A 72,089-nucleotide genomic window follows, 5' to 3' on the forward strand; every position below is an offset into this window, starting at 1 on the left:
ATTAATTAATTAGTCAATACATGTAAAATGCATTGACTAGGACCCTGAACATAGTAATTGTTGGATTTGTTAGATGTTATTATTTTAAAGTGATCTCTTCACTGAAAAAAGGAAATGGCAGCGAATTCTATTGGCTTTGTTGTGAACTCTACCTCTAATTCCTTTCCCTCTGCTTCCTTTCTTTTTCTTTTCAGAACATGTTGGAAATTATAAGCAAACTTGTAAGTGATGTATGTATATTTAGTTTCGTAGACAACCTCAGTGTTACTTTCTGGCATTCTTCCAAAGTATCTTACAAGTTATCAATCTTGCCAGGACAGAGTGTGTTTTCTGACCACTTCCCCTTTGCAGTTAAGGACTGTGACCACTCGCTTACGCACAGACTGAGACCAGCAGCCTTAACCCCAAAGGAGGTCAGAAACTCCCAGCTCTCCCCGCCAAGGGGGCTAGCTGAGAACCCGATACTGTGTGTTTCAAGGCTGTGGCTAAGGCTGTGACCATAGGAACTGGGAACACCCACCAACACCCTGTTTCCCCCAGCCCCACTTCCTTCGCTTCAATGCCATTAAGCATGGTTGCAGCGCCTTTGTGAATGTTTTGAGTAGAGTTAGGTTTCTGGTGTTTATTGTTGAATTGCTAAAGATTTGGAGAGAAGACAAACAGACAAACAGACATACAATGAAGCAGATGACAAACACCCCTGGACAGACTAGCACTATGAGCAGACACGCTCAGGACGACCCAGGGTCCTGTGGAGAGGTCCGGGAAGGTCTGGGCTCTCATCAGAGCCCCAGGATTTGGTCAGTTGCTCTGCAAATAAAACCTGCCTTAGACATCCAGCAAAGAGGCTTTATTTGCATAGGAAATTTGCCAGTCTGGCCTCCGAGATAGTAGGTCACAGTGAGGGTGGTGGTGAGTTTTCCTGTTTACTGTCTACCTTTGTGGACACATTGAATGTGGGGGCTGAAAGGGGTCAGCAAGGGCTGTCTCCTCTCCTGTTTTCAGATTTGGTGTCTCAGTGAAATCCAGTGCTTTGCCTCTTTGATTGTGCTCTGTCTCAGTGCTTCTCAATAGCATGTGATGTGCAGAGAAGTAAAAGAAATGAACAAAGATTTCTCTTCTGAAGGTGTGGGAGGGCATGGGAGTGGGGCTGGTTGGGCTGATGATGGAAAGGTCAGATTGCATTGTGTCGTCCACAGGCTTTCCAGCTGGGCAGGAAGGCTTCCCCCTCTGACTGCATCATGGCACTTCTTGTACATACTCACTTACCCACAGAAACTAAACTCCGCATGGATAGAGGCTGTGCCTATGCGGTTGGCTATTGCACACCCAGCATCACCACAGTGCCTGGCACTATCAGACTCTTCGTGCCTATTTGTTGAAATGTCTACAAATAGACTAAATACATATCAGTTGGGATGGCCTTGATTTAAAATATATTAAGCCCCATTGCCTTTGTATCTACATTTGTGTTTGCCAGAACAATCATGCTGGCTTGGGGTTTTATCAATATGGTTGTTGCATCTGTTTTCCCTTTTCTATGGTGGAAGCAGGGATAGTGGTCCTTCAAGAGCTGGGAAGAATATACATTTGAGAATAGCATGTCCAGGCAGCCTGTGATTTCCTGGGAAAATGGACTCCAAATGCTCTTCCATCCTATTTGTGGAGTCTTGTCATATGCAGGCTTCTCCATCCAGGATTGATTGTAATTCCTTGAGATCCTGGAATCCCATCTCTCCTTGGGGAGAAGTTAAAAGTTTAAAGAAACTGAAGTTACTGGATCTGGTGAGGAGGAAGTTGAATGGCCCTCTTTAAGATGATAAAAGGTTACATTTTTTTGAAGATTGTGTTGGCTGCAAGACTATAAATTATAGCTTAACATAGGAATCAAGAGCCTTACAGTTTTACCTTTTCATCTAGTAATTCTTCTAGGAATATAGCCTAAGGATAACATATGGAAATCAGCGAAAGATCCATACCCAGTAAAATTCATCACATTGTTACTTATGCGAGCCAAAAGTGGGAAACAAGTTTAATGTCCAACAATGGGCAATGGCTGAGAAAATTATGGGGTGCAGCTATTAAAGTGGGAAGTAGGACATTTTGTTGTGGCTCTTTTGATACCATGGATGTTTTCTGTCCCTAAAGAACAAACCACTGAATTTCTAAGTCAAAAAAAAAAAAAAGTGATATGTTTAATTCTTGCCAGTCTCTGGAACCCTAATTCTTTCTATTTTTGACTCTAACCCTCAGGAGCTTTGGGGATTGGGTGGGTTTTAGAGATAGGATGAGGCCATCTACGATTCTCATAATTTGGGACTTAGAATAAAAAGTTTAGTGATTTATTCTTAGTGCCACCAAATAACTGTGGGTGTTAAAAGAAACATGACAACCAAAAACAGAATCAAACTTCTACTTAGGAAGATTCTATTTATTGATGATAAAACGTATTTATTGATGATATTGAGATAACTTATTGAGAAATACTTATGAGATAACTTATTGAGAAATACTTATAACATCAAATAAAAGCAAAATACACATGTGCATACATTTATATACATATATACAGATATCATATACTCAATTATTAACATTGATTTTCACCAGTAAATGATTATGAATAACTATTATTTTCTTCTTAATATTTTTATATTTTTTATAGATACACATTGATTTCATATTAAAGTAATATTTTATATTAAATTAAACTTACATTAAATATAACATTATATTAAATTAAAATTATAAAAACATTTAAGATTATAGCGTGATGGAGTTTGGTTAACCATAAAGAAAAACTTATTGATGGAAAATCAAAAAGTATTTAATACTGTACTTGAAATGAGCTCCTCAGGTAAAATATGTGGCTGCTTCCTCCTTGAGAGTTATGGGGAAAGAAAGCCAATTTCTCTCCCTGAAAGCTTAATGAATGTGAGGGCTGGGCAACCCTGGACCACAGGACACCTCTTGTGTTCTAAACCCCTGTTGAATGATGGTGACACAGGAAGGACGGTTTAGTGCTGCAGCCAGAAATGGGTCACTGTCTTGCTGGGCCATGTTTTTCTTTTCTTTTCTTTTCTTTTTCTTTTTTTGACAAATGCTTTGCAAGTGAGGAGGCTCAAACACCTGTCCCAGGGTATTTATAATAATGCCCTCGCTTACTAAGTTTCCTGTTTTTCACCTTCCTTAATAAGTTCCCTCCTTGTTATCACCTTCCTCCATTCAGGTCCCCTTTCAGTATAACCCCCATTACAGATGGTGGAAACCTGAGTGGTGGGGTTGATTTACTTCTCCCACTGTTTCCTATATGTTGTATTGTACTGGTGTATGAATCATGCTGATGAAGTAAATGATAGTTTTAGTTAACAAAACCAGAAGCAGCCTAAGCTTTCTTGCCTTGTGCTTGGCTCTGACCCTTGCTCTTGACCCGTGAGGTCCAATTTTCTCAGGGATATAGATCCAGACCAGGGTAGGCATCAGAACAGGGCAGAAGAGTCCCCTGTGGTCTTCGGTAGCCTTTGGGGTTCTCCAAATATGGCTAACTGTCTAATAGAATGGCTATAATATGGCCATCCTGAATGGTTAAAGGAATCAACTACTTGTGATGGGCAATAAAGACATCTCATCTTTCAAGTAAAATGAAAGGCAATATACCTTTCATTTCATCAATACATTTGATTATTTGGGGGCAGTACACAGAAGAAAATATTTTATGGAGCAGGTACTTTGTTCCCAGAGAGCCTGACAAAATACTACTGGGGCAAGAAGAATCTGATAAGAGTTACTGTTCATGGCAGCCTGGGTTTTCCTAGGGCCAACCTTGAAAGAATTGACTTGGACTGGGGGAACCCTTCAGAGCTTCCCTGGCCTCCCTGGGGAAAGACTGGATCCTGGAGCTGTTTCCTGGGAAGACTAATTCATTCTGGGAAATGGGAGAGGAGAAAGAAAAGGGAGAGGGCTATCAAGTAAATTGACACAACTTATTTGTTACATTTAGGACAAAAGAGTCCAGGAAGGAAAAATAGCTCCAACCTAGGTCAGAGAAGTTCCCTGTGTTCCTCCTGGCTGTTTATTCAAGACAGTAAAAGAGGATCCCAAGAAAAGAAGTCGTATCCCTACTAAGAAGTCTGTGGCTTTACAGAGATGGGATGAGAAAAAGTCTGTATTTGTTTGCTAGGGCTGCTATAACAAAGTACCAGGGACTGGGTGGCTTAAACAGCAGAAACTTATGTTCTCACAGTCTTGGAGACCACAAGTCAAAAGTCAAGGTGTTTGCAGAGTTGACTTATTCCTAAAGCCATGGGGAAAATGATCTGTTCCAGGGGCTCCTCTTGACTTGTGAATGGCTGTCATTTCCCTGTGTCTTCATATTGTCTTCCCTCTGTATGTGGCTGTATTCAGATTTTCTCTTTGTATCAGGACAGTCATCAGATTAGATCCCAACCTAACTACCTAATTTTAACTTAAATACCTCTATAATGACCCTGTCTCCAAATATGGTCACATTCTGGGGTACTGAGGGCTAGGACTTCAACATAGGAGGGTTTTTTGTGGGGGCTAGGGGGAAGAGGTGCAAAATTCAGCCCATTGACAAAGCCCATTTATTTCAGCCTATGGTAAACTCTGACATAGGAGTATCTCCTAATCTTTAGTGCCTATAGGTCTGAGGTCCTCAATCCTTTTCACCAGTAGGACAGCAGTGGTAAAACTCAGCCAGCAAACATTGCACGCAAGACTTCACTTTTATAGCAAGTACTGAATGAACCATGTACTCAATGCCAGTCTAGTTGGACCTGCTGTCCTTCTAAATGGAGCAATTGCAGAAAAAGCAAAGTTCTATGGTGAATCCAAACAGTCTGAAACCATGAAGCTGGGCAGTCTGGCTGTGTGGTGGAGCCCATTCATTATGGTGTGTCCTGATCATGTTTATTTGTCTAAACTCTTCTTGGTGTTGCCAAACTGCCCTCCTTGGACACTAAACAACAGAAGAGTGAGAAGCCATGCAGTTGTAGTCATCTGTGGCTGCAGGTCTATGGTGAGGAGGCCCAGCCAGACTAATAGGAAGATCTGGGACACAGGGAGCCATGCTGTGTCTCACCGGGATGGGGCCCTACAAGCCCCAGGTTCCATGGGGCACAGTTTTGGTGTGACTGGTGGGGTCCCTAGAGCCAACTGCCATCTCCTTTATCATCAGCCAAAAGTTGTTCAGGTTAAACTGATGGATTAGGGGGAGGGAGATGGGTGATGAGGAGAGGGAAACACTCTCAAGTCCTTTCCTAAATGCTTTTTTCCTGCCCCAGACTGTGGTAAAATAGAGCAGAGACCAGCTGGCCAGCCTTGTTTGTTTAAGTTGTTGACTAATCTCTGAGTTCATGTGCTGAGCTGGTTCATGAAGTTCTTGAACTTTTATTATCCTTGGACTTCTGACACAATGAGAATGAAATAAGAAACTGCTACTATATTTAAAAGCAGCCTATAAGATTGAGTGAATTAAATGTTTGACTTTGAATCCAAAGATTCAAGGACTTAAAAAAATTGTATAATATTCACTGAGAGCTACTCTGTGCCAGGCACTTATTTGAAATATAATGTTTTAAATGCAAAATGCTAATAAGCAAATGTAAATAAGAGGTTCTAAAAAGTGGATATAGACTTGCGCTCTCCATTGTGGCAGCCACATTTCAGGTGTCCATAGCCACACATGGCTAATGGCTGCCATATTGGACAGTACAGATAGAGAACATTCTCGTCACTGCAGAATGTTCTAGTGGATACAGGTAATGAACAATAAATATGGACTCATATAGAATATTTTTTGTTTCAAAACATTTTGCAAACTGCAGTTTATCACACCTGGAAGGGCCAGTTAAGACTGCTAGTTTATATGTCAGGACTGGAAATAACCTTAAAGATTACTGAGATTAACGACTCACCCATTGATTAATCCACTCTACAACTTCCCCACCAAGCCTCTGTCCAAGTTGGGCTTGAAAATTCCAACAATAGACATTTACCTTCAAAGGCACTAGATTTTATCTGAAGTTTCTGTAGTCCAAGATGGTTAGTATAATTCAGTACATGGCTCTTAGAAATGCTAATTTTTCTTCGAAAATATTAAGAAATTTTATATTCTTATAAATGCCTTTAGAGATGAGTCATACAATTTCCATAAAAATTGTGTATAGAAAGGGTAAATGTCAAATGTAAGTGTAAATGTCCAAAATAAAATGAGGTTATGCAGTCTGCCCACTTGTCCTGTGGTGTCCTTAAGTATGTTAATAATAATAATAATAATAAAGAGTTTATCAGCTTAAGGAGATTTTGGGCTGAGACAATGGGGTTTTCTAGATATACAATCATGTCATCTGCAAACAGGGACAATTTGACTTCCTCTTTTCCTAATCGAATACCCTTTATTTCCTTCTCCTGCCTAATTGCCCTGGCCAGAATTTCCAACACTATGTTGAATAGGAGTGGTGAGAGAGGGCATCCCTGTCTTGTGCCAGTTTTCAAAGGGAATGCTTCCAGTTTTTGCCCATTCAGTATGATATTGGCTGTGGGTTTGTCATAGATAGCTCTTATTATTTTGAGATACGTCCCATCAATACCTAATTTATTGAGAGCTTTTAGCATGAAGGTTGTTGAATTTTGTCAAAGGCCTTTTCTGCATCTATTGAGATAATCATGTGGTTTTTGTCTTTGGTTCTGTTTATATGCTGGATTACATTTATTGATTTGCTTATGTTGAACCAGCCTTGCATCCCAGGGATGAAGCCCACTCGATTATGGTGGATAAGCTTTTTGATGTGCTGCTGGATTTGGTTTGCCAGTATTTTATTGAGGATTTTTGCATTAATGTTCATCAAGGATATTGGTCTAAAATTCTCTTTTTTGGTTGTGTCTCTGCCCGGCTTTGGTATCAGGATGATGCTGGCCTCACAAAATGAGTTAGGGAGGATTCCCTCTTTCTCTATTGATTGGAATAGTTTCAGAAGGAATGGTGCCAGTTCCTCCTTGTACCTCTGGTAGAATTTGGCTGTGAATCCATCTGGTCCTGGACTCTTTTTGGTTGGTAAGCTATTGATTATTGCCACAATTTCAGATCCTGTTATTGGTCTATTCAGAGATTCAACTTCTTCCTGGTTTAGTCTTGGGAGAGTGTATGTGTCAAGGAATTTATCCATTTCTTCTAGATTTTCTAGTTTATTTGCATAGAGGTGTTTGTAGTATTCTCTGACGGTAGTTTGTATTTCTGTGGGATCGGTGGTGATATCCCCTTTATCATTTTTTATTGTGTCTATTTGATTCTTCTCTCTTTTTTTCTTTATTAGTCTTGCTAGCGGTCTATCAATTTTGTTGATCCTTTCAAAAAACCAGCTCCTGGATTCATTAATTTTTTGAAGGATTTTTTTTTTGTCTCTATTTCCTTCAGTTCTGCTCTGATTTTAGTTATTTCTTGCCTTCTGTTAGCTTTTGAATGTGTTTGCTCTTGCTTTTCTAGTTATTTTAATTGTGATGTTAGGGTGTCAATTTTGGATCTTTCCTGCTTTCTCCTGTGGGCATTTAGTGCTATAAATTTCCCTCTACACACTGCTTTGAATGTGTCCCAGAGATTCTGGTATGTTGTGTCTTTGTTCTCGTTGGTTTCAAAGAACATCTTTATTTCTGCCTTCATTTCGTTATGTACCCAGTAGTCATTCAGGAGCAGGTTGTTCAGTTTCCATGTAGTTGAGCGGTTCAGCAAAGTCTCAGGATACAAAATCAATGTACAAAAATCACAAGCATTCTTATACACCAATAACAGACAAACAGAGAGCCAAATCTTGAGTGAACTCCCATTCACAATTGCTTCAAAGAGAATAAAATACTTAGGAATCCAACTTACAAGGGATGTGAAGGACCTCTTCAAGGAGAACTACAAACCACTGCTCAAGGAAATAAAAGAGGATACAAACAAATGGAAGAACATTCCATGCTCATGGGTAGGAAGAATCAATATCGTGAAAATGGCCATACTGCCCAAGGTAATTTATAGATTCAATGCCATCCTCATCAAGCTACCAATGACTTTCTTCACAGAATTGGAAAAAAACTACTTTAAAGTTCATACGGAACCAAAAGAGAGCCTGCCAAGTCAATCCTAAGCCAAAAGAACAAAGCTGGAGGCATCACGCTACCTGACTTCAAACTGTACTACAAGGCTACAGTAACCAAAACAGCATGGTACTGGTACCAAAACAGAGATATAGATCAATGGAACAGAACAGAGCCCTCAGAAATAACGCCACATATCTACAACTATCTGATCTTTGACAAACCTGAGAAAAACAAGCAATGGGGAAAGGATTCCCTATTTAATAAATGGTGCTGGGAAAACTGGCTAGCCATATGTAGAAAGCTGAAACTGGATCCCTTCCTTACACCTTATACAAAAATTAATTCAAGATGGATTAAAGACTTAAATGTTAGATTTAAAACCATAAAAACCCTAGAAGAAAACCTAGGCATTACCATTCAGGACATAGGCATGGGCAAGGACTTCATGTCTAAAACACCAAAAGCAATGGCAACAAAAGCCAAAATTGACAAATGGGATCTAATTAAACTAAAGAGCTTCTGCACAGCAAAAGAAACTACCGTCAGAGGGAACAGGCAACCCACAAAATGGGAGAAAATTTTCGCAACCTACTCATCTGACAAAGAGCTAATATCCAGAATCTACAATGAACTCAAACAAATTTACAAGAAAAAAGCAAACAACCCCATCAAAAAGTGGGCGAAGGATATGAACAGACACTTCTCAAAAGAAGACATTTATGCAGCCAAAAGACACATGAAAAAATGCTCATCATCACTGGCCATCAGAGAAATGCAAATCAAAACCACAATGAGATACCATCTCACACCAGTTAGAATGGCGATCATTAAAAAGACAGGAAACAACAGATGCTGGAGAGGATGTGGAGAAATAGGAACACTTTTACACTGTTGGTGGGACTGTAAACTAGTTCAACCATTGTGGAAGTCAGTGTGGCGATTCCTCAGGGATCTAGAGCTAGAAATACCATTTGACCCAGCCATCCCATTACTGGGTATATACCCAAAGGACTAAAAATCATGCTGCTATAAAGACACATGCACATGTATGTTTATTGCGGCACTATTCACAATAGCAAAGACTTGGAACCAATCCAAATGTCCAACAATGATAGACTGGATTAAGAAAATGTGGCACGTATACACCATGGAATACTATGCAGCCATAAAAAATGATGAGTTCGTGTCCTTTGTAGGGACATGGCTGAAATTGGAAATCATCATTCTCAGCAAATTATCGCAAGGACAAAAAACCAAACACCGCATGTTCTCACTCATAGATGGGAATTGAACAATGAGAACACATGGACACAGGAAGGGGAACATCACACTCTGGGGACTGTTGTGCAGTGGGGGGAAGGGGGAGGGATAGCATTAGGAGATATACCTAATGCTAAATGACGAGTTAATGGGTGCAGCACACCAACATGGCACATGTATACATATGTAACTAACCTGCACATTGTGCACATGTACCCTAAAACTTAAAGTATAATAATAATTAAAAAAAGAAAGAAAAAAGAAGATTAAAAAAAGAGTTTAGGCATATTAACATGCTAACAGATGACTTACTATGAAGAATGATCTTACGTATTTCTCAATAATTTTTTTCTCAAAAAAATTTTACAATTGAAAAATAAGTAAATGTTCTAGATAAAAAATTAATCTTACCTTTTATAACATACATCTTGAGAGAATTATAACCAATCACAGTAGAAATACTTAAATATTTTCTTTTTTTTTTTGAGGCAGTGTCTTGCTCTGTCACCCAGGCAAGGCACATATCGGCTCACTGCAACCTCTGCCTCCTGGGTTCAAGTGATTCTCCTGCCTCAGCCTCCCAAGTAGCTGAGATTACAGGCACACACCACCACACCTGGCTACTTTTTGTATTTTTAGTAGAGACGGGGTTTCACCATGTTAGCAAGGCTGGTCTCAAACTCCTGACCTAAAGCGATCCACCTACCTCGGCCTCTCAAAGTGCTGGGATTACAGGCGTGAGCTACCACGCCTGACCATATTTTCATGGAATGCCTCTACTTGAGTAAACAGGGTATGCTGATGTACTCCGACTTTTCCTCAAGGTCTTGCCATGGTCGACACCATGGGCCTGAATGGGACCATCGCACTGCTAAGGGGCACCTGCTGGGTGAGGCTGCAGCTGTCCTATTGCGTGTTCCTTGTTTCCTGTGGGATTCTTCTGGCTCCTCCCCAGCTTTCACCTATCATTTCTAATGGCCAGTGGCTGTCCTTTACTATAGGGGATGTCCAGCCAGTGCTTCGATTTTTTTCTCTTTTCATATACACTGGATTTATTTTCAAAGATAAGAGCCAGAATGATTACTCAAGATTAATTATGCTGCCACCAAGGAAAGTGCATGGACTTTGTGACAGCGCTTTTCCTTGGTGCCTTTCCTCCTACTTACAGGGCTGACTGATGTTGATGGAAATCTGACTGGCTGAATAATGATGCTGTCTAGTAGTCATTTTAACAACAACAACAAAAGTATAATAATAAAAAGAAGAATGGTGAGAACAACAACATGCATATATTAAGCACTCTTCTAAGGATTTGGTATAGATTGATTCATATTATACTTAAAACAACCCCATAAGCACTGAATCAGACCATTGCACCACTTAGGTGTACCAGCAGTGGGACCCTGTAACCACTCCCATCGAGTGTTTTGTCTTTCAAATGATGAAACTAAGGCACAGAAATATCACCCAGCCAGTAAGTGGCAGATCCTGGAATGAATCACAGGACATGTGGGCTCAGAGTCCCTCTTTTTAGCCACTTTGTTTCAGGATAGATTTCTAAAGCTTTCATTCCGTAATGGAGCATGAATATATTCATGTGTAAGACAATCACTTATTTCTATCCTTTTATTTTGCAGGGGGTAACTTTGGTAAAACCTGTGTACAGTTTCATGAGAGGGAGCTTGTTATAACAGAGAGATACATAAGATCCCCAGTCAGGCAGAGCTGATATTGAGAGGTGACACCATGCTGGCAGCCCTCGCAGCCCTCGCTCTCGGGGCCTCCTCGGCCTTGGCGCCCACTCTGGCCGCGCTTGAGGAGCCCTTCAGCCTGCGCTGCACTGTAGGAGCTCCTTTCTGGGCTGGCCAAGGCCAGAGCCGGCTCCCTCAGCTTGCGGGGAGGTGTGGAGGGAGAGGCACGGGCGGGAACCAGGGCTGCGCTCGGTGCTTGCCGGCCAGCGCGAGTTCCCGGTGGGAGTGGGCTCCGTGGGCCTGCACTCGGAGCAGCCGGCGGGCCCTGCAGCCCCCGGCAGTGATGGGCTTAGCACCTGGGCCAGCAGCTGCTGTGCTCAATTTCTCGCCGGGCCTTAGCTGCCTTCCCTTGGGGCAGGGCTCGGGACCTGCAGCCTGCCATGCCTGAGCCTCCCCCCACCTCCGTGGGCTCCTGTGCAGCCGGAGCCTCCCTGATAAGCGCCACCCCCTGCTCCATGGCACCCAGTCCCATCGACCACCCAAGGGCTGAGGAGTGTGGGCACACGGCTCAGGACTGGCAGGCGGGATCCACTGGGTGAAGCCAGCTGGGCTCCTCAGCCTGGTGGGGACTTGGAGAACCTTTATGTCTAGCTAAGGGATTGTAAATACACCAATCGGCACTCTGTATCTAGCTCAAGGTTTGTAAACACACCAATCAGCACCCTGTGTCTAGCTCAGGGTTTGTGAATGCAACAATCGACACTCTGTATCTAGCTACTCTGGTGAGGACTTGGAGAACCTTTGTGTCCACACTCTGTATCTAGCTAATCTAGTGGGGAGGTGGAGAACTTTTGTGTCTAGCTCAGGGATTGTAAACGCACCAATCAGCACCCTGTCAAAACGGACCAATCAGCTCTCTGTAAAATGGACCAATCGGCTCTCTGTAAAATGAACCAATCAGCAGGATGTGGGTGGGGCCAGATAAGAAAATAAAAGCAGGCTGCCCTGGCCAGCAGCGGCAACCTGATGGGGTCTCCTTGGGCACTGTGGAAGCTTTGTTCTTTAGCTCTTTGCAGTAAATCTTGCTACTGCTCCCTCTTTGGGTCCATACTGCTTTTATGAGCTGTAACACTTAGCGTGAAGGTCTGCAGCTTCATTCCTGAAGCCAGCGAGACCACGAACCTACCAGGAGGAACGAACAACTCCAGACGCGCTGGCTTAAGAGCTGTAACACTTCTTGTGAGGGTCCGCAGCTTCATTCTTGAAGTCAGTGAGACCAAGAACCCACCAATTCCAGACACAATATGACATTGGTTCAGGCATTCAATTCTTAAGAAAGCGCCATCTGGATATCTCAGTTTTTACTCTTTTTCTTCTGTCTTTCCTGGAAGGCTGGCAGTACGCTATTTGCATGTGGTACATGTGTATTGTTGTAGTGATGATATCTTCCCCAGTGGGTATGTCTGATATGTGTTTGTTCAGAAAGCTCTTACCGTATACATGTTTGCATCTGTATTACTGCTTCGATGTTTTCAGATTCAGGAGGATCCACTGTATTCAACAACACTAATAAAGAGCCTACTATGTGCAGGAATTTTGCTAGGTGATGAGAGTACAAATGATGAATAATAGATTCTGTCTCTTCAAGACTTTTATAATCTACTAGAGAAGACACTCATATAGTTAAAGTCACTGTAATGAGGAAAGTGATAGGATAAGGTGAATGACAGGCTGGATGTGGTGGCTCACATCTATAATTCCAGCAATTTGGGAGGCAAAGTTGGGCAGATTGCTTGAGGCCAGGAGTTCAAGACCAGCGTGGCCAACATGCTGAAACTCTATCTGTACTAAAAATACAAAAATTAGCTGGGCATGGTCGCACACACCTGTAGTCTCAGCTACTCAGGAGGCTGAGGCACAAGAATTGCTTGAGCCTGGGAGGTGGATGTTGAAGTGAGCCAAGATTGCACCACTGCATTCCAGCCTGGGTAATGTCTCAAAAAAGTGAAATAAAACAAATAAAAAATAAAGGTGAGTGAGGAGCAAGAGAGGAAGGGCTTTTAGAAAATTTTGGGAATTTGGGAACAGCAAGAAGGCGATATCCTCTGGGCTGAGGTTTGAAGGTTGAAGAAGGTTGTCAATGAAACAAACAGAAGCAAGAAAGGCTTCCCCAGCATCTCAGACCTATGAGTGTGAAGTGAGCTTGGCCAACCTGCTCTTCCTCCAGAGCGTTTCATATCAGCGAGTGGCACCAATTCAGTTGCCAAAGAGAGAAACCTGTGTGGCATCTTTGACTCCTTCCTCTTCCTCACCATGTCATGGCCGGTTAGTCACCAAACCCAACAGACTCCACTCCTAAGTGCCTCTGAGACCCATTACTTGTCTCCACCCCTTCTGCCACCACCATGCTCGGTCCTGGCCTGGATGTGGCCCGTGGTCTAGTGACTGGCTCTCTGAGTCCAAACTTGCTCTGCCCACCTCTTTCTACCACCCTCCCTGAAACCTATTCTCCACATTGCAGTCAAAACACATTCTAAATTACACAACAGACCTGTCATTTTCCTGAGAAAAAAACTTTCAATGACTCTCCATTGCTTCCGAATAAAATTCAAATTTTTATTGTGAGTGACAAAAGCTTTGTGACTCAATCCCTGCTCGTTTTCTAGTCTCATTTTTCACTATTCTTCCTTCCACTCTGATCAAGCTACACTAAACTTCTTTCAGTTCCTTGAATACATCCTGTTTTGCTTCTTGGCTGTTATATGTGTGTCTTCCCACTTTGCTTGGATAACTGACTCATCCCACAAGCCTCATCTTAAATATGGCTTCCTCCAAAAAGTCTTTTCTGGACTCCCAAGTCTAGGTTAAGAACTCTCATGTGCTCCCAGGACACATTTTACTAATTACATTTTATGGTGACTGCATTTGCTTGTGTATCAGCATGTTAAAGTGGAAACTAAATCCTAGGTTGCAAAAACTCCCATATTTCAAAGAAAGATACTTGTAGAGAAGGAATCTGGAAACCAAGTTAAGGATATACATAATTGAGGTTGAAGTAATCAAGCCATAGTTTGTTTAGAGAATCTGTGAGAGGAGCTTTGAGATAAGCAGTTGGCGAGGTTGATATTTATTGTGAAGTTTCAGGTAACAAAGAGCCTGGGATTTGTCTCACATCTAAGAAGACTGAAAGCAAATGGTGTGGCCGAAGCTGCCTCTCTGGTGGCATAGCTAAGACCAAGCTGCAGGCAGTGAAAACACAGTTTGTTTTCACTGACAACAAGGCAGAATGTGTACCAGGGATGTGACGTGGGGAACCAGGAAGAGGACAGTCTGAGGATCATTATTAAAGGGACTCCATCCAAGAAGGTTTCCAGCCAGAGGCAGGCTGTAGCCAGAAGAAAAGAATGAGAGGTACTATTAGTTGCAGAAATTGAGGGGAGAACTGTAAACAGTCAGCTAGGGAGAGGGAGTTTCAGTCAGATGTTTCCAGTGGGAAAATCTTTAAGAAAATACGAAAGAGTACCATGAATGAAAGAGTTCACTCTGAACATTTTACCAAGCTCAGAGAGCACCAACCCAGGTTATAACTTTACTAGTCAAATAAGTCCCCTCCAGTTCCATCCCACCCACAGCAGGCTCCCCTTCCCATGGTAAAGTTTTCAGACTGAAAGTTCTGAATTGAAGGAGGGAAGAAGATTTAACGTGAAATTGAATCAAAGCTTTTGTTATTAACTTGGGCCTCCTCTTTTAATTTTTGAAATGAGTGTGTTCTCAGGACTAAAAGTGACCAGAGGACTTTTTATCATTTAAGTAAGAACAAAGAAGTTAGGCTGGACGGGGTGGCTCACACCTGTAATCCCAGCGCTTTAGGAGGCCAAGGCGGGTGGATTACTTGAGGTCAAGAGTTTAAGACCAGCCTTGCCAACATGGTAAAACCTTGTCTCTACCAAAAATACAAAAATTAGCTGGGTGTGGTGGCGGACACCTGTCATCCCAGCTACTCGGGGGACTGAAGCAGAAGAATCACTTGAACCCAGGAGGCGGAGGTTGCAGTGAGCTGAGATTGCACCATTGCACTCCAGCCTGGACAACAGAGCAAAAACTCCGTCTCAAAAAAAAAAAAAAAGGAAGAAAGAAATTTTGAAACCTACCTGAGATTTCCAGCCAGAGGGAAAAAATATGGACTACTTGTTGGTTTTAAGGTTTTTTTCTTTGTCTTTGGGTTTCAGCAGTTTGATTATGGTTTGGCTAGGTGTAGATTTCTTTGTACATACCCACTTTGTGATTTTCTGACATTTTGAGTCAATGAGTTAATGTCTTTAATCAGTTTGGAAAGTTCTCACCATAATATACTTCTATGTTCCTTCTGTTGCATTTTTTTCCTGTCCTTCTGGAACTCCAATTACACATATATTAGACTTTTTGATAATGTCCCATGTATTTCTCATGTTCTCTTCTGTTTAATTTTCTAAATATTGTTCCTCTATTTTAGACATTTTCTATTGAATTGGCTTTGAATTCACTATTTTTTTATTATCCAGTCTGTTATTAAGTTAATCTAGTTAATTATTAATTTTAGATGTTTTATTTTTTTGTTCTAGAATATCCACATGCTTATTTTTAAAAACATTCCACTTCTTTGTTGCAGTTCTCTATCTCTTCATCCATTTTGTTTACCTTTGCCTCTGTTTTCTTTACTATATGTAAAAGAATTATTTAAAAATTATTGTAGGCTAGGCACGGTGGCTCACACCTGTAATCCCAGCACTTTGGGAGGCCAAGGCAGGTGGACCACCTGAGGTCAGGAGTTCGAGACCAGCCTGACCAATACGGAGAAACCTCGTCTCTACTAAAAACACAAAATTAGCTGGGCGTGGTGGCACATGACTGCAATCCCACCTACTTGGTAGGCTGAGGCAGGAGAATTGCTTGAATCCAGAAGGTGAAGGTTGCGGTGAGCCGAGATCGCACCATTGCACTTCAGCCTGGGCAACAAGAATGAAATTCCATTTCAAAAAAAAAAAAAAAAATTCTTGTCTACTATTTCCAATATTTGGGTCATCTGTTGGTCTGTTTTTAATTGGATATTTTTTCCCTCTTCATTATGAACCATGCATTTCAGCTTCTTGTCATGTCATGTGATTTTGAAAATTGTATACCAAGCATTGTATATAAAAGAACTAATGTAGATATTATTTTGCAGTTAAGGTGAGGACTTCAATCCAATCAGAAACTGAGCTGGATTGCAGCTTTAAGTAGTTTCAGTGCAACTCTTGTTTCAAATATCTTGAAGGAAATATTTTTTGTGTTCTTATTTTGTTCTCTTTCTCTGACAAGTTTCTCTCATACACTAGAAGATCTCTCTCTACCTTCCCAGCCCAGTTCCTCAGCCACTTTGCCAGTACTCAACAAAATCTGTGGGGGAAGAAGACCAGTAATTGGAGAAAATAGTTGGGCATTTGTAGATTTTAATCTGTTACATCAGCTCCAGTAAAATATCTCTGCCTACAGCAAACTCAACACTACATCTATCTGTGTTTATGCTTGACAAATGTTACAAGGGAGGAAAGGGACTGTTAATCTTTCTTATCTAGAAAAGAATGTTCATGTGGAATTCCATGCCTTTAGATTTTTTTTCATTATCAGCTCATCGATAACTTTTAAAATATATATATATATTTTTTTTTTCTTTAGTTTATCTGGTGGCTTTGTCTAGTTGTTATGGTTATGGTAATGCCATGGTCTGCTGAGATCTTCCATGTAATAAATAAAGCAGTTTACTGAATGGTTTTAAACTCTCATTGCAGGGAGGAAATAATATGCTTTTTCTCTTTGCATCTATTAGGTTCTATTCTTTCAATGTTACTACAACATTTGCCTTAGAGTGTAAGCTTTGTGGGCACAACAATTATCTATTTTATTCAGCATTATATCTCTTATGCCTACCATAGCACCAGACTCATGGTTGGTATGCAGTACATGTTTGTTGAATGACTAAATTATGAGCATGAACAAGGGAACAGAGGCTTGAAATAAACAGTATGATGTACAAGAAAATTACAAGTTATTCTTATGTTCTAAAACTAGAACTTTAAGTGCAAGACAGTGATGGATGTTGAGGCTAAAGACAGAGATGGGAAAAAATTAAGAGTTTGTAAAGAGCCTGGACTTTATCTTAAGTGTTGGCAGGCTGCTGAGTGGTTTCAAGAGGGGAAGTTATACATCCAGTTGTTCGTGATAAATGGATCAATCTGGAAGATGGGTTTAAGTGAGAGGAGACTGCTGGAAGGAGGATGAAAGGGAAGCCATTTTAGTACTTAGGCAGGAAATGATGAGAGGCTTATTTACAGACAAGAAGGAGGGAACAAGCACTCTGGGAATATGGCAGCATAGGCTTATTCCTTGACACCCTCCCACTCCCATCTCAATAACACAGAGAGTATGTGGGGATGGAAAGTCTACCTGAAGCTTTAGGACCTAAGGAGACAGTATAGGAATAGAAGAGCACGGGCCAACTTCTGGACAAAATTATTTACAGCAATGAGCAGACCTAAGTATTAGTAGATTTGGGGAAGTCTGAAAACAGAATTAATCCCATAGCTTCTTGGGAGACTATAATCACTTGGCCAGGTGATCCCATGCATCCTGACAGACATATGGAATCTACTTGAAATTTCCAGCCATGAGAGATCCCCAGTCCTTCTTATGCTGCCATCCTGGTGAGGAAGCATCTTCCCTACCCCTCACTTCATGGATGTCTACCATTGCCTAAGACCCTTCTAATAATCTGACATATCCAGAAGCAATGGGGACTGACACCAATGGACATTGGTAGGAAAAGAAGGGTCAGGTATCACCCAAAGGGTCTCAGGAGCTTGAAAGAGGGACTTGAATCAAATAAACTCAGCAGCTTGTTTACAGAGAAAGTTTGGTAAAGAAACAGAGGTGAATTTATAAATGATTGTAAGAAGAATTATTGAGGAGGTACAAGAAGCTATTGTGAAAGATCAATTGAAGGGAAAAAAGGATTTCTTGAAATAAAATTTAATTTTGGACTTTAAAATCCAACAGATCACCTGAATAATAGAACAGAAACTGCTGAAATATTGAACACAGATCTAGATCAAATGAAGGAACATATTCAGGATGAAGCATAAATAAAGGCCAGGCGTGGTGGCTCATGCCTGGAATCTCAGCTCTTTGGGAGGCCGAGGTAAGCAGATACTTGAGGTAAGGAGTTCAAGACCAGTCTGGGCAACATAGGAAAACTCCATCTCTAGTAAAAATACAAAAATTAGCCAGGCATGGTGGTACATGCCTGTAATCCCAGCTACTCAGGTGGCTGAGGCAGGGGAATTGCTTGAACCAGGGAGGCAGAGGTTGCAGTGAGCTGAGATTGCACCACTGCACTCTAGCCTTGGTGACAGAGAAGGACTCTGTCTCAAAAAATAAATAAATAAATAAATAAATAAATAAAATGAAACTGCAAGTTAAACAATGTATTATAGAAGACCTAATATGGCAAAAATAAGAGTTTCAAAGAAGAAACAATAAAAAATTATTTTCTGAGGAAAACTGAAGTGGAGACAGATTCAGGAAACATTTAGGAAATGAATACAATAAGACCCTTTGATATTATTTAATTATGTTTTCAGAAACAGCTACAATCTCTCTAATTAATTTTTGTATTTCCCAAAAGTTTATTTAAAAGCTCTAATACTTTAGATTAATTTTATTTTAGGAATAAGTCTGAGATAATATTAATGAATTAAAAACCTGTCAAACAGAGTTGCTTTCTAGAAAGTAAGAGATAAAATTACTCTAAATATTTCTAGCATTGTGCACAGAAGAGATAAACAGTTATGGACAGGTTTACTTCCTTCATACATGACCAAGATGTTTTTCCTCTTCCACCTCCCATCCAGTTTTCCGTAATGTCTGATAATTTGCCATTAGAAATGCACTCCTTTAGGGGTGAGAGCTAAACCAAACCAACCAAATAGGCCCTGTTTGGCCAAGAGGACCTCAGAGAAACCTTAAAATAATAATAATAAAAAAAACCCACCTGAGTTCCCAACCATGATGGGATGGTAGGTCAGATGCCTCATTATATCCCTTTCTTTTTGCTGTTTAGACACAACAGCTGGCAGCATTAATGTTAAAACAGAGATAATAAGACTGACAGAATAGACTGTTTATGGCAATAAGATACCAAATTGTAAACAAGAGCTATGGCCATGCCAGGCAAGGGTTAAGTCACACACTTTACACTTAACAAATAAACGATGTTCTAATTCCCACAGGGTTTCTTCTCCCTCTTTCTCCAGCAGCTAAACAACACTAGCTTTGAGATAAGTGATGTTGAAGCAGTTGCAGCTCCCCAGCCATCAGACACCAAATAACTGAGCCCCCACCTGTTACACAAGCCACAGTGACAGCTTTGATTGGACAAGAGAGTGATTTCTGTAACTTTCTCCTGATAAGAGACCACCAACCATGGACTACTTCTGGCTAGTTTTACAGCAGATGCACATTTGAGTGCCTTCCTGTCCCTTCTTCACCTAATTGTGTACATTTAAATGTTAAATCTCCATCCCAACGGAACTGTGGGACGCACGTAACATGCATGTTTGCTTATCATGCATGCTCACACCCTTTCATGAATATTCATAGCTCTTCCTATGTCCTGTTGAATATGTATGCTTTGCCAACCCCTTTAGCTTAAATTCCTGTGTTACTCTTCCCTCTGTTGAAGGGCTTGCTTTAGGTTTTTTCCAGTGGCAGGCTGCCCTTCCTGCCTGCAGGTTGTAATTCCATTCTTAAGAAATAAAACTCACCTTTCTAAATTTATAAATTGTGTGATTTAAGTTAAGGGGGTAAGGCAGTATATTTCCAGAAGACTGCCAACATAAAATTTTAATTCAATTGTCCATTGACACAGTGAATGTTAATTTGTCATCACATACTAGTTAATTTGTTAGCTGAAGGGAATGTAATAAGACCAAGTTGCTTGTAAAGGGTAATGGGTAAGCTGGATTAGATTATTAGGGAGGCCAGTCCTAGGTGAGAAGTTTCATTAGGTTTTCAGTGAGCAGCATATGAGCCTGGACCTGAGATCAGAAGAGGCGGGAACAGACAGAAAAAGAAGAAGAGTGATCAAAGGAGAGGTGGTAAGTACAAAAGACAAAGCCCACCAGTTTCATAAAGTTGCTCAGGCTGACCCCATTTCCAGGGTGAGATATTTTCACAGACTTATTACTTATGATTATACACATTTTAAAAATTGTTATTAGCATGAGGGGCTGCGTATACATTTTATAATACCCACACTTATAAATTAGTTGCAACTGGCTTCAGATTTAGCAAGTATCTTATACAGGGTCCTGGCGGGAAATAGGTGGCAAATCCAAGGGGTTTAACTGAAAAGACTTTAATTTGAAGAGTTGCGGTCAGGGTTAAGCAAACTAAGAAGGGATAGTGAGGAACCCAGGGGCCAGCAAAAGTGGGTTGGCTTTCCCACACTGCAGTAGGTTAACGCCCTCCGCCACCAAGGAATCCATATCCTAAGCCCCAGACTCTGTGACTATGTTACCTCACATGGCAAAACTTACTTTGCATATGTAATCAAGTTAAGGATCTGGAGATGCAGAGATGATCCTGGATAGTCTGGGTGGGCCCAATGTAATCACAAGGGTTCTTATCATAAGAGGGAGATATTAGCTGGGCACGGTGGCTCACGCCTGTAATCCCAGCACTTTGTGAGGCCGAGGCGGGTGGATCATGAGGTCGGGAGATCAAGACCATCCTGGCTAACACGGTGAAACCCCATCTCTACTAAAAATACAAAAAATTAGCCGGGCATGGTGGCGGTCACCTGTAGTCCCAGCTACTCGGGAGGCTGAGGCAGGAGAATGGTGTGAACCCAGGAGGAGGAGCTTGCAGTGAGCCGAGATTGCGCCACTGCACTCCAGCCTGGGCTACAGAGCAACACTCTGTCTCAAAAAAAAAAAAAAAAAAAAAAAAAGAAAAGAAAAGAAAAGAAAAAAAGAGAGAGATATTAGAGTTAGAGTCAGAGAGAAGCTGTGAGGACAGAATCAGAGGTCAGAGACTGGAGTGATGAGGTTTGGAGATGAAGGAACCAAGGAATTTAGGTGACTTCTAGAAGATGGATCCTCTCTGGAGTTCAGCAAAGTGAAACGTCTGTCATAATAATAACGAATGACTTCCTTTTTCATTTTCATTCATATAGTGAAGTTTTCTAAAGGCTGCATCATGTGCAATATTGTAACGGAGTAAGTGCAGGACTGAATGTGACTCTATCAGGCCAATTGTAGAGATGTGAAAAAATGTAAAACAGTGGCACTTTTCTCCCTACTTTTTTTTGAAAATCTGTTTTTTTAAATAAAATAATTTTATAAAAGTATTATGAATTATTTATAAAATTATATTAACATTATGCTAACATGCTAATATGGTAAAATTTTCTGCTTGGAGTTTGAATACACCAAATATTTATAAATATAACTCACACAAATAAAACCTCTTTGGTGTTCTCAAAATTTTGAAGAATGTAAAAGGTTTGAAAATTGCTGATCTAGCAAATGACTGAACATGAACAGCTATAGTATTTGTACCTGCCCAGCAGTGCAGCAATTCCTTATCCTTCTCATATGTGCACTTTAATTTTCCTTTGACAAATATCTCTCCCTCCTCTCAGCCCATGACATGAGGTTCGCATGGGGTTAACTTAATTCCCTGGCTCAAAGGAAAGGTATTAAATTCAGACTTGTATCCAACCATTCCTGAAGCTAGACTTAGCCCTATTTTTCAATAACATGAACCAATCAATTTTCACATCAGTCCAAAATAATTCTATGTTAATACACTAAGGTACTAGGAAATATAGTTTGAGAAATGTTGATCCAAACATTGTGTTATTTACAGTGGAGTATTGACATAAACTTTGAATCTTCAATTATGTTCTGGGGTCTTGGCATCTCTTAATACCTATTAGCTTACAAGGCTTTCACTCAACTATTTTATAATTTTGATAATGACTTAATTGATTAGCTGATATATTGTTAAAATAAATATATTAATGAATTTATGATACATAAGGCAGATAAATAAGACATGCAATTGGGAAGACATGTTAAACAAATTGTTATAATAATACAATCACTCTCAGCTTAGGATAGCTCCTGGCCACTTTCTCTCTGGGTGGTTTTTACTCTGGGAGTAGTTTAAATCATTATCTAGTAGTAATTTAAATCATTATCTTTGCCTAAGAGCTTTCGCTGACTCCCCACATTTGCATTGTACTAAGAGTTTTCTCTGACTCCCCACATAGGTCTAGACCCTAGTATTATTATAAGATTCTCATTGTACTTGCACTTTGCCTTCAAAGTACTAATCACGGTTTTGTTAGTGATTTGTGTGATGATTTGTTGAATCTTTTTTTTTTTCCCACTAGGGTGTAAGCCCCATGTTCCATCTTGATCACCATGTTTCTAGCCCAGTGCTGGCATTTAGTGGGTTCTCACTAATATATCTGTAGAGTAAATGAAGAAATGCATGAGTGACATGACAGGAGAATTTAAGGATGCCATGGGAGCATAAAACAGAGGGAGCCACCTGGGTGAGGAGAGCTGAGAAAGACTTCTGGAGAAGCGACATTTGAGCTGAGAAAGGAAAGACAAGTGGGAGAGTCCTCCAGGTGTAGAAGTTGGAGAGATGAGCGCTCCAGTTAGGTAGCATTTGAAGCTGATGTAGAAAAGGAGTCTTGAGCCAGCTTGTGAAGGACTATTGGAGAGTTTTATTTTTTATTTTTATCTATTTTTTTTTATTTTTGGACAGAATCTTGCTCTGTCTCCCAGGCTGGAGTGCAGTGGCATGATTGTAGCTTACTGCAGCTTCGACCTCCTGGGCTCAAACAATCCACCTATCTCAGCCTTCTGAGTAACTGGGACCAGAGATGTGCACCAAAATGCCTGGCTAATTTGTTCATTTTTTGTAAAGATAGGGTCTCCCTATGTTCCCCAGGCTATTCTCCATCTCCTGGGCTCCAATGATCCTCACGCCTCGGCCACCCAAAGTGCTGGGATTATAGAAATGAACCACTGTGCCTGGCCTATTGAAGGTTTTTAATCTTCAGGGTTTCGACTTTATACCAACAACACTTAGAAGCCATCAAAGAATTGCAGGTATGGAAATGACATATACTTTTGCTTTTAGAAGAAAATCCTGATCAGTGTGCACAGAATTCTTCAGGGGGCAAGTGTGATTCATTCTGATAAGATAAAGCATGGCTTAGACTGGGAGACTGGCAGAGGCTTTGAAGATTCCTTTGCTCAAATTTTATTCAGCAAGTATTTACCATGCACCTACTATAGCAGGCAACATTTTTAGGAAATGGTGAATGTTACAGAGGTGAATAATACAGCAAGAGTCGTTGAACATATGGAGTTTATCTATTAGTTGGGGAGTGAATGTTGACAAAGGAATAAGTAAATACATAGGCAAGAAAGATACATTACCTGTGAAACAGCAGCAGGTAGACTGACAGTGGAGTATCTAATACAGCCTATGGAAGCCAGAAGATAGCGGGATGACATTTTTGGAGTACTAGTAGAAATGTCATATGAAGAACTCTGTAGGAATGTAACATACGGTCCCATATATGAAGCTCCTGGGTCAAGTATACCTGAACATAATTCAGGGATTTGAGGGACTTTCTTGTAACCCGAGGATCAAGATGTCAAGGAATTAAAAACATGTATAAAACATTGTTGTATAAAAACCCATTAAAAAGAATGGAAGACACTATAGTAAAATCATTGTGGGTTTAGTTATAACACATTTTAAAAATCTTTGATCCCTATCAATATTTATAAGAAAGAAGAAATATGGAATTATTTCCTGAGTCAAGGAGCAGGGAGAGAATGAGGAAGAAGAGGAGGAGGAGGGGGAGGAGGAGACAATAAATCTACTTCCCAAAGTTAACAAACAAAAAGTGGGAAGAGGTCAAAGACTACAAGGAGTAGAATTAACATCAATTGTTTCTATGTTTGAGTCTGAAAATTTTTTGTCCCTTCTCCACCAACCTATATATTGATACACATATAAATGCTAAAGGCATTTTTGAATTTGAACAAATCATTTTCTTTGTATGGCTGCCTTTAAAAAAAATCCAACCTGGTCACTCTTCCTCAACATTTGCTGAGGTCTAAGTGTTCAATTTAGAACACATGCTTTAATAACTCAGAGACCTGTCATTTGTCACAAATCTTGCCTAGAGAAGTACTCATTAGCGAATTAGGCAGAAAGAGGATGCAAAATAAAAAGGCACAGTAGTCCCCTGATATCCATGGAAGACTGGTTCCAGGACACCACCAAATCCCTCCCCGCAAATACCAAAATCCATGGATGTTCAAGTTTCTTAACATATCATGGCATAGTATTTGCATTTAACCTACACACATCCTCTTGTATACTTGAAATTATCTTTAGATTATTTATAATACTTAATACAGTGTAAATGCTATGTAACTAGTTGTGTATCATTTAGGAAATGATCACAAGAAAAAAAGTCTACAGATGTTAGTCCAGACACAGCCATCATTTTTTTTTCAAATATTTTTGATCTGTGGTTCATTGCATCCACAGATGTGGAACCCATGGATACTGTGGGCTAACTGTATTAATAAAAAAGTGGAAACATCCTAAGTTTCATGGGTGTTTACATTGGTCAGCAACTTCCTTCTGAAGAAGTATCAGAATTTGTGAGCAATGTTAATATTTTTGTTTTCTCACTAAGAGCCACAGTTCTGAATAGAGGTTTTGAAAAAGCCCTAGCAAGATTTCTTTAGCAATGAAACTAACATTTAACTGTATCATCAGCTTCGTGTTACATCTCTTTCCTGACAGTTGGGTGAGCCCTCCTCGGATGCTTGCTTCTGGCTACACGCCCCTTTACCCTTTTCTCTGCACCGTTTTCATCTTTATAAAGTCAGAGTTGGTGTCTATAGGCTCTCTACTGCCACATTCAAGACCTGCCTCGCTCAATGTCACCTTCAAGATGCAGAAATAGTGATTTGGGAAGGGGATTGTGAAATTTTCGAAGTCTTCCAAAATACTTTGAGAAACTATATTTGGAAGCACTTTGGGGGGAGAGGTTGGACAGGAAGGGTCTTCAGAGATCATCAAATTCAACTTTCTAAATCCTAAGGAGGAAACCGAGACTCCAGGATGTGAAGTCCCTTCTCTACCAAACTAGAATGGATGCAGGAGGAATGTCTGAGGTGCAATCCTTATCCTTTAGCAAAGGTGTCCTCTGCGTCTTCCTTAACCCATCTCTTGGACCTCCAGAAAGACAGCTGAGGATGGCAAGGGGAGTCTGGAACCACTGGAGTCGCCCCCAGCCTCCTCCTTGGAGGGCCCCCATGAAGGAGGCCCTTCAGTGACAGAGATTGAGAGAGAGGGAGGGCGAAAGGAAGGAAGGGGAGCCAGAGGTGGGAGTGGAAGAGGCAGCCTCGCCTGGGGCTGATTGGCTCCCGAGGCCAGGGCTCTCCAAGCGGTTTATAAGAGTTGGGGCTGCCGGGCGCCCTGCCCGCTCGCCCGCGCGCCCCAGGAGCCAAAGCCGGGCTCCAAGTCGGCGCCCCACGTCGAGGCTCCGCCGCAGCCTCCGGAGTTGGCCGCAGACAAGAAGGGGAGGGAGCGGGAGAGGGAGGAGAGCTCCGGAGCTAGAGGGCCGAGCGCCATGCGCCGCGCCAGCAGAGACTACACCAAGTACCTGCGTGGCTCGGAGGAGATGGGCGGCGGCCCCGGAGCCCCGCACGAGGGTCCCCTGCACGCCCCGCCGCCGCCTGCGCCGCACCAGGCCCCCGCCGCCTCCCGCTCCATGTTCGTGGCCCTCCTGGGGCTGGGGCTGGGCCAGGTCGTCTGCAGCGTCGCCCTGTTCCTCTATTTCAGAGCGCAGGTGAGTGGCCACCTTCCCAGGGGCGCGCGGCTGGGAGCGCCCATCTCCTTCCCCCGCACTTGGAAACTGAGTCTGGCCGCAGGGCTGGGCCCCCCAGAGCTTGCATATTCCGGAAGGGAAAGTGACTCTGAGAGAGGAAGCGTTGAGTTTGGGGACAACCTGGCGCAGGGCTGTCGGGCGCACCCTGCTCTCTCTCCGCGCACGCACCCCAGCTCCTCGGTGCTCTGGGGGCGGACTCCCCTGGCCGGACGATGGGTTTGAATCTCACCCCGTCCCTTCGCTGGGAAACAACACTGGCCTCTCACCTCTTCTGGTAGTGATTGCATACTTTTTCTCCCTGTCATTTCTCACTTGAAGTTAAGAATCAACTTCTGTTCACGTAGGAAAAAAGGTGAGCGCCTTCACTTGGGCATCTACCTTTCCCTTCCCGCCCACCACCCGGCGGGTTTCGGTTCCTGCGCCTGGCTGTTCTGCAGGTGTGCTGGGGCCACGGTGCTGGAGGGCTGCGCGGAGCGGGAGGTCGCGGTGCTGGTGCCCAGGTCGCCCAATGGGTGGGCAGAATGACACCGCGCGACCAGATAGGCGCGGGCTCGGGATGGGGGCTCTGCGGCTGTGGCGCTGTCCTGTGGGGGTGAAGGAAGAGGGACAGCCCCACGTGCCTGCTAGGGATGTGGGCGGAGGAAGGAAGCGAGGTGAGTGTGATGGCACAGTGTTACTACAGTCTAGCAAATAACCAACCTTCGGAAAGATGAAGAGGTTTTTTGCACGACGGTTAGGAACTGCAGAGAGATAGTAGGAAGGAAGGGGTAAATTTGTAATATTATGCTTTCTGGTGGTTTATGCTCTTGTGTTTTCTTGGAAATTGCAGTGCAGTTGGTTGGATTCATTCAAATATTCTTGTCTGGTGCTGTGAACTCTTTCTCAGAGGAAGTGGGGGGCTGACTGTGCATTTTTTTTTATGGGAAAAGAAAGTTGGGTTTGGACTACATTCGTTTTCAGATTCAAAGGTGATTACTAAACCAAACGGGATGCATCAAAACATGGCATTGCTTGAATTGTATGGTTTTTTGACATGTGCCAATGTCTCGAACTCCATTACTTTTAATCATAGGCTTTTTGTTAAGTATTCATTATCCGCTAGTTTGCATTTTCTAGAACTAGTGTGATTACCTACTTAAAGTAGAAATGCAATGAGCCACACTTCGGAAAATCTGCATTAAATATAATCTACTCATTGAGAGTTTTGTTGTTTCTAAAAAGACAACTTTTGAGTGGTTTGCTTGCAACACAGATAACAAATCTATATGAAAGTGACTAAACGTCTTTCTTTCACTGGAGTGTGTTGCAATAAGAATGGCTTACCCATTTTCTCATCCAGCATTTTGTTAATAACCCCCATTTAGTGCTTGTGCATGGAGTGCCAGCGTTGTGCATGGCACCGTCACCTGCGATGGAATGAGTTAAGAATCATTTATTCAACAGACAGTGTCCACTTACTATGGGCATGGAGCCAGATAGCAGAGTGGCCTAATAAAACCATTAAAATTCTTAGTCAAACAAAAGAGCAACAATCAGAAAAGGGATCAAAGATGCAGTACTTCTCCACTGTTTATCTTTTCTAACACCTTCGGGATATGGCATTTTCATTGCCATAATAGTGAAGAGAGTGTCCAATGTTGAACGAGCAGTAGGAAATGAAGGAGTTCTAGGAACCATGAACAGCTTGGCTTGGCAGGAGCTGTGGAAATCGGTGGCATGGCTGTGTAGGAAAGAGTGACCTGCTGGGCTCTTGTTAGAGTTGTTCAGCTTTTCCCTAGGAATTCTCAGTGGTCCCCGTGGGTGAGGAGTCAGGGCTTTCAGTGATCTCCCATCATCCTTTAGCAGTCTTGATGCTGTATGGATTGTATGGATGATAGTGAAACATTCAGAACCCCTTTTCAAAGTAAACATGTGAGTTAGTAAGTCTAGCCAGAAAATATTCCTTTGAAGAAGTTAATGTCATCAGACTTCTGGGTACGGTTTTCTTAAATACCATGAAAATTCGGTTCCTTTGACTTGTGCAAAATAATTTAGCTATTACTCTGGGCCCAATTTTGTATTGCATTTTAAAAAGGCTATCTCCTTCAGTAAAGAAAAAATATTAGGAGCAATGTGTTCATATGAATATACCACTAGATTGGGATGCATTTTACTGGATATTGTGTCTACAATTGTTACCCAACGGAGTCCTATTCATTTTGAGATACATTCTGAAATATTTACAGATAAAACTGCTTTGGTGTCTGGAATTTGTTTCAAAATAATTTCTGGTTGCTTACAGATGAAAAAAGATTTGCCATACATTGGTAATAGCTGAAGCGCTGATGCGTGCCTGGGGGTTCACTCTGTAATTCTTTCCCCTTTTATGTGTGTTAGAGACCTTTCAAAGTCTTAGCTAAGAGAATAGTCTCCATTTGACTTGCCGCTGATTTAACATTTTCACTTATATCGGCTCTTTTGGATTGGAACTTGGTACCAAATAAATCAGTAGTTTTTTGATTCCCACTAAAGTTGGGAATCAACTATCTGAGGTTTCTAAATGCATTTGAATGAGAACAAACTATCTAGTAACATGTTTGTAGTTTACAGTTAAAAATGACGAATTAGTTTTATTGTTTTTGTTTAAAGGTGGAGAAAAGAAGGTATGCAAGTCCTCAAGGAAAAGCAGTTTGAGTTTTTAAATGCATTTAAAAGAATGCCCAGAATAGTGTAAAAATTACGGTGACTGTTAAAAAGTTTTGTTTTCTTAAATGTTTGAATAGATAAAATTGAATCAGCCTCCTAAATGTTTGCAGATTGCATGTGCCTAGATGTAAAAAATACATATCTACTAGATCCGGTGTAGCTTGGCTTTTCCCCCACCACCCTGCCAAAGAGAAAATAGTGTGTGGCTTCTGCTATATATTTACCACATAGTATTCATACTTTGGTTTACAAAGAAAAAAAAATAAAAACCCTTTCAAAAAGTTGCTCTGTGTGTGTGTGTGCGTGTGTATGTGTCTTTAACATCCATATAACCATATTCAAAGCTTAGGGTTTAGCTATAAAGATAAACTTTTCAGAAAACTGAAGATGTTTTGCCCTTTTAACTTCTTCCCTCGATCCCCCAATATGCACAAACCAACCTCCCTGGTTGTTTGTTACCCAGGACAGCAGTCACTACTGAAAATCTGATGTAGAGGTGTGCACTGCCTGTTTGAAAACACAGATAACGAAGTAGCACAAACGTCAAGCATCCTGCCTCATTTAACCCTACAAATGATTAAGTTTCAAGGAAGTTAAAAAAAATGAGACAGTGTATTTCGTAGGCACCACATTATCTGACAAATGCATTTTAACAGTCCATTTTAAGTCAGATATTCAAGATTTACTTAATGTTTTCAGACATGTCTAAGTACAGTGAATTCATTTGTTACTCAGTTTACTGTGACTTTTGGTTGAATTTCTGTGTTCCTCAATGAAGTGTAAGTTCCATGAAGACAGGGACTGCTTGCTTTGCACACCACCTTATTCATAGCATCTAGCCCAGTGCCTGGCATGTCTAATTTACTGCAAAGTCTTTTCTAATGATTTGCAACACTACAGATATGCCCATTTCTGATTGTAATATGCAAATTATCAGATTAGTGGCTAAAATAGTATCATTTTTCAATCATGCAATCCTCCAACCAGACTAATGTGTGCTAGTAGGTAGGTTGTTGGGTAGGCGATACATTCGTTCAGTCAGTTTGTGGGCATTTGCTGAGGGTCCAGCATCAGTCTGGCTCCCTCCCTGCTCTGCAGTTCCTTCAGCTTAGAGGCCCTCATTTACCTGTGTGTGTGGCTGGCCTTGCACCCTGAACCTCTCCTCCTCCGTTTTCTCCTAGTCTCCATTTTCAGGAAAGGAGAGCTGCAAGGGCTTTGGAATGAGAAAGACATGTGGTTGTAGGTTAAAAATAAATTTCTAATGTGTGATCCTTGAGGAAACAAAATAAATGAGTATATTAAAAGCAATTATTCCATGCATTCTTGATTTCTTTTGGGAAAAAACGGTGGATGGGGTTTTATACATATTTTAGCTCTAATGCTGCCTTCCAAAACAGTGGTTCTCAACTGCACATTGAAAGTATTTGGGAAGAGGTTCAATGATTGGACACTTCCCTTAGGGATGTTGGTGAAATTGGCCAGTGAGGGGTGGGGTAGGAATGAGATGGGATCTGGGTGTGGGCATTTTTTTAAGAGAAAGGGGACAAAATCTTTGCATTGTACTTATTTGCATCAAATCAGTAACCATTATTAACTGTTTCAGTATCTTTGTACTAATTGATGTTACTTGTGAAACAATTTTAAAATTGGTGTCAGGGAACTTTGGAATTGTTTCAATAGTAGAAAATCTATATTTTAAAGCATGACTTCTCAAACTTTAATGTGTATAAGAATCACCTGGGATCTAGTTAAAATGCATATTCTCAGGCAGTATGCCAGGGTGAAGCCTGAAATTCTACATTTCTAGCAAGCCCTCAGTGAGCCCACGATGCTACTCATTGGACTACCCTGAGTATCAAGAATATAGGGTTCAGGTGCAGTGGCTCATGCCTGGAATCCCAGCACTTTGGGAGGCCAAGGAGGGAGGATTGCTTAAGCCCAAGAGTTCAAGACAAGCCTGGGCAACACAGCGAGACCCCATCTCTACCAAGAAAAAAAAAGGAAGAAATTAGCCAATTAGCCAAGCATGGTGGCCTGCACCTGTAGTCCCAGCTACATGGAAGGCTGAGGAAGGAGGATTGCTTGAGCCCAGGGATTTCAAGGCTGAAGTGAGTTGTGATTATGCCACTGCACTCCAGCCTGGGTGGGGGTGACAAAGCAAGACCCTGTCTTCAAAAAAAAAAAAGGAAAAGAAAAGAGAAAGAAAAATAATAAAGGGGACTGCTGCTTCTCTTAGACAGCTCTTAGCTTGTCAGCAGGACTCCAGCTTAACCTAGGGTCCCCCGGCATTTCCCCACTAAGGCCACATTATTCCTTTGGATCAGCAGTTTTCTGGTGGTGCGTCAGTTCAGGCCTTTGCATGATTCTTCTTTCCTGAGGTCTAAACCCAGTGACCCTTCATATCAGTTGCCTGGACTTTTCTGGTCTTGTGGGATACACACTGGCATAAGTAAGCCTTTTTTTTTTTGCAAAGTGTCTGATTGAAAACTTTACTTGTATAAAAATTCACATATTATGACTTGTATTAATTATTCTAAAGAATATAGGAAAAATACAGATTGTACACAGTTTTGCTTCACGGTGGTATCTCTTCCATGATGATTATAGATAGTCCTTATATGTGCAAGACTGGAATAATAAAATTTGTATTAGTGAGTATACATTTGTTAAAAGGCTGTCATTTCATTTTGAGAATCTCAGATATGGATAGGCTCTTTTTAGTTTATTTCTAATGGTTGGTTAATAAACTAACACATCATTCTGATTAATTTTTGAAAGAGAGAAAGAGAGACTTGTCATTAATTTGACTGAGCTTTGTAATCTCACTTAGCTTTTCTTTTTCGCTTAGTTTGTACATGCTAATAAGAAAATGCAGGTGAAGTACCTTGAATATTTAACAAACAAAGAGGACAAGTTAAATTCTCATTATTAAAACAGGTGATGGCTAATTATTGTTACCCTTTACTTCGCAGTTGAAACCACCACAAAGGCTTGGAAGGAGCAGGCAGACAATTTTAAAGAGTAGTGATTAAAGATATTCTAATGCTGGACACCTATTCTTAACAGGCAATCAGCTAATTACTCAATGGGTATATTTTGGGTGGGACAATTCCTTACATTACAGGAATCTTAGCATCCCTCCAGCACATGTCTGTAATATCTGTTCATGCAGCCTCCCCACCCTAATGTGATGACACCAAATATCACCTGCATCCATTCCCAAACACCCGCTGACAGGTATACCATTCCAGCTTGAGAAACACTGATGAGAGGGTCAACAAAAAAGACAGATGACACGTCTGACTTCAAGTTTTGTTTGGAGGTAAAAAAGTGGATTTTTCTCTCCCTTCTTTGGCTGATTAAGGAAAAAAGGCCAGGCAAACATGGTGGTTAAAGATGATGTTGATTTCGCCTGTCTTATATAGGTTTCATGCTCTGAATTTCAAAGTGGGCCTCATAATCCCATCTAGCATGTTGCATATAGTTGATTTAAAGACAAAAAGCTTCCTCTGCCTTCAGTGACCACATGTGATTTCCTTGGTGCCCCTCCCCTCTATGAACACTTTCATGTTGTTAGACAATTTTGACAATTTCCCCCATGAATCACGCACATACACTTCTGTCATTGTTAAAAGCCCATCGCAGGACTAACTGTGCCTTGTCCTGTGGATGATAGTCAGTTACTCGTTCAAATGAATTAGAAGTCAACGTTTTCACCATCTTGAGGTTCATTGTATTAACTATTAATTGTTGGGGACATAAAGACTCTTGCAAGTATGAATTTTTTGTTCTTAAGTCACACTGTATTAAATAGCAGGATGACTAGTGATAAGCACTCTAACGTCCTTACTGTTTCTCCTCCTCAGATGGATCCTAATAGAATATCAGAAGATGGCACTCACTGCATTTATAGAATTTTGAGACTCCATGAAAATGCAGATTTTCAAGACACAACTCTGGAGAGTCAAGATACAAAATTAATACCTGATTCATGTAGGAGAATTAAACAGGCCTTTCAAGGAGCTGTGCAAAAGGTAAGTCCACATTGAGGCTGATAAGTCAAGGGCCCTTGCTGACTCTACCAATACTGAAAATTAAAACTGGCTAAGTGCTGTTGACTCTGCTCTTTTTATTCTAATAATTTGTAAAAGAGCTACAGGGAATGCTTTAAAGAGATTAGCAGAATTATTTTGAAGTTGGTAGTGATTGATTATGGCAATCAGGGATGTTCATGCAAATATTCTTTTCTTTCTTTTCTTTTTTCTTTTAAAGAGGAGGGATTTAAATTCACACTTAAATTCACACCTTAAGACTAAGGTGGCTGTGGCCTGTCTGTGAGTCAGTATGCTAGTTTGAATTCCCTGACCTAAAAACCATCCGCTCAGTTCACAGGACTTTCTGGTAGCTGTTTCCTTTCTGTTTGGCTTCGTAATGGCAGGGACCCTTATTCCACATCTGTTGATCCAGGGCTCTGGTGAGAAGCAGTTGTAACTCTTGGTCCTTTGCTGTCATCTGTGGTGAAGTAGGCAGAGCAGGAAACAATGTGAGATGGAGATTCTGTGTCCGTGTTCTCATTTTCTGGGAGAACTGAGTGACAAGAGAAGAGTTAGGGACAGAGAAGACCAATGACTTCTCTTACACCGACAGCCCCAGTTGGGAAACACTGTAATAACTGCCAGTTTTACTTTCCCGGACAAAGCCAATCTTGAGAATTCTGCAGCCCAAGAATTATTTTACTCACTGACTCCACCAAAACCCAGGTAGAACACAAACAGTGACCCCAGTGCAAAACCTGTGTGTACGTTATATACCTGCATGCATGCATCCACTTCTACATCCCAGCCTCTGTGTTGCAACTCCCTGGGTCTCTGGTCATTCCAGAGTAACTCTTGAAGTTCTCAAAGCCCTTACCTCTAAATTTAATTCTAATGTAGTTTATTTTTTAAAAATCCACATATAGTAATATAATTATTTAAAAAGAGGACATGTGTCAGAAGTAGAGGTAGGAAGATGTAGCTGTTTTGTAAAGCCAGCTAACAAAGGTGAACGTCTGTAATACCATCAGAGGTAGAGGAAGGAAGATGTAGCTGTTTTATAAAGCCAGCTAATGAAGGTAAACGTCTATAACACCCTGATAGTTGAGATTTGCTGTATTTCATCGAATCTAAGATACCAATTTTCAGCCTACTTTGTTATTTCATGCATCACTAAGAAAGAAGAAACTGTTGATTAAAAAAATTAAACATGATCATCATAGGTTCTAGTTGTATCTTAATTCCAGAGATATCAAAATGTTAAAAATTGTGCATTATAGAATGCATGAAGTACCTATTAGTTTAATGTGTCTATAAGAAAACACATTGCTTATGAAAATTACTTTTTCATTATCATTAGTGTGTAGGTGTTTGGCTTCATGCAGAATAGATGTATATGTTTAAATTCAGTGATCCTTAATCTTACAGTGTAATTTTTGAGCTACAGCAACAGCAATTCTGTTAATCTATTCATTTTTATTGTTCTGTTTTATATTTCATTTTCATTTGTTTGCTTATTGTCCCACTTGTGAAGCTTATCTCTTAAATACTGAGTAATCTGTCTATAAACAACCTACTCACATGCACTAGGGGCAATCTGCTAGTTCAAAATGGCATTTCATATTAAGGTAATTCTGGTTGGGCAAAAGATTGTGCCCTAATGTTCTGTTTAGATTGACTCATGTTGTAACTCCTCAAAATGATGAGATAAACTTTTTATTTCATTGGTGTGCTGGTTCTTAAAAGTTACCCTTTGAGTTCCTTATGGAAGAATAAGTATGGAAAATCAGCCAAGTTAATTCTGAAAATAAATAATATTACGAACAAGGGCAGGCACGGTGGCTCACACTTCTAATCCCAGCACTTTGGGAGGCCGAGATGGGAGGATCACGTGAGTCCAGGAGTTTGAGAACATGCTGGTCAACATAGTGAGACCTTCATCTCTACAAAAAGTAAAAAAAATTAGCTGGGCATGGCAACCTGTGCCTGTAGTTCCAACTGCTCAGGAGACTGACTTGGGAGGACTGCTTGGGCCTGGGAGGTGGACGCTGCAGTAAGCTGCGGTTGCACCAGTGCACTCCAGCCTGGCAGCCTGGGTGACATAGCAAGACCCTGCTAAAAAAAAAAAAAAAAAAAAAAAGAAAGGAAGAAAGGAAGGAAGGAAAAAGATTATTAACATTATTTATGAGACTGCAAGAGTGGTTCAATACCAACGGGTTAAAGGAAAAAAATATATTATCATCTTATAGATCCTGAAAAGTGATTGACAAAATTTTGCACTATTTCTGATGTTTAACATCCATTAGAAAACAGAACTGGTTGGATTCTTGATGTTATTACGAATGTAATAACTTTTTATGTTTTTACATAAATGTAAAATTTTAAATAACTTTTTACACGAGTTTTAACTAAAAGTTACCTAATGATTAAACATAAGAGCATGTTTCTTAAAGTCAGGAACATGACCAAGATGCCCACTGTCCCTACGTTATTTAGCGTTGTTCTGAAGGTGCCAGCTAATGTAATTACACAAGAGAATGAAATAAGAAAATATATATAGAGAAAAGAGGGCAGAATTTGCATGTGACATGATTATATACTTAGGAAAATTCAAAAGAAGCTGAAATGCTACAAGCAGGATAAAATAAATCAGTTTGTAAAAATTAATAAGTAATAATCACTAGCTGTCCTTATTTCAAATAACTAGAAAACATGAGTGAAAGATTTCATTCATAATTTTTAAATGCTCTAAAAATAAACATAACAAGAAATGTACAAGGCTTATAGGAATAAAACTAGAAACCTCTACAGAGGCATTTAAAATACGATTGGATAATGTAAAGACATAACTATGCACAGTCATCATAATTTTTGGGGTATAACTTGGGCCAAGGACAGCAGACAAATCCATGGAAGAGAACAAGCGGCTTACTGTGTGTCTCTCTGTGTGTGAATGTATGTGTGTATATAATTTAATATAATATAACATTACTTTAAATAAGTGAACATATTCTGAATTCTTAAAAAGCATATTGTTCATTCTTTTTTAAAAGTTATAGTAATTTCTCTTGTCCTAAGTAAAAATAAATCCCAGATTGAGAGACTACTTGGTAGCCAATTGTTGCTCACTGGCAGTAGTGTCCCTTAACACTTAGTGTGGCTTCACTGAACTTTTCTGCCACCTCCTGCCTCATCAGAACATTATCCCACTTCGTTTGCGATTTCTAAGTGACTCCTTAGGTAGTATGGCAAAGCAATTTGTATGTAAAGGTGTTAGTGAGCAATAATGGCAGAATTTTCACTATTTTAGGATCCTTTTGGAGACATGATGCCTCATTCCAAATGAGTAACACTAATAATGAGAGATTCACTACTTGGCAAACCATAAGGAGAAAATTGGTGGTCAGGCAAGAATAATCAACTGCGCTTATTAAGGGCCCGTAGTCTTAATTATACTGATAGGTTATTATGACTCACAGGATGAGTAGAACTTTATTTCATCAATTTCACATTTGCTTTTGTTTTGTTATAGGATCTCAGCCTTTTTGCATAGGTAAAATATCAGACACAAGTAATCCTTTTTAAAGAATTATAAATTAAAGCTGTTATACCAATGTGTGTTTGGAGGTAGAAGATGCCATTTCTTCCCCTTAGACAGGATCTTTAGGAAAGAGACAATTCTTATTTATACCTTATCATTAGAATCAATCAGTGTTCATTAAGTGCACGTAATGTGCTAGGCACCTTGCCATGTCTTTCCCTATACCCAAGGATTTACCCTTCTCTTACTCTATTCAGATAATTATTTGCCAAATGTGTTATCCTTTGATGAGGATTATCGGTTAATGTGACATTCTACACATCTTGCCAAAATAATCAGATTTCTCATTTCTCTTGCCAATGCTAAAAATAGGATGGATGCATTAGGCATTCTTAAGTAAGTTTGTACCTTAGTTTTATTTCTAATGTAGATATTGAGTGAACCCTTAAAACAAAATTACATGTGTGGCTGCAATCATTATTGGGAGATCAACCCCTCCAGTGGTAACAGATACCAGACATAAGCACAATATCACATTATATGTGTGCGAAAAGTGGTGTTTACCCAACATGTCTTTGGTCAGACATGTAATGCTGTTTTTTTCCCCATTTTTGTTTGTGGCTGGGTTTTCTTGGCTTCCCCCACCCCCTTTAGCACAGAACTCTGAAAGCCTCTAAGTGATCCAACCCTACCAACCACAATTTATAAAGTCTATCATAACAGTCTATGACAATAAAGAAAACACTAGTACAAATATGGTGTCTGATTTATAAAGTGATTCTTGTTTCCAGTTTTGGCAGCCTCCCTGCTTCTGCCAGCCGGGGGGTGAGGAAGGAGTGAACTCAGATCCAAACGAGGACTCCCAAAATGGCAGAGAGGACACTCAGCCCATAGACCCCCTGGCCAGACTGGGTGGAAAGGCATCTGTTTATGCACTTACTATACATTCTGAGCACTTGAGCTGTGACTGCACTTGACTTTAGTGTGCTGGCTTGTTAATTTCACATTGGGTACCTGTTTGCAGATACCTTCCTGAAACTTACTTGCAAAGGCATTTGAAAGAATAACGTGCAGGAGAAAGGTCAATAAACAAATTGCACAAATCACATTCTTCTCCAAAATGGGATGTTCAGTGCATTAAAGATGATCCCCTGGGATGTGGGAAAGAAGCATAGGGACTTTCTGTATATGTATTTTTTAATATTAGCTTTTAAAAGCTGTGCTTTAGTAAATATTTTGGAATGTACAAATATACGAGAGTGATTTTATTTAATATTTAAATAAATATGTACATTTCAGAGCATGAAAAATTTTTTCCCTGATGGAGCTGCACAGTCAGCCATTTTTGAAGATCATGGAGTGAAGCTGCAAGCTCCATCAGGACAAGGGCCGCAGCCATTTTGCGCACATCTGAATATATCACACTTAATTTATTCTCAGGAATGAATGGAGAAAAGCATGAACAAATGATCAATCACTTATTGAACTCTGTAAACTAATATTTTACATCAACCAACTCATAAAGCCATTCAGAATGTTATAAGCCTTGTTCTTATTTATACGATGCGGTCTTACCAGTCCTACAGTTGATAATTAGGAATATTATGGCCTGAGGCAGTAATGCTTCAGTACAATAATAACACAGGTTTATTTTTGTTAGAAGTTACCCCCAGCTGGCCCTCTCACATCAGTCACATTTTCATCAGGCTTCTTTGCCCTGCATAACCTGACTGCTATGTAGAGGTGGGCTTATAATGTGAACTAAAAACATGATTCTGGCTCCATATATGAGTTAAATTTTATAAAACTCTCTAACTTCCCTCCAAAATATGAAAAGCCAATGGTATTGTAATGACTACTGATAAGTTATCTTGTTGTCATATCCTCAACAAACCATTCCCTGGAGTATAAGCCTTTGAGTCTCTAAAGACTTAACTGGAGAACAGGAAGTAAGACCAGGGAGCCATAATTATTAAACAATTCATTCTTACCTGAAATTCTTTTTTATTCCCTGGGAATCAGGTACCTATTTGGCCTCATCTTCAGAATTCATAATGTAGAATTCAGAATTCACAATATCCTCTGATATTAAGATTAATATACCCAAAGATTTGTAGCACTTTGATCCTCAATGAAGTATTTGCTGTTATTTGGTATAGTCTGAGCTGGGTAACAAACAGACCCATCCATTCAGTGAACTAACTAAGAAACTTTTTCCCTCTCACATAGCAATCCAGACATGAGTCATCCAGGACCAGTAGGGATGCTCTTCTGTCCTCAGCATGAACCTTCCATCTCTGTTTCTAAGTTGGCTTCTCCATTTGCTGTTATTTCTAGATAGGGGAAGGGTAAAAGAAAACTGAAGACAGTACCTGGAAGTGGAGACATCACTTCCAGTAGCATCATATCGGCTGGAAGTTACTCATAAACCACATCTTGCTGCAAGGGAGACTGGACAAGGTAGTCTCTAGCTGAGCAGCCATTTGTCCACAAAGCTTGAAGAAGGGAGTTGCCTATAACTAATAGGCAAAAAGGAGTGGAAGGAGATGAGGGGACAATGAGCAGTCTCTGACATTCACTAAACCCCATTTAGGTAGGAAGGAGGACTCACCATATATAAGCAAGAGTTAACTCTGAGAACACATAAGTCTATTAAAAATATTAATGGTCAAGATTGTATTTTCAAAAGGTCAAAATACTTTGGGATTATTTAGATTGCAAGAGAGTGAGAGAAATTTGAAAGTAGATTCAACAGCATTCATCCTTTTGAGGAAGTTTCAAAGGTCTGTTTAGAGATTGCATCTGTGATTGTTGAATAAACCTTGATTGTCACCTGCACCGCTTTTGCTAGGTTTTGTAGATTAAAAAGAGCATTAATTAAAAACTAGAAAGTTCACCAGATTAAGTGATTGTGTTTTCTACATATGGGAAACAGATCTCCTTGGATTGCAATCTCCATTATTATAAGGAGCTCATTCCTATTTTTAAACTAATGTAAATAAGAAATCAATTGAAATTTAAATAGATTGTAACTGCTTGTGAAACTGTAATCATTGAAGTTGTTATATGCCACTATTTCTCATTTGCCTGTTAGTTAAAAAAAGGAGAGGAGGGATTAAACCTCATTCATTGCCTCTTTGCCTTTGTATACAGGAGTATGTGTCCGAAGAAAGTTTCTCATAAACCCACAAGGGTACTTGGTTTTTGGAGCACTCATGTTCCCAAGTCACGATGTTAGTCATGTAGTGGTTTTCCAATAGGATTTCATCTCTGTTTGCCATAATAGTTTTGGAAACTGCAATTCAACCCCAATCACATTTAGCGTTTATAAAAGCTGTCTTTATGGGAAAGCTGAAGTAAGACCCACAGAGTTTTCCTACAAAACCAAGGCCATCTATTGGCTTTAGCTCAACCATAAGTTATTGGCTTGTACTCAATTTCAGGGGAGACCCAGGGAAGAAGGTAGGAAGCAGGAGGGTTTGCAAGAGGAAAATAACCGGTGAGTTATGTCAGAGGTGGGCTTTTCTTTGTGCTACAAGTACCCCAGGATGGAAGAAAAGATATTCTGCATGACATCTTTAAAGAAACAGCGAGCTGGAAGGACATGCTTGAAAGAGGAGCCTTCATTATGTGGCCTGGGATCTTGGGCTAACCTTCCAGAAGTGGATGAAACTGAGGGTCCTTGGTTGGAGAGCATGACAGCAAGGGATAGATTGGATTATTCTACCAGCAGCGGCAGGAGAGGTACAGCCTGTGTAATTGAAGAGCGGGATGTGCCTTAGAGCAGTGTTTCCAAACCTCCTGGATCTTAAGACTCAGTTGGGGCCCTTGTTTTAAAAAGAGAAGAGAAAAGTCCTCCAGATCTATCAGTGGGGACTCTGATTTGGCAGTTCAGGGGTGGACTCTGTGATTTCTTCAAAGCATCCTAGGAAGAGGTGAGAGCCACTGGTGGACAGGGAAGCCATGGTGAATGAAGTGACTATATTTGAGAAGGAGGGTGAAGCCTGTGTGGTATGAAAGAGGTGGGTCCCAGAAATTGTCAAGAGCTGTCTGTTTCTGAGATGACCAGACAACAAATGCTTGCTTAAACTTTTGGAAGTTCAGGGTGTTGGGGAGTTCCATTCTCACTTGGCTTCTGCATCACTAGGCTGCTACTCCTGTCCTCAGTCTTTGCCCTTCAAGAACACTAGGTAGTGGCGGCGGTGGCGGTGGTGGTACCAGTAAAAATAATCATCATAATGATAAACCCTAAGGCTCATATTCATCAAAAAGTTTGAAAGCACTCAGAACTCTTCTCTTCAGTGCCTGTGGCTGCTTCTCATTTGATCTAGTTTTTCATGATGAATGACAATACCATTATCTCCACCACCCCAAACTGGAAGTCAGAAGATGGTCTTATCCTTTTATTCACCCACTCTTCACCTCTCCCCCATCCTGTGAATTCTACCGCCTTACAAAACCTTCAAGTATTGTCTCTACTCTGCTCACTGTGGTGGTCACATGAACAGAGGTCATCATCCTCTCTTGCCTGCATCCTTGCATCTGGCCACCCCCTCCTGGTCTCACTGCCACTGGCCCATCCTTCCCATAGCTGAGGGACTTCGAAAATGCACATCTGAACAGGTCATTTCTTTTCCTGCTTAAAGCATCCTTCAGTAGATCGCTGTGGTTGTCAGGATGAAGTCTGAGCTGCTGAACATGTAACAAAAAGTCCTCTGTATTCTGGAAAGCCTCGTTCCAGCCCCTGCCTCTTCAGGCTTGTTACCTTGAATGCTCCATGTCATCGCCTCCATCGCAACTTGTACTCCACGGCCTCACCACACTATGGTGCTGAACTCTCCCGACCTGGCCATACCCTTTCGCCTCTCTGCCTCTCTGCTGTAATCAGCAAGTGCAGAGAGGGCAAAGGACATGTCTGTCCTGCGAACAGTGTCCTCAGAAACCCACAGGACTCCTGACTCCTAGCCTCCATCAGTAAACTTTGTTGAATGGATGAATGAATGATGAGTCTTTGTGCATAGTCCTTTGTATGCCACTCCATGCCCTTCTTTGTGTAGTCGGTTTTCTAATTGTCTTTTAAAATCCAACTCAGGCATTACTTCCTGGAGGAGGAGCCCACAGATGCCCGCCCACCCACCTGTGGGGTTAGGTGCCCCTCCTGGGCCCACACGGGGCTTCTTGTAACAGCAGTAACCACACGGACCTGGGGTGAACTGGCTCACTTGAATGTGAGCTTCCCAAGGACAGGGTCTGTGGGATGTTTCCTTTCTACATTTCCAGCCCCAGTGGCAAGCACATAGTTGGTGCTCAGTGAAAGTTTAAAGAACAAGTTTAATGAACACGCGAGTGACCTGTGCCCTATGTGTGCACACTTGGTGTGCTCAGGTGGCGAGTTGTTTAATATTGCCAGAAGCTAGCCAGCCATGTGATCAATCCATAGGATTCTTAAGGGGCTGGAGGTCACTAGCAAGCTCAGTGTTTTCCTGCTTCTTTGGGAGGAGAGCTCTTTTCCTCTTTGGAGCGTGAACACGTTAGGGACCTTGGGGTTGGGGATGCTCCTTCACTGGTAGCCTTGGCCCTTTTCTTCCTGGCCTCATGGATCTAAAGCAGCTGGCCTGGTATCTCTGACCCCCTTTGCGTCTCATTCTTAGGGAGAAGTCTGTGAGAGCAAAGTCTTTTCCAGAAGAGATGAGGATTTGTCAATGTAGAAAGCACTGCCAATGGAAGGTGGCATTATTTTTCAAGTGGCAGAGGAAAACAGAGACATGGTAAATAGCACAATTAGCCCAAGATGCCACACTGCAGTTACTCTGCCAAACTTTTAGATGACACTTTTTAAACGAGTAGTATAGTATAAGACATTTGAAAATCGGGCTCTTTATGAAGACTAACATTGCTGTCATAAGACTACTTTATGAAAACCCAAGGGGACCTTTATCTGTAGCAGAAGCTTTCTCATTTAAACCATGAAGGTTAAACAATAAAAACTAATTTTCTATTCCCAGCATACCCATTGCACTCCCAGGAAAAGCATCAGTCTGCTTTATGAAAACAAGGACACGCTATTCTTTAGCTCTTTGGTAGGTAGAGGACATGAGCTGTTTGCAAAAACGAGTCTCTTCCAATTAACAGACTTCTTTTGGAAGAAATGATCCACTAGTGACTGTATTTGGGGTTTGGGGAGGAGGCCAACTCACATCTTGGTAAAGTTTTTCACTGAGAATTTTCACTGATGGGCATGGGATGGTGGCCGCTGATTCAGTAGGAGCTGGAGCAATTAGGAGGCTGAGTGCAGTGGTAGTGGTGGTGCGGAGTGTGTAGAATTCATGTTGAGAAGAGTTTGGCTTTGGGAGAATTTGATTAGTCAGTACTTTTATATTAAAAATAAAGAATTTTAGGGATCAGAATGTGAAGTTACAAATTTAAGGTGAGGATGGCTTTTACCTTCGGGATGAGTGGGGTCTATACCCTACCTGCCTTCTCTCCTCCTATCTGCCTGCTGGGCCACTGGACCCCTCGCCCACCTCATGATTTTTCCCCTCTCCTCTGGGGAGGGTGAGGACCTGCCCTCTCACCATCCCCAGTGCTCCTGTCCTCTCCCTTCCTAGTGTCTTATAGGGCTCTGCTCTAAGGAACCTAGGCTGAGAAGGGCAATCCACCATGATCTTTTATAACATGTATTCAGGCAACAGAGAACTCAATGAATCCTGCTCTTAAAGTTCTTCGCTTTGGGTGTTTTTGCACTATGGGCTCTTCATAAGGAACCAGGGGTCACCAAATCCATCCAGGTGCACATATGTGTTCTCCCAGATCCTGTGGATTGCAAGGTCAGTGTGAGCTTTAGGGGAGGGAGGAAAGCGAGAGGCTGGGGCAGCGATACTAAAGCCTATCTCATTAGCTATTGCACAACACCCGGTGGCCACTCTTTCTGTGCCTTGTTAGCCAAGAATGCCGTGGAAATAAGAGCATTGCAATTAAGGATGAGCTATTGATGAAACACTGGCTAAGGCATTTTTCCAAGGGAGCAGTGTTTGCAAAAGTCTGCATGTACAGGAGGGCAGAGTTCTTGCAGGCGGAACTAAGAGTAATTTCATGAGGCTGGAACCTATGGCATCCCAGAGCATCCTTCCAGGTGATGAGGTTTGGGGGTACAGGGGAAGAATATTAGGGGATTTCAGAGTGGTAACCAGACTAAGTGAAAAACTAATGTTTTTCTCTGTACTCTCATAACCTGTCTGACACCAAATATGTGGCGTTTGCCCTCACACAAAGCAGTTCTCCAACTCTTCAGACACTAATTGGGTGTTCTGCAATTCAATTATGATACTAACTATTGGGAGGTAACACAGCCCCAACAGGTTAAAGGCTCAGCCCCACAAGACTGTCCCACTTCAGATGCCATTCACAAGTGCTAGGTTGTTGCCTGTATTTCTGACCAACCAGCTACAAATCGGGGGTTCCCATGACCTCCTACTCAGGTTCGGTAATATTCTTGAATGGCTCACAGAACTCAGGAAAGCACTTGACTTACTATGACCAGCTTATTATAAAGGATACAATCAGGATCCACCCAATGGAAGAGATGCTTAGGGCCAGGTATGGGGATGGAGAGGGTCGTGGAGCCTCCTTGCCTCTCAGGGCATGCCACTCCCTCAGCATCTGGCATGTTCACCTGCTAGGAAGGCAGTGGTTACCCTGGCTCAAGCCCACTGTTGAGAGTTTTTATGGAGGCTTCATTACATAGACATAGTTTATTAAATCATTGGCCATTGGTGGTTGATGTCAACCGGGAGGTCAGGAAGTCAAGGGGTGTGATATGGTTTGGCTCTGCGTCTCCACCCAAATCTTACCTCCAATTGTAATTCCCATAATCCCCAAGTGTCAAGGGTGGGACCAGGTAGAGGTAATTGGATCATGGGGGGTGGTTCCCCCATGCTGTTCTCATGGTAGTGAGTCTCATGAGATCTGATGGTTTTATAAGCATCTGGCATTTCCCCTGCTTGCACTCACTCCGTCCTGCCGCCCTGTGATGAAGGTGCCTGCTTCTCCTTTGCCTTCCACCAAGACTGTAGGTTTCCTGAGGCTTCCCCAGCCATGCGGAACCGTAAGCCAATTAAACCTCTTTCATTTATAAATTACCCAGTCTTGGCCAGTTCTTTATAGCAGTGTGAAAACAGACTAATACAGGCTGGGACTGAAAGATCCAATCTGCTAATCACATGACCGGTCCCTCTGGAAACCAGATCCCATTCTCCAAGGGTCACATCATTAGCATAAACTCAGGTAAGGTTGGAAGGGGCTGATTATGAATAACAAAGGATGCTTCTGTGACACCTGTCATGCGGGAAATTCCAAAGGCTTTAGGAGCTCAGTGCTAGGAACCTGGGATGAAGACGAATTGCATATTTCTTATTATATTACAATATTACACAGGCCCAGTTATGCAGGGCCTTCTAAGCCCTGGTAAGGAACGTGGACTTGTACCTGAAGTCTGGAAGCAGCCCCCAGAGGATTTTAAGAAGGGACATGTACTTTAGGATGCACTCTAACCTCAGTGGATCACTTTGAGGAGGGCAGGAGACAGGAAGAGGAGGTAGGAAGCTATTATGCTATTCCTAAAGAGAAATGATGAAAACTTGAAGGAAGGCAGTGGTACCCAGGTTGGAGAGGAGGGAATGGATTTCCCAGCTATTTACAAGGTGGAAATCTGCAGGACTTCTCTGCAGGAATTGGAAACTGGCTATTCATTTTCAGAAATAACCCATGTGTGGCATTCATGTGCTAACTCGGCTGATGAATGCACTATTCTTGTAACTAGGTTGGAGAAGAATTACATGAAGGGTATCATTAAGATGTTAAAATGAATGCATTACATATGTTAACAAGTGTATGAACCCTGTATTATATCTGGCAAACGGGGTGTTAAATCCTTGTTCAACCAGCCAGATGTCTCTGCAGCTGCTGCTGGTATTGCAGAGGGAGGCAGCCACCTGAGACCCCAGCTATGAGCTGGTGCCAGTGATTTCCAAAGCATCTGGCTGTACAAATTCCTTCTTCTGTGCTCTGATTGACAGGTACCACATGGATCACACAATTCACATCACAATGCACAGGTGAGATTTTCAGTCTGATAAGCCCAGACTCCAGCAACTTGACCTTTTCAGAATATCTTTGCAGCTGAGAATGTTCTCAGTTGGAGCTGAAATCTATTTATTGTTATTATTATTAATTTATTTTTTTGAGATGGAGTCTCACTCTGTTGCCCAGGCTGGAGTGCAGTGGTGTGATCTCGGCTCACTGCAACCTCTGCCTCCCGGGCTCAAGCGATCTCATGCCTTAGCCTCCCGAGTACCTGGGATTACCGGCACCTGCCACCATGCCCAGATAATTTTAAAAATATTTTTAGTAGAGACGAGGTTTTGCTGTATTGGCCAGGCTGGTCTTGAACTCCTGGCCTGAGGTTGATCCACTTGCCTCAGCCTCCCAAAGTGCTGGGATTGCAGGTGTGAGCCACTGCACCAGGCCTATTTATATTACTTTGTAAGTTGGAAAAAAAAAACAAAACACTGTAGTAAAACAATCTTAAAAACAACTTAATAACATTCTCTCCTGAATTGGAATGTTATCAAAGTCTTGTTTGGGGCAGTTATTCAGCTGAATTTACAAAGAGGGGCTTATCCTTTGCTGTAAATGTTTAAATTGCCTGAAGCAAAATTCCCATAACTACTTAAAGGAGTTGAAAATACTCCTAAGTGTTTATATTTATTCTTACACAGTACCATCTCTCCTAAGTGGCCCTAGTTTATTGAGATTGAGCTAGCTCTGAGACATCTCCCTCCTCCTTAAGTTTGGCAAATATCCTAAAACGTTTGAAAAGATGTTTAAAAGATCTGAAGGAAGCTGGTCTCAATGGACCAGAGACAAAGTCTGCACAGCCAGGCTCCTGGGAATTGCACTTCTTGGATGTTGAGTTCAGGAGAGGCAGTACTAGAGACCACAGTTACACAATCACATTGATCTTTTGTGTACTTTGTTTCCTGGAGAAGAAATTGTGTAATCCCAGCATTTTTTTATGAGTTAAATAGAAGTTGAAATTAAAAAAAAAATCACATTGGTTGTTTTCCTGTCTGTTTAAATGTACTCTGACAGCAAAGATGAAAAGTTAATGCAGTCTAAATAGAAAAATACCACAATGAGAAGATTTAAAAAAAATATTGTGAAATGTCCTCATCTCTATTGTTTTTAGACGTTGGGGTTTCAAATCTGCAAAGGCTGACTGCGGCGTTGTCAGGATTGTCAATGTTGGACAGCGTCCACTAGGTGGCAGTATGTCAGAAGATTTCTTTTATCCTTGAATGGGCAGAGATTTCTTTGGTTGCTCTCTGGTAGTTCGGTTTCCTTTTTTTGTCTTGTTTTGAAGGGTTAAATGAAGCTATCATAATTTACTTATCTAAAATTACACTTATCTAAAAATGCATAAATTCATTGCAAGGCCTACTTGTTACAGCGTGACCATAAATGGGTTTATTCATTCATGTGAATTTTCTTGGTAACTTATTATTAATGATCCTAGCATGTAACAGATGATGAATATGCCGTATCCTGAGAAGGTAGATCACAAATCCTCCTGGGAAGCTGGACATGGGTGCTCATTAGCCAAGAGAAGAAAATAGGGGCGTCCTTTGCCCAGCTGCCTCAGCCTGGTAACTGTTTCTGGCTTCTGCTCCAGGCTGTTCGCTGAGAGGTTTGTTGAAGTTACCTGCACTTCTCTACGCAAATCTACAGGCATTCTGATGGCGTAGGTAACATGTGGTTGTGTTGGATGTTTATTCAGAGTGTTAACTAACTGGTTTTTGTTAATTTACAGCTGGCTTAAAATAAGATAAAACGTACATACGTTTTTTAAAAGATCTCTTTCATGTGAATAATTTGTTCAGAAGAAAGGAGTCGGGATATTCTTTTGTAGTATTTTCCCAAAATTAGATTATCAGAACTTTCTGAATTCAAAGAAACCGGCAGTGCCGTCTGAATGATAAGATTTTGGAATAAAGAACTATAGAAATTTTAAAACACTCTAATTAATCTGACAGATGTAGAGGACTAATGTGGATGAAAAGAAATGTAAATGCAAAGCTTAGAAAATAAATGGAATTGTCAATTGGGGTGAAGTTTGGGTTTGTCTTCAGAAGGACTCCTATAATCCTGAAAATGAAAAATATTAGGGGGCTATCAAAAGGTCTGTGTTTGGCATGTGCATAGCAAGGTCTCTGATCTTGGAGAAGATGGCAACATGGAATGGCTCCAGCTCTGTGGAGTGGACTCGATAGGGTCATGTTTGGAGATGCAATGTCCCTTATCCATGTCCTGCAGGTCTTAGTCTTGGGGGTTCATCAGCCAAGCCATAAACATGGGTTGGCCAGTTCTCAGCCAGTTGTTTTCTGAAGCCCCTGGGAATTCTGAGATCATATTTTCTGATGTCCCGGCTCCTTTTTGTCAGATCCCAGGATCCCCAGCAGCCAGATGCCAGTCAAGGGGAGCCACCTTTTCAGAGTTACTGCTTCAGGGAAGGAGTCACGCTAAGGATTCCTGGGTGGGCTAGTGGTATTTTGTCCCAGCTTTCAGGAGTGTATTTTATGATGATGGCTTGTAAAAGGATATGGGCATACAGATCCAGAGACCAAAGTTCAAGTCTCAGCTTTATTAGGTGAAGCCTTATTCTCTCTCTGCCTCCATTTCTCAGTCTGAAAAATGAGGTTAGTAGTAGTTATAGTTTTCCAGGCTCTGATTCTAACAAAAATCAAATATGGTAACAGGGAAAATACTTTGCTGTCTACAAATGTAAGAGATTATTAAATTTTCAATACGTGGAATATATATGCAAGTCATGAGACTATAGTAAACCCTTAACTAAATTGAGATGTCACCAAACAACTATTCATGGGAACACTTAATTAGCAACAATGCTTCTCAATACCTGCTACATATTCTTATCATCTGGGAGCATCTTTAAAAAACTACCCAGTCACTATCAGACTAATTGGGTTCATTATCCTGGCTGAGGTTGGGGTCAGGGTATGGGTATCTTCTAAACTGCCTAGGTGTCTCTGCTGCGCAGCCAGGTCCCTCACTGGAATGCATCAAGTACTGCCTACAAAACTTCAGTTACAATCTCAAGGCCAGAAGACACCCTAAAAGTCTAGTCTTAGAAGAATGTTATTTTTATGATTGATATCTGTGCACATAAATAACAATGGTTTTAGAGCTCAAAAAGCTGGGGTGCAGATACAGATATTGGGAATACTTTCTTTGTACCTTGAGGTTATAAACACGTCATGCGCTCTCTTTTTGACTCTGAAACTTACCTATAAGGTTTCTGAGGGGAATTGCAATCCTTCAACACCCAAAAGGTATAAAATGAGAGCAGCATTACCTCTTGGGTCTCTAGCTAGAGTTTTAATTCATCCTGGGTCATGAAGCCTTTTGTTCTTTTTTTTTTTTTTAAAGCAGACATTGAAAGTGCATCTGAGAGGTGCTGCTGGTTACTGAATTTTCTTGAAACAAAATGGGTCCGTAGCAACTCTGACCTAGAAGTTTCTGATTAAATGGGAAAGAAAAGTTCATAGTTCATTCCTGGGTAGAAGAGGACAAACTTTCCCTGTCCCTTGCATCAGTGGCTTGAGTCTGCTGCTTCTTTGGCCTGGATATCAAGCTCCCAGCAAATCTCCAGTCTGTGCCTCTGTGAATCTTTGAGGATGTGAAAGGGATTGTCATTCTCAGATGAGGCCCCAGGCCAGCAACACCAGCTCACTGGTGCTGAATGCAAATTCTCAGGCCCCACCCCAAATCTACTGGATCAGAAACTCTGGGGCTGGTCCCAGCAGCCTGTTTTAACATGCCCTCCAGGAGGTGGTGGTGCAATGCATACATGCTCAAGTTTGAGGACCACTGAGCTAGGACAAAGGCACTTTTCTTGTTTTTCTTTTTCTTTCTTTTCTTTTCTTTTTTTTAGACTGGGTCTTGCTGTGTCACCTAGGCTGGAGTGCAGTGGCACGTCACAGCTCACTTCAGCCTCTACCTCCTGGGCTCAAGCAATCCTCCTGCCTCAGCCTCCTGAAGAGCACAGGTGGATGTCGCCACACCCAGCTAATTTTAAAAAATTAATTTTTATAGAGATGAGGTCTCCGTATGTTGCCCAAGCTGGTCTCAAACTCCTAGGCTCAAGTGATCCTCCCACCTTGACCTCTTAAAGTACTAGGATTACAAGCATGAGCCATCATGCCTGGCCTGGCTTTCTTGATTATAAGTGTGTTTGTATAGAAAATCACAAAACAGGCATTTGTAGGTATATGCTAGACTTAGTTCTGCTTCCTTCTCCCCTTCCCCATCTCTCCTCTGATGGAAAGGCAGATCAGAGCTAGAGGGAAAATGAGGGGTAGCGTTCAATCTCAGAATTACTCTGTCACCAAGGTTCCTCTTCCAATCTTTTAAGAGCCAGTAATCAAGTAAAGATATACTGTGTATATATAACCATATAAAGATATACACAATGTTTAGAGATACACTGCATATCCAGCTTTGCTGGCACCAAAGTGAAGAAGAGATGAACAGAGGAAGGTCTGTTCCCTAAGGCCACCCATCCACCTGCCTGACAAGAACTGGGAAAGAAGAAACTGCTATCAAGGCATGTCCCTGTTACATGTCAGACCCCTCCACACACTCCCACACTTCCGCAGCACTTGGCACCTGCTGCAGCAAGAAAAATGCCCAAAAGCCAACTAAACAAGCAGTAGCATTTGAAGGATAAGGGGCCCAATGGCTGGGAAACTGCTGATGTGAGAAAGACCGCACAGTTACACTCACATTTGCAGCAGGAAGTAGAGTGCCATGAGCAGCTTAATAATGAAATTTTCCTATAGCCTTAAGGGAGAAAATAAAAACCTGCAGAAAGAAAGAAAGAAAAAGATGCACTGTGTTATCTATAAGTCTGTTGTGAAGGCAGGGGAGACAAAACTAGGAAATTCCAGAAATTAGGCACCATTGAGAACCCGGAGGTCTTGAGGAAATCTTGGAAAACTGGAGGTTGACGTGAGTGGGGAAGAAAACGAGGCCTGGGAAGGGCCACTCAACCCAAAAGGGGCTACCATGTGCCTAAATACCCGCCCTGCACACGGCACTCCCAGAGCTGTGCAGTGTAGTGCCCTGGGTCTAGGCAACAGCAGAAAGTGGCTTTGAGTGAGTCCTAGGGTTTCTTTCTAAGAGTCAGCCACACTGTGACTAGAACTTCAGAACAAGTCAGTGAAGACAGCTGTGCTATCTCCTCCAACGGTCATTAAAAACAACGTAGATTCTTATCTCTCTCTCAGAAGTTTGGAAGCGAAAGAAGAATAAATGTTATCTCCAGAATCCTTCCAGCTAATAACAGTTGAAATTATGTTATTGCCTCTATCTATCTATCTATCATCTATCTATCTATCTATCTATCTATCTATCTATCTATCTATCATCTATCTATCTATCTATCTATCTATCTATCTATCTATCTATCTGTCTATCTCAAAGCCCTCCTCTCTAGACACTTAAAGAACTTAAGCTGCATGGCCTATCTTTCAAACACCGTGGGGAGAATGGTTAGCATGAATAGTTATTCCAGTAACAGGGGAAATTAGGAATCTCTCCGGAGTGGTTTTTTTTCAGTATCCTTATAATAGATATCTCTTTTGTTTTTTGTTTTTGTTTTTGTTTTGAGATGGAGTCTAACTCTGTCACCCAGGCTGGATTACAGTGGTGCGATCTCAGCTCACTACAGCCTCCCTGGCAACCTCCCGGTTCAAGCGATTCCCCTGCCTCAGCCTCTTGAGTAGCTGGGATTATAGGCACCCACAACCACACCTGGCTAATTTTTGTATTTTTAGTAGATACGGGGTTCCACCGTGTTGGCCCAGCTGATCTCGAACTCCTGACCTCAAGTGATCCGCCCATGCCAGCCTCCCAAAGTGCTGGGATTATTAGCACCCACAACCACACCTGGCTAATTTTTGTATTTTTAGTAGATACGGGGTTCCACCGTGTTGGCCCAGCTGATCTCGAACTCCTGACCTCAAGTGATCCGCCCATGCCAGCCTCCCAAAGTGCTGGGATGATGGGTATATAATAGACATCTAAATTTACCGGGCACTCTGCTAAGTGCCTACACACATTATCTCCTTTAGTCTTCACAAGCACCCTGTGATGGGGTGCTGTTAATATCCTCCGTTTATGCGGGAACTTGAACTAAGGTGAAAGTCTGAGCTTTCATCCCCTCCACCTTACTCTTGCCCTAAGATGTGACATTTTAGTGTCAGCTAATGTCTGGATACAGGTGGGCATGTGGTTACCTATTTCATCCTTTATTCTCAGGGTTCAGATTGAGATATGCAATTACCTATACTCTTTATGTTTTTTCTTTTTTCTGGCTTGTGCTTCTAATCCTCTATTTGTGGCCATATTTTAAGTTAATTGTTGGTACTCTAAAGGCTCTTAGACTTCCATATAGTGCTTTAAGTACACCGTAACTTTAAAGTAAAAAATTAACCACTGGGAGCTAAGCATCATTCTCTTTCCTGTGGGCTGAGCTTTAGTATTATAACAGAAATTCACTAATGAAATAGACATAAAAAGAGCCTTCCAGAACATTTAAGAGGGTCATATATTCTGTGTAATTGTTATTTTCGTAGTTAACTTCATCTCCATTTGTGTACCTGCTACAGATTTTTAATTATGTTCAATTACACCATGGTTTATAATCTACATCATCTTTTACTTCCTCTTACCGTCCAAAGTATTTTGTTTGAAGTTGGGTATGGTCTCAAACACGTCAACACCAATTCTTTGGGGTGAACTTCCATTGATAGCCACCTAATACATATAGGAATTTCACTGCCAATGTTATTATGGCACCTTTGGAAGGAAAAGAGGGTTAATTTGTTGCATATGTAACAGCCCTGAATTCTTATTACTTTACAGAAAGAATGATTTTATAAATAAAATTATTTTTCCTTTTTATTTCAGGAATTACAACATATCGTTGGATCACAGCACATCAGAGCAGAGAAAGGTAAGCATGGATCCATACATCTGTATGAAATCCCACAGGGTCACTACTATTTTGGCTATAATAATATGGTTTCTCTCATCTCCAGCGATGGTGGATGGCTCATGGTTAGATCTGGCCAAGAGGAGCAAGCTTGAAGCTCAGCCTTTTGCTCATCTCACTATTAATGCCACCGACATCCCATCTGGTAAGCTCTATCTGCATCCAGCCTGAAAAATATTTTAAGAGTCATTTATCAGCCCATTTCAATACTGAAACCTATTTTTAGTCTGTCACTGAATTTTTGAGAGCCCTTACTTCAAAGCCAAAGGAAAGACCATTCATCCTCAGGTGATGATTCACATCCTGGAAACTGTGATTCTCAAAAATGTCAGAATGGACATCATCACCCTATTCATTTTCAGATCATCAGAATGCATGCTTATTTTAAATGACTGTCAGCTGAAAGCCTGTAACCTGGAAGGACAATCCTTTGTTATGCTCATCTGTACTTTCCCAAGCTAAAGTTGACACAGCCCTGCTGCTGACCTCGGAGGCGAATGAATTCATCAGGTAGTCACATTCTCAGCTATCTCCTGCAGAGGTCCGGGGAGGACACTTTAGACTCCCGTTAAGATCCTTAAGAGACAGTAACCCTCTAGAAAATGAGATCTCCTCCCCCTTCTCCAAGGGCTTATCATTTTCTCTGAGTAAATGCTTAGCTTGATGGACTAGAGACCTGATTATCTTGAAAATGAAGAAATCCGGAGCTCTCTGCCTATAGCTACTCTAATACACCAGTTATTCCATCATACAACCCCCACTGGTTACTTCACCATGGGCTAGATAGTTATCAAAAAGATAACAGAACTTTATGATACAGTGACAATTGAACATTCTTGTTATCATCATGCCACTAATGGAACACTTGAAGATCTTAAAGGGGGATCTTCAGGTGTCCTCCCTGGCACTCTACTGGAGATGGCTGAGTCTGTGACTACCCGATGAACTCTTCCACCTGTCAATCAGGTGTTTTCCACTTCCTCATTACCTCTCATCCTTACTGCAATCCTGCAAGGTAGGGATTATCACGCAAATTTTGCAGACAGGGAAACTGAATGATACATAGGTTGTCATTTGTTCCCAGTCATGATGATGGTAGGATTAGAAGTAGCATTCCCGTCCCGTTGATTGCTAAGTCCGTGCTTTCCATGCTCTCTATTATCACATAAGCAGGCCACAAGGTACTTGTGGTCAGTTGGCTTGGCCAGAGGGAAAGAATTCAAAGCCCTTATGTTTCTCTTTTCCTGTGAGAAGTAGATTCATGTGGCGTCTAATAACAGGGGTGCTAAAATCTGACTGCCTGGGTTTGAGGCTCCATTGTCCTGGCTCTGTGACCTTGTACAATTTATTGCAATCACATATGCTTCAGCTTCATCATGTCTAAAATGGGGATGTTGATAGCATCTGCCTCAAGGTGTAGCTATGAAGATGAAACGAGGTAGACTGCTAACATTCTTGTGTGGAAGAACGGCCATAGTAAGCACTTGGAAGTGTGATTTGTTATTTTTGAGTTCAATTAAATAATTATACATATTACACCTTTTTCCTACAAATAACTTAAGGCAAGTTTTTCTCGGAGTTAAAGAAAGAAAGTTCAAGTTTTGCTAAGTTATTTGGAAAACTTTATTACGGCATGGACAAGGGGGGGATTTTTCCTGACCGAAGACACAGAAAGGGAGAAACCAGTTCTTTGGCTTTTAGAGGATTTTCCAAATGACCTCTCCTGTCCCAGACACTTGCTTCATAAATAATTTGTCTCACTGTGTGTCTATGCATGTCTTGTGGTGGAGCTACACTAATTTTCTCTGAGTGGAAAACTGTTTTGCATGTTAGCAAAGGCAATCAAATAAATATGGATGCATCTGTATTAATTTCTCTGAGTGGAAAACTATTTTGCATGTTAGCAAAGGCAATCAAATTAATACTAATGCATCAGCTGTGTGTGCTATTAATGTTCCCTACATTTATCTTTTCAGTTCACTTTAAATGGCATATGATAAATATTGCATTAGACCGTTTGCCAAAGTCTGTTTGGCAATAGCAAGCATGTTTTAGTTATAAAACTCTCTCTGCAGGCACCTAGCATCAAATCATTGCCAAAAACACAAGGCAGAACTCCTGGTTATTTTCTGACAGTTATTGAGTTTGTGACTGAGTGAGATGAGTTAGTGTATACTTCTGTTTAAGAAAATAGAATTTGTGGCTCTGGCTGGGCCCACAACTCCTTGAGTCCATTTATTACCCAGTTTTGGCCAGTACTGGAGGTTTCAGAGGAAGTGGCTTTAAATTTGCATGTTCATTTTGGGGCTCTGTTTTATACTTATTTACACAAGTAAAATCAGAATCTGCCTTATATGGACTGATACCACTTGCATTTTCAAAATATCTTAGATGAAATGCGTTGGGAAGTATTTAGTGAGGTCAGAATACATGGCTTTCTTTAGGAGGATACTCAGGCTAAATATTTGCAGAGACCTCTTCTGCGGTACTTAGCAGCAGGGACTGAAGTGTAGGGCAGGGGAGGCTGGGAAAGCTGGCAGGCTGGGGTCAGGGGTTGTCAGTGTGCCTCAGTGATGAAAATCCAGGTTTCCATGTGAGGCCTGCCGTGTGATCACTGCATATTTTTCTCATGTTTTTGCCTGGTATTATCTGCTTCTGAGTCCTCTCTTCACACTGACTGGCTCTCCTCCTTTTCCCCCATACGTGCCATGCATATTCCATTCTTTGCTCAGTTTCCCTCACTGACAATACCCTCCCTTTTCTCAGCCCATCCAAGTCTGACCCAAGGCCCCACTGTCCTCTGGCTTCTCTGTCCCCTTCCTGAGCTGAGCTCTCCTGCTTGCCATGAATTTCTGTAGCTGTCTCTTGGCAGTTGCTTGTAACCGAATGTCAACCATGTGCTATGCAACATGCAGAAGTGAAAATGCATATTTTATATGCTCATTTTCTATTTTCTCTACTATTAGTGGTGAGTGCCATTAAGGCACAGTTGGTTGATATAATTCTTAATTACGGGCAGACTGACTGTTCCTAAAAACACCACGTAGATATTGTGTGACTGATCAAAAGCATGAACCAGTGAATGTATGAGTAAGTCAATGCACAAAAATAGAGAGATGTTTAGTAGGAAATAAGGGCACTTCTTCCACATGACTTACCTAACAATGGGAATGGTAATCGGTCAAGGTTCCTCTCTTCTCCTGCCTCTCTATTTCATATTCTTTCCTTGCCTTCCTAGGCCATATCTTGCTCTAACGCCAGCTGATCCATCCCATTGAGAGGGTAGACTTCTCTTCTGTTAAGAGATAACTAAAAGAAAAATCATTGATTGAACAACGAATTGACTGCAAGAGTGGGATAAGAATGAAGGCAGCATGGGATAACTTGAGATGGGAAGCATCTTGAATTTCATGGGTTTTGTCAATGGATTAGAGGAATTGCTTTTACTAGTGTTCATGAAGGTGTGATGATCATGCTCACTCACTTGGGACCAGATGATGGTATTTATATCTGGGGTGCTTTAATCTTGGATGACCTGAAATAAGACCTCCAATGAAAAAGAAGGTGGTGAGCCCAGGAGGCAAGAGGGCCTGTGATGACCCCACTGCAGATAGGTTGTGGAGTTCAGGAAATATCCTGTTTCTGGACAGAGGGATTGGAACCATTGAATTCTTGTTCTTCTCATGATGGGTTGCCCCACCGTTGGATGGCCCTTGCTGCAGTTTTTCTCCCAAGTGGTTGAAAGAACTGCCTGTTTGGTTTCTACAGCCTAGTTTTGAGGCTCCCAGATCATATCCCAGGCTCCCAGTTCTTTAGAGATAAAATTGTAGAACATTCTCTATCTTGTGGGCCTCTAGAGAAGGATGTAGATGTTCAAGGTCCCCCAAACCAGACTAGGCTGGGAAGGTAACTAGTGTGTGTTTCCTTTTTTTTGTTTGTTTTGTTTGTTTGTTTTTTGAGACAGAGTCTTGCTCTGTCTCCCAGGCTGGAGTGCCGTAGCGCGATCTTGGCTCACTGCAACCTCCAACTCCTGGATTCAAGTAATTCTCCTGCCTCAGTCTCCTGAGTAGCTGGGATTACAGGCGCCTGCCACCACGCCCAGCTAATTTTTTGTATTTTTAGTAGAGATGGGGTTTCACCATGTTGACCAGGCTGGTCTCGAACTCCCGACCTCATGATCCACCCACCTCGGCCTCCCAAAGTGCTGGGATTACAGGCGTGAGCCACCGTGCCCAGTCATGTGTTTCTTTCTCGATGAGGCTCTCATAAGGATTCACTCTAACCAGAGAGTTGTCAGTTTTGATAGATCTCTGGAATCCACTATAAGTCTTCATCTCTGGGCTAATTTATCTCCCTCAGCATCTCAGGGCCTGACCTAAGTTGTGGGTGGGTGTGACAGGCAGCAGTGAACTTCTTGTGGCTGCAGGAACTCTCTCAACTCCAGTCTGAGATTCAACTCTGCTTTGTTTTGCTAATTTCAAACTGCTGACCACCTTAGTTTAGTATAAGTATTTACAAAATCCTCTGGAAGAAAAATGTATTTTTGTACTTTCCACAGTATTACAACTTTCCCACCATTAGTTACCAGCTTTTCCAGTTGAACAATAGTGTCCACATCAATACAAATCTTTGATTAATCGGGTTTATCATAGAGGTATTGCCAATTTTTAATGACCCAGGAAAATACACCAAGGACCTGAAATATGAAAAGGACTGGACACACTGCTGGTTTAGAAGGTTCTTTAGAAATTTTTACTGCTCAGAAGCTGTAGCAAGAGGACCAGGTGTCACCTCATTTCAGGGGTGAGTAGGGCTAAATGAGAATTCTGGTCAGTCAGGAGAAGCTTTACAGACCTTTGGTCAGAAGGATTGTGTGAAGTTGTTAAGCTAGGGTGTGCAATGCTAACAATATGTTCTTTCTGAGCTTCTCTGGAGTTAGCTTGTCAGTTGTGCAAGCTGAGGTGGGAGACATTTGGGCTACTGGAGGTGAAGAAAATAGATTATGAGAATTGAGTTTAGGCGTCTGACCTTTCAGCCAAAGTTACTGTGACCCAGTTTTTCATCTCCTACTTTCCCTCTTCATGAGTTAAAAGAGAAGGTTGAGACTTGTGACATGTGGAAATTGTCTTCCTATCCTAGTTTCTTGCTTTCCTGTCTCAGTTGCCTTTGGCTAATCTCTTCCTTCAACCTGGAATGACCTTTCTGCTCCTGTCTGTGTGGCTGAATCCCATTTCTCTTAAGTTCTCAGGCTTAGCAGCAACTCCACAAAGGCATTCTTTACCCTTCTGGGTGGAAAGTTGTTCTTGTCTCTCTGTCCTTTGAGCTCCCATGGGAGTTACTGAACCTTGCCTATTGTTACTCATGCCTTACTTCTGCTCTGAACACATATCGTACTTACCCCTGGTGCACTATAGGCGCCTTGAGGGCAGGAAAAATGAGTTTTTGTCTTCGTAGCCTCTACTGTGCCTAACGGAACGCACCAAGTACATCTGAATGTATTCTCCCCTTCTAGAAAAGAAATCCCAATAAGTTATTCTCCCTTTGAAATAATGACTGCTATACTATTTTTTCTCCCTAACCTCATAGAATTGTGAAGACGTCCTTCTCATTTAAGGACTGACTTTCAAATCATATGCCTCTCTTCTCCACAGGTTCCCATAAAGTGAGTCTGTCCTCTTGGTACCATGATCGGGGTTGGGCCAAGATCTCCAACATGACTTTTAGCAATGGAAAACTAATAGTTAATCAGGATGGCTTTTATTACCTGTATGCCAACATTTGCTTTCGACATCATGAAACTTCAGGAGACCTAGCTACAGAATATCTTCAACTAATGGTGTACGTCACTAAAACCAGCATCAAAATCCCAAGTTCTCATACCCTGATGAAAGGAGGAAGCACCAAGTATTGGTCAGGGAATTCTGAATTCCATTTTTATTCCATAAACGTTGGTGGATTTTTTAAGTTACGGTCTGGAGAGGAAATCAGCATCGAGGTCTCCAACCCCTCCCTACTGGATCCGGATCAGGATGCAACATACTTTGGGGCTTTTAAAGTTCGAGATATAGATTGAGCCCCAGTTTTTGGAGTGTTATGTATTTCCTGGATGTTTGGAAACATTTTTTAAAACAAGCCAAGAAAGATGTATATAGGTGTGTGAGACTACTAAGAGGCATGGCCCCAACGGTACAAGACTCAGTATCCATGCTTTTGACCTTGTAGAGAACACACGTATTTACAGCCAGTGGGAGATGTTAGACTCATGGTGTGTTACACAATGGTTTTTAAATTTTGTAATGAATTCCTAGAATTAAACCAGATTGGAGCAATTACGGGTTGACCTTATGAGAAACTGCATGTGGGCTATGGGAGGGGTTAGTCCCTGGTCATGTGCCTCTTCGCAGCTGAAGTGGAGAGGGTGTCATCTAGCGCAAATGAAGGATCATCTGAAGGGGTAAATTCTTTTGAATTGTTACATCATGCTGGAACCTGCAAAAAATACTTTTTCTAATGAGGAGAGAAAATATATGTATTTTTATATAATATCTAAAGTTATATTTCAGATGTAATGTTTTCTTTGCAAAGTATTGTAAATTATATTTGTGCTATAGTATTTGATTCAAAATATTTAAAAATGTCTTGCTGTTGACATATTTAATGTTTTAAATGTACAGACATATTTAACTGGTGCACTTTGTAAATTCCCTGGGGAAAACTTGCAGCTAAGGAGGGGAAAAAAATGTTGTTTCCTAATATCAAATGCAGTATATTTCTTCATTCTTTTTAAGTTAATAGATTTTTCAGACTTGTCAAGCCTGTGCAAAAAAATTAAAATGGGTGCCTTGAATAATAAGCAGGATGTTGGCCACCAGGTGCCTTTCAAATTTAGAAACTAATTGACTTTAGAAAGCTGACATTGCCAAAAAGGATACATAATGGGCCACTGAAATCTGTCAAGAGTATTTATATAATTGTTGAACAGGTGTTTTTCCACAAGTGCCGCAAATTGTACATTTTTTGTTTTTTCAAAATAGAAAAGTTATTAGTGGTTTATCAACAAAAAAGTCCAATTTTAATTTAGTAAATGTTATCTTATACTGTACAATAAAAACATTGCCTTTGAATGTTAATTTTTTGGTACAAAAATAAATTTATATGAAAACCTGCCTTGTGATTTTGTACTTCTCCTTCATGTCTCTTTTGCTCTGTGATCCTATTATTTTCAATATGGTAATGTGGCTTCTATCTCTTTCCAAAGGTTACTGGGAGAAATGCAGATTTAATTAAAAATTAGAAGCAGATTCAATTAAATTAATGATCCTTGGAATCTGAAAAATAATTTGCAAGGAATTTGTATGCAAGGATATATCCAGATAGAAAATGGAGTCTTCTTCACTTAAAAAAGCCAAAATTTATATTATGTTGATATTGTGAGAAAAATATGGTGCTCTGTATAAGTTCATAATGTCTTAAAGAATAACTGTGCATGTTGTGCACACGTACCCTAGAACTTAAAGTATAATAAAAAAAATAGTAAGAAAATGCACGCACACAAAAAAGAATAACTGACCTGGAGGAACACCTGACATTTTATACCTTACTGTGGTAAGGAAGAATTAACAGTGTCCTGGACTCTTGTTCTCATGGAAATTTATACAGGAAAGCTGTCTGACCCAGGTTGGTTACTTATGTGGGAGAGATATAAGAAAATAAGCAGCTTGGGAAGGCACTGTACACCATAATCTAAGGCACTTTTCATTTATGGATAAATGTTTTTAGATGGCTGTGACAGGATAGAAGGAGAGAAGAAACAGCAGATGTTACAAAGAAGAAATTGTAAAATTCAAACAGCAGAGCTACAATGGTGGAACTCAATCATTGGCCAAAATAGACCTACTATTTAAAAACCGTCAGTACGTCTAAGGTCAATTGGTATAAAATATGACTTCTGTGTTGCATGTCCCAATTGCTGAGCCTTAGTTTAAGGAAAAAATAATTTTGATAAGCAATCAGAGAGTTTCTCCACTCTCCATTGGCACTGTCTTATTATGTAGAGTGCCTCATTAGCTACTCTTGCTCTCATAATACTATTCTGTTATAGGACTAACAGGTTCATGTGCCCACTGCACAGTAACAGTCCAAGTACACTGAGACAGCAGGATTTGTGGCAGAGGAAGAGTTTAATGATCTCAGGGCACCAAGTGAGGGGATGGAAGGAGACTCAGATTCATCTCCCCCGAGGAGTTCTGCGCTGAGGTTTTTAAGGGGATTAGGGAGAGCGAGGGGTTAGAAAATTGGGGTCATTGAGTGGCTGGGGTAAGAGGGATGAAATCATCAGGATGTGGAAACTGCATTCCTTGGTGAGGGAGCTTCTCGTGGGGTCCTCTTCAGATCAGCTGGTGTCAGTAGTTTTGCTGATATGCAGGACCTGAAAGAATGTCTCAAAGGGAAAACTTAACATTTTGTGATGTTCAAGCTGTTATCTGTGGAGCATTTAAAGCGAACTATAATCTTAGAGTCTACATGATTCTAAGACAATAGGCAAATAGCTATGAGGAAGGGGTCGGAGAGCAAGCTGACCTAGTGATGGATGCTGAGTGTGTTGCAAGCTTGCTTTATTTTTGTTTTCCCCCCTCTTTGCTTCCCTGATAAATGTTATAAAGTTTATAGGGACAGTTTCAAATCTGTCATTTCCAAAGGTGAATGACATTCATCCATTTGTTTGTTCCATATTATTTCTTGAGTACCATCTATGTGCTAGGCACTGTGCCAGGCATGCGGATGCTATGGCACTCTCCCTGCCCTTGAGGAGTTTCCATTCTAGTTGGGAGCCAGCCTAGCAAGGGTGTGTGTGGTCAGCCCTAGGGTGTGGACATACACAGCAGGCTGTGGGAGCAGAGAGGAGGCTATGGAACCCATCTTGGGAGCCACAGAAAGTCTGAAAAGGATATCAGACTGGATAGGAAGTGGGGTTGAAAAAAGCTTTGAAAGTGGATATAGAATATCCGTTACCATTTTTAACTTAGAGGTAACTGAATGTGCAGTCTCTCAAAGATGAACTAAAAATCCAAGGTCCAGGAATGAAAAAAAAACACCCCAGGATCTAGTGAGGTAAGGCATGGTGGCACCAGCCAAACTGGAGAACTAACATGGTAGAGGGCCTGCAAAGCCAAGGGACAGCCTCTATTGAAGACCCCAGGCCGGGCACGGTGGCTAACGCCTGTAATCCCAGCACTTTGGGCTGCTGAGGTGACTGAATCAGGAGGTCAGGAGTTTCAGACCAGCCTGGCCAACATGGTGAAACCCCATCTCTACTAAAAATACAAAACATTAGCTGGGTGTAGTGGCAGGCGCCTGTAATCCCAGCTACTTGGGAGGCTGAGGCAGGAGAATTGCTTGAACCCAGGAGGCAGAAACTGCAGAGAGCCGAGATTGCACCACTGCACTCCAGCCCGGGTGACAGAATGAGACTCTGTCTCAAAAAAAAAAAAAAAAAAAAAGAAGGCCTCAATAATGGAGCCTGCCTGTAATGTGAATTTTATGTACATTAGCATCATAGCAGGTCAGAGATGTTTTAGAGCTTTGCTGGAATGAATCTATGACTTAATGAAAAGTGAGTATAAACTGGACTATGCCTTGAAGGAGGCAATGGTAGCAAGTGGATAGGCCAGGAGGTATGGAAAAGACTTTTTTTCTTTTCTAGTCATGCTCAAGGCTTGCTAGGCTGAGTTGTAGGGTCTAAAATGCAGGATGCAAAATACCCTACTTTCCTCTTCACATGCTACTTTTTTACTTCTGTTTTTCTTCTCACTCATCCCTTTTACCCTTTTGTGTGTGTTTGAACTCTTCCCTTTTTTCTTTTCCTGTTCCCCCCAATGCCTGGCTCTTGCCTCAGATGACAATTTCATTTCTGTGGTGGGCCTGGGGGAATAAGGAGGCTGCTGCATCTAATGGAGATGGAACCAGGTCATGTCAACACTCAGTGACAGCTAAGTGTGTTGAGGTGTGACAAAATCATGTCAGGAAACCAACACATATGATGGCAAACTCAATTGTTTGCTCATTTTAATGACTTCATTTCAATCTTATTCCTAACACATGCCAAATCTGAAGGAAGGAAAGAGTGTCAAATTTGAAGCCATCTGTCTTCTTGAATTGACTTGCAACTCCACCAGACCATGCACCCTTGCACCTTTCAAAGCGCCATGTGTGCACCAATTTTTGTTTAGTGTACCTGTTTCCCCCTCTTTGCCTATTTCCTTTTCTCTATTCATCTTCATTAGGCCATCCTAGAAAAAAATATCTGGAGCAGATGATCTATTTCCCCAGTGACTCTGGGGGGAAGCTGAGCACCTCATGTATATCCTTTCCCTCTGGGTCTGATTATTGGTTTGGCTTGAGCTAGTGCCATCAGGTTATACTTGTACATTTTGGGAGCATAACCTTGACTCAAATTGTACTTCTACGTTTAGCCTGGCCAAACATGGGCTCGCTTCACTTTTGGCTTTGTTAATCAATTCTTCAGCTTCCTTGCTATGAAATTGAAATATGTTTCCCAGTAGCTGCATTTATAAATGCTAATTAGTTATTGATTCACATTATTATGATTTAGCCTTGTGTCACTTTCTACAATAAAAAGTGTATACACAGTGAGTGTTAGATTTCAGCTATAAAGCAGAAATCTATCCTTTTGATTAATAACACTTTTATGATACTTCTACTCTTCTATTCCTGTAACTTAAAATTTTTATTTCCTAATCATCTACCATCACCTCCCCTCTCCTCTGGTGACTGATTTCCTTTGCAGGGGCTTGTCATTATTGCACCTTGACCAGTGCTCTGGCTGTTTCTAGTGGCAGTCTCTTGATATTATCAGATGTGGACAAGTTATAACAACATTATTCATATTGCTACTGGCTTTCAATGTCTGTAAAGAAACCGTGTAGAGTCTTCTGTTTTGAAAATTCTTAGACGTGTGTCTTCCAGTTGGCAAAGGAGTGAGCTAGAAGTTACTCCATTAGCAGCACCCAGGGGATCAGAGGTGGTTTCAGAGGCAAGAAGTTTTTCTAAAAAGGTTGATAGTTACTTCAGTCTCCCTAAAGAGGGTCCTAGAATCATGGGATGTCACTCTGTTGGGCAAATGCCAATTTCTTCCCTTTCCTATGGATTCTGCAGACACTTCGTTTTCTCAGAAGTGTGATCTCAGCAACCTCAGGTTGGTGGAACAAAACGCCTCATGAGATGTGAACATCTTTTGAAAGAAAGATTGCAGATTTAGGTGTCAGCCAGACCCAGGCCTGGAGTCTGATCTCCACTGCCTGGTACCCTGGGCAGGTGGCCATCATTTAGATTCAGTTTCCTGCCTTGTGAAGCAGGAGTCACCCTGTCTGAGCTGAGTCATAAGGATTGGCGCAAAACAGGCTCAACAAATAGGAGCCACCGTCACCATCCTCCTAGCCCATTTGCTATATCCTTGCACAAAGTTTATGCTTTTTTTCTCTAGATGCTGGGCAGGGCCCACATTAAGCAAAGTACTGTGCTCTGCATTGTGGTACCAGAATAGATACTGTATTAATTCCCTACAGCTGCCTAGATAACAAATGACCACAAACTGGCTGGCCTAAAACAACAGAAATATATTTTCTCACAGTTCTGGAGGCTAGAAGTCCAAAATCAAGCTGTGAGTGGGACCATACCCCTCTGAAGACTCTTGGGAGGAATGCTTCCTGCTTCTTCCAGCTCATGGTGGTTGCTGGCACCCCCGTGTGTTCTTTTCCTTGCAGCTGCATCACTCCAGCCTCTGCCTCTGTCTTCACATGGCTTCTCTCCTGTGTCTCTTCACATGGTTCTTCCTCCCTGTGTGTTTTTTTGTGTTTGTGTGTTCTCTGTGTCTCCAAATCTCTCTCTTCTTATGAGGACACCGGCGACTGGATTTAGGGCCCACTCATCTTACCTTGATTAAGTCTGCACCTGTTCAGATGGACATAAATTTTGGGGGAACGCTATTCAACCCAGTATAGATACAAGGAACTTAGAGTTGAGGGGTGAAATAAATATTTAAAAGCCAAGTCATAAACAAACTGGAATGAAATAAATGCCAAAATAGAAGCACAAGCAATGAGCTATTGAACTCACCTAACTCAGTGAGGGTTTGCTTTCATTGAAATATGAGTGAAACCGTATTTTGATGACATTTGAATAGCTACAATGTGCTGGTGTGGGCTGCGTGTTTTCAAGAGATTATTTTGGGGTTGAGACAAGGCTCATATGCACTCCTTTTTACCTCCACTCCTTAGAAGATCCTCCGTACACACACACACACACACACACGCACACACAATTCACCCACACTACACTAGGACATCCGGGCTCTGCAGGTGACTGCTACCTGGATTTATACTTGTTTCTTCCTTCTAATGGCGAATGTGATTTTGCTCAAGGATTAGAGTTTAATCAGTTTGAAATAGTTCATCTCTTTAATAAATACGGAATAAGATGGAGAAAACGTTACTCCCTGGAGCTCCAGAGTGCAGAGGAAGGTGGACCAGCTAGATGGAGCTTTTCCCAGGGGGATCTGCAGGGCTGGTATTTAGCATGGTGTTCTGCCTGCATGCCAGGGGGCCACACGACGATCATGTGGGTGATGGCAGGAGGCACAGTTGGGCTGAGAGGACAGAACCATATTGGTGACTCTGAAGTCTTTGGTAAAGTTACCAGCTTTATGAGTTTGTTGTGGTTGCATTCCTGGTGGGAGCCCAGTGGAAAGGCAGAGTTTGACTGGCGCTACAAGATACGGAATGGAGCAGGCTACAGAAGCAGGAGCAGAGAGAAGCACAAGGCCATGGCCCGACCTCAGGTGTGGAGATGCTGGTGCCTTGAGGCGGGGTCCTTGAACCTTCTCTGGGCAGGGAGGCCTTCTTTTGTTAGTGTGCTCCAGAGATACTGAATCATAGTGTATTGGTATAGGCTGGGAGTCCCCTTCCTGCAAGCTAGAGGCCCAGGAAAGCCAGTGGTGTAGTTCTAGTTCAAACCCAAATGCCTGGGAACTAGGAGAGCTGATGGTGTAAGTCCAGGTCTGAATCTGAAGGCCTGAGAACCAGGAGTGCTGATGTCTAAGGGCAGGAGAAAATGAATATCCCAGTTCAAGTTGAGAGAGCAAGTTAGCTCTTCCTCTATTTTGTTCTATTCAGACTTTCAATGGATTGGGTGATGCCCACCCACTCTGTGGAGGATGGGTCTTCTGCACTCAGGCCACTGATTCCAATTCTAATCTCTTCCAGAAAGCCCTTCACAGACACACCCAGAAATCACGTTTTGCCAGCTATCTGGGCGTCCCTCAGCCCAGTTAAGTTGACACCGAAAGTTAACTGTCATGCTGCACTGAGGACACTTGGGTTAGGTATAAAGTGGCTTGTTCAAATTTAGAAGGAAAGCATCTTAAACCCTAATAGATGAAAGAGGAAAAGTCCGCACACAACTCTAGGGGAAACCCAATAATACACCAAACGTTAAAAAAATTTCTAAATGAAGAATTAAGTCATGAAATAGGGGATAAGAATTTGTGTAAGTTTGCCTAAATAGCCAAGGTTCAGAGAGACATTATCTATAGCAGCAGGGGAAAAAAGGACCCCCAGAGAGCATCAGATACATACAGCAGGTGCAGGACAGGTGCAGCACCTTCCACTTCCCTTTGTTCTGCAGAATCACCAACACAGGTGGCACTTACTCCAAAAGGCAGATCTTGTCTTGAGTTCAGGCACAAGTCAATAGCACAGAAGCAGTGATGAGTGTCTGGTCCGTAGAAAAGAGATAAGTGTGCAACTTGGGGGAGAGAGTCTGTCAGTTCAGGTCTAAGGGCAATTAACATGGAAACGATTTTAGTGTGTGGTCAAGATCTCAAAAACAGGGATTCAGCTCTGGAAGAAGACTAACAGAATCCCTAGAAGTGGGTCAGATCGCAGGTGGCTGGCGGTACAGGCAGTGCCCCCTTTCAAGACACCAGGGAGCTGTAGGTGTGGGAGGAAACTCCAGGTGCCCATGATCCCCGGGTAGAATGGGCCAGAGAGGAAGATAGGCTCCCCTGTAGGGTAGATTCAGAAAGCAGCTATGAAATCATCCCTGAAACTGTGAAAGGCTGTTACCTTCTGTATTAGTTTGCTAGGGCTGCTGTAACTAATAATGATAAACTTGGTGGCCTAAAACAACAGAAATGTATTCTTGTGCAGTTCTGGAGCCAGAACTTCTGAAATCAAGGTATCGGCAGGGTCAGGCTCCCTCTTGGAGGATCTGGGAAGAATCCCTCTTTGCCTCTTGCAGCTTCTGGTGGCTCTAGGAGTTTCTGTGGCTACTTCACTCTAATCTCTGCCTCTATCTTCATGTGGCCTTCTCCCCTTCTTTCTGTGTCTTTTCTGTTTTTGCTTTTTTTTTTTTTTTGAGATAGGGTCTCACTATGTCACCCAGGCTGGAGTGCAGTGGCACAGTCTCAGCTCACTGCAGCCTCCTCCTCCCAGGTTCAAGCGATTCTCATTCAATCCTCAGCCACCCGAGTAGCTGGGATTACAGGCATGCACCACTACGCCTGGCTAATTTTTGTATTTTTAGTAGAGGCGAGGTTTTGCCTGTTGTCCAGGCTGGTCTTGAACTCCTGGCCTCATGTTATCTGCCCACCTAGACCTCCTAAAGTCCTGGGATTATAGGCATGAGCCACTGCGCCCAGCCTGTTTTTGCTTCTTATAAGGGTGTTACAATAGGTAGCTAGTCAGACATGAGTAGTGCAGGAGAACAACCCCCAACCAGGAATGTCAGGCCACCATTAGGTGATGGTCAGGTGGTTGTCAAACTCTCTAAAATAATTGGTTGCGGCTGGCGCCAGGGAACAGCAGTCTCCCAATAGATAGAAACAGCTGAAACTGGTGATCAGCAGCTTCCCAGTAAGCTCTCTAAGAGTTGACCTAGTGGGCTGACACGTGAACACTAAGAGGCAAAATGGTGGAGTTTAATAGGCATGTGACTTTCCTCTAGGAACTCTCAACTGGTAAGGGAATGACTCATCAAGTGAGCATGCGTACAGCTTTAGTAAACACACTGCACATGCAGCCCCTCCCAAGTGCTACTTCCCTCTGTTCTACAAAATCACCAACACAGGTGGCACATACTCCAAAAGGCGTATCTTATCCTGAGTTCAGGCACAAGTTAATAGCATAGAAGCAGTGAGGAGTGTCTGGTCCATGGGAAAGAGATAAGTGTGTAACTTGAGGGTGAGACTCTGTTGGTTCAGGCGTAATGGCAATTAACATGGAAACGATTTTCGTGTATGGTCAAGGTCTCAGAAACAGGGATTCAGCCCTGGAAGAAGACTAGCAGAATCCCTCAAAGTGGGTCAGATCTCAGGTGGCTGGGGGTACAGGTAGTGCCACTGCACATGCGGACAGCGCACCCCAAGAATCAAGGGAGAAAGAATGCAAGATCCCAGAAGTATGCCAAGGTATAAAACCCCAAGTCAAATGTGAAACGGCGCATTTGATCTCTCAAGTTGCCCACTTGGCCCTCCTCCAAGTATACCAAGTATACTTTACTTCCTTTCTCTCCTGCTCTAAAGCTTTTTTTTTTTTTTTTGAGATGGAGTCTCGCTCCGTCACCCAGGCTGGAGTGCTGTGGCGCATCTCGGCAAGCTCCGCCTCCCGGGTTCACGCCATTCTCCTGCCTCAGCCTCCCAGGTAGCTGGGACTACAGGCGCCCACCACTACCCAGCTAATTTTTTGTATTTTTTTAGTAGGGATGGGGTAAAGCTTTTTAATAAACTTTCATTCCTGCTCTAAAACTTGCCTTGGTCTCTCCTTACGCTTTATGCCCCTCAGTCAAATTCTTCCTGAGGAGGCAAGAATTGAGATTGCTGCAGACCTGTACAGATTCACCACTGGTAACAAGGGCACTAGTCATTGGATTGAGGTTCTGCCCTGTTAATCCAGGATGTTCTCATTTCAAGATCCTTAACTTAATTACATCTGCAATGACCCTTTTCTTAAATAAGGCCATCTTCACAGGTTCTAGGCTTTAAGACATGAATATATCTTTTTTGGGGTCACCCCAAATGCAGGCTGGGGTCATTCAGCCTGCAACACCCTCCCCTGGACTGTGTGCCAATCCTAACTGTTAATGGGGCCAGGCACACTGATGTCTTTCCCTGGCTCCCAGAGAGAGGCAGGGAAACCTACTAGGAAGAGTCTGAGACTGGAAAACAATAAGTGAAATAAAGAATGATGCAAATGCCTAGATCTGCACATTTCTAAACGGGTGACTGCAGGGAGACAAATCCCAGAGGGGAGAGACAAACATGAGAATGTTGCTGTGTTGGAGAGGTGGGATTACGGATGTTTTCTTCTTTTCAAAATTTCCGTGACTGTTGTTACATCGCCATTGAATTCAACAATAAAGAGCATTAAAACTCATCTTTTCAATAGAGAAATGAGATTGCAGCTTTTGGCGCTAAATGAATCTAGGCTCAGGACTGCCGGCCTGTGCATTTTTGAAAAAGAATACACTAGCGGCTTGGGAAAAGCACATCAGCTGGAGGAGAGGAGAGAGGAGTGAGGAGTCAGCTATTTAGAATGGGAAAAGTGACTTCTCCCCAGCGTGCTGCCCTTCATTGTTTACAGCCTTTGACTTAGATTGTATTCAGAATTAGGGGTTAGAAAACCCTGCAGGAACCAGGCTTAGCATCCAACACCCCATTATTTCCTCCAAACACTTGTCTTCTCACCTTTCTTTCTTTCTTTTTTTTTTTTTTTGAGACGGAGTTTTTGCTCTTGTTGCCCATCTTCTCACCTTTCTTCCTGATTCCAGAAGACAAGATGAGGAAGCAGGGCCGTATGAAAGGAGGATGTTTCCCTAAATGCCTTAAACAAACCCAAGAGGCTGAGAGTTAATTTTTTAAAGATGACTTGACAGCTTGTTCACCCTGTTTACTGACATCAACAAGGGAGTAAGCACGGCAGACAGAGATAAATTAATTGAAATGTCCCTGTAGCATGTAAGCTGCTTGGGTAAAGATGGTATCCTTGTGGCGTGGCTGTTTAATAAGGGGTGTGTGTGTGTGTGAGTGTGTGTGTGTGTGTGCGTGCGTGTTTAATGGATTGTTGAAAGGAATTCAAAGTCAGCCGTACATTGTTTTGTGGGATATAATAAGGGTTTGTGAGAAAGTCTTTCTTTAAAATAGAAACCTTGACATTTAAAACCTAGGAATTCCTAAGTAAGCCTCAGATATTGGCCCATAACATCCAACTCTACAAGCTACAATGTCTGTAGAGCACCTCCTGGCCTGAGAAGAGCGTTAAGATTCTGGCTCAAGAGCAGTGCAAGAATTTAGATTTCTTGTTAGTGAGAGCTGGCTAAAGGGAGAAAAACAAGCAAACAGGGTTGAGAAAATCTTTCTCATTTGTGCTTTACTATAAAATCCTTTGGAAATTTTATGCACTGTTAATATTAGTATCTATAGCCTTTAAATGATTAAAACAAGCAATTCTTATGGCATAGTTTTGTTTTTACAGGAGATTTAGGGAGATTTTTGCTGTCATTCAATGCCCCGGATGTATCAGAATGCAGGTCCTGAACCACATGGGGCAGACCAACGTAGTCTACTTTAAATAAATATTTTGAGGCTAGGTGTGGTGGCTCATGCCTGTAATCTCAGCACTTTGGTAGGCAGAGCCAGGCGGGTCACTTGAGGTGAGGAGTTTGAGACCAGCCTGGCCAACATGATGAAATCCCATCTCTACTAAAAATATCAAAAAAAAATTAGCCAGGCATGATGGCACACGCCTGTAATCCCAGCTATTCAGGAGGCTGAGGTGGGAGAATTGCTTGAACCGGGGTGGCGAAGGTTGCAGTGAGCCAAGATTGCACCACTGCACTCCGGCCTGGGTGACAGAGTGAGAACTTGTCTCAAAATAAATAAAATAAATAAATAAATATTTTAAAATATCTGTTGAAGATTTGTTTAGGAGAGAGAAGAACAATGTATATGAAAGGACAGAGAAGAGTGTTGCTGCATTGCTGGTGGAAGCAGGAAGGCTCCTTTTGGCTGCCCTGAACAGTTCACATCTGGCCCAGCCTTGCATAGCTCACTCAGTGAAAGAACTCCTGAAGTCCGTCAGAATCTCCCTTAATATCTGAGCAGCTGCCTTTGTTAGAGGAAACTGTTGTGGGAGATTGGTATATGTCAACCAGAATATGAAGAGTTGAAGGCAATTAAGAAGCAGATGCAGGAAAGCTCTCTGCCCTCCCTCTATTTGCTTAAAAGCAGGGCAGATATTTACAAAAACAAAATGTATCCAGCCCTGCTCCCTACTCTACCAGGGAGAACAAAGGTTGGCCACTGAAGACAGCTTTAGACCCTCATCAGCCTGGAAATAATAGCAGAGGAATCTACATTAACAAATGGGACTAACTAGCCTTCACCATTCATTTATTTCCCTTCCCTCCATGTGGCTGCCTGTAGAGACTCAAATTCTTTTTTTTTTCCTTTATCTTGTCACTTCTCTAAAAATGTTCTCTTATTTGTTGATGTTATATAAGCTGGAATTCAAACCACCTCTTTGAGAACTACTCCTTCTCTGGGTGTCTGCCACTTACATATGATATCTACATGTTAATACACTTGTTTGTTTTTCTCTTGTTAATCTGTCTTTTGTAGCAGGGGTCCACTCCAACTAAGAACTTATGGGGGTTATTATTTTCCTCCACAGTTCCCCTTTAGGAGCCTGACTCCTACAGGTGAACCCACGGGCCAAAAATGTATTTCTTTCTGCGTAGAGAAGTAAATATATTCTCCCCATTCCTGTCTTCTTAAATTTCCAATGCCTCTGGCACCAGCCACTCTGGTCCTTTCAATTTGGCTTTGTAAACGGTAGCACTGTAGTCACCAGTCTTTCCATAAACAATAACTTCCCTCTCATCACCAAAAAGGATTTATAGACTATTTTAGATCCAATTGTCAAAAATTATCAATTGTCTTATTAAAGCATTTTTGTGTGTTTTTTGTTTTGTTTTGTTTTGTTTTTTTGAGATGGGGTCTTGCTCTGTCGCCCAGGCTGGAGTGCAGCGGTGTGATCTCGGCTCACTGCAACCTCTCCCTCACTGGTTCAAGCGATTCTCGTGCTTCAGCGTCTGGAGTAGCTGGGATTACAGGTACCTGCCACAGCATGCCTGGCTAATTTTTGTTATTTTTAGTAGAGACGGGGTTTCACCATGTTGGCCAGCTGGTCTCGAACTCCTGACCTCAAGTGATCCACCCACCTTGGCCTTCCAAAGTGCTGGGATTACAGGCATGAGCCACCATGCAATGCCAGGCCGTGTGTGTGTGTGTGTGTGTGTGTGTGTGTGTGTGTGTGTCTTTTAAACCAGGATCAATGCTTAAGAAATATCTACATTTGTTTCTTTTCAAAGATCCATGACAGCATATGTCTCATGGTTAAAAACTGTGAACTGGGCAGTAGCGCGACATGCTCCTTTTCTCCTCAGGTTAGCCAAAAAGTACCAAGAATCTCCTTTGTGCTGAGCATTATGCTAGGAGCTGACCTCATACATAATCTCTTTTAACCCTCGCTATTTTCTACGCAGTGACCGTCATTAT

The 72,089-nt window shown here is 41.7% G+C and overlaps 1 protein-coding gene across 3 annotated transcripts; it reads left to right on the forward strand.

The window, feature by feature from the left end:
- The first annotated feature begins 24,871 nt into the window (after positions 1–24,871).
- Positions 24,872–59,626, forward strand: TNFSF11 (TNF superfamily member 11). 3 transcript variants are annotated; one of them, XM_522750.5, is made up of 5 exons: positions 24,872–26,028; positions 32,619–32,786; positions 52,375–52,420; positions 52,506–52,604; positions 58,111–59,626. In XM_522750.5, the coding sequence occupies exons 1-5, from the start codon at positions 25,810–25,812 to the stop codon at positions 58,530–58,532; spliced, it is 954 nt and encodes a 317-aa protein (XP_522750.3). In that variant the 5' UTR covers positions 24,872–25,809; the 3' UTR covers positions 58,533–59,626. The 3 variants fall into 3 exon arrangements, with proteins under 3 accessions (XP_522750.3, XP_063648171.1, XP_063648170.1); XM_063792101.1 differs by having other exon boundaries at positions 25,595–26,419; XM_063792100.1 differs by lacking the exon at positions 24,872–26,028 and adding an exon at positions 26,486–26,720.
- The last annotated feature ends 12,463 nt before the right edge of the window (positions 59,627–72,089 follow it).

The sequence above is a fragment of the Pan troglodytes genome, chromosome 14 (genome assembly GCF_028858775.2).
Source record: "Pan troglodytes isolate AG18354 chromosome 14, NHGRI_mPanTro3-v2.0_pri, whole genome shotgun sequence".
NCBI classification, from domain to species: Eukaryota; Metazoa; Chordata; class Mammalia; order Primates; family Hominidae; genus Pan; species Pan troglodytes.

Bases quoted from the DNA above. Each gene is read 5' to 3' on its own strand.
- TNFSF11 (XM_522750.5), top strand. From the start codon at position 25,810: ATGCGCCGCGCCAGCAGAGACTACACCAAGTACCTGCGTGGCTCGGAG. The intron at 26,029-32,618 runs GTGAGTGGCCAC...TCTCCTCCTCAG, and splicing joins TCCTCTATTTCAGAGCGCAG to ATGGATCCTAATAGAATATC. The intron at 52,605-58,110 runs GTAAGCTCTATC...TCTTCTCCACAG, and splicing joins TGCCACCGACATCCCATCTG to GTTCCCATAAAGTGAGTCTG.